The sequence below is a fragment of the Dendropsophus ebraccatus genome, chromosome 1 (assembly GCF_027789765.1).
Source record: "Dendropsophus ebraccatus isolate aDenEbr1 chromosome 1, aDenEbr1.pat, whole genome shotgun sequence".
Classification (NCBI taxonomy): Eukaryota; Metazoa; Chordata; class Amphibia; order Anura; family Hylidae; genus Dendropsophus; species Dendropsophus ebraccatus.
Window position 1 is genome coordinate 35,021,091 of NC_091454.1, and position 72,089 is coordinate 35,093,179.

Consider the following 72,089-nt stretch of genomic DNA (forward strand, 5'->3'; position numbering starts at 1 on the left):
TGTCCCCCCCAGTAATAATGCCCCCTCCTGTGTACAGTCCCCCTCCCCCCACAGTAATAATGCCCTTTCCTGTGTACAGCCCCCTCCCATAATTATAATGCCCCATGCTGTGTACAACCCCATCCATAGAGATAACGCCCCGCTATGTGTTCTGCCTCCCACTCAGAGTAATAAGGCCCCCTGTTGTCTACAGCCCCCCACCCACAGAATAATAGCTCCCGGCATCTCGTAGGCTGCAAACACAAAGTGCCCACGGCCTGTGACAATGAATAGAACAGTAGGACGCTGACAGGTGCTGCTGCTCTATTCTGTCCTTATGTTCAGCCCGCTCACCTGCGGCGGGCTGAACATCACACTGCAGGGACATCCCTTGAAGCTGCACGGCCGCAGCTTCTAGGGATGCCTAAAGGAGACGTTCCCAACGGAGTGCCGTGGTACTCAGGGGGCGGCAAGCCCCTCTCAGGTCTCTGTGCAGCCGAATCGTCCGCACATGCAGTATGTCCGCCACTGGCTCTGTACCTGTTGCCAGGATGAGTTGCTCCTATGGACACCAGGTCCACTGTATTTTTCTGGGACCCTGTGTGATCTGTACAGCACCCTGAACAATCTCCTGCCCCGTACATTTTAAAAGGTGATGTACAGCTCTTTCGGACGGCTGTGTATATAGTCTTGCCTTATCCACATTAGTTACCTCATTAGTTATCTTAGTGTTGGGATGACAATTTGTGGCTTCACAACCAATTATTAAGTTTTCCATGGAGCTGTGGTCTCACAGTACAATAGGAATTAGTACCAGGTCAACCCCCAGTCAGGGGCGTAAATGGAAATGACGGGCCCCATAGCAAACTTTTGATTCCCCTCCGCCCCGCATTTTACGGGTTCGGGTCGTCCGCTCCCCACAGTCGTCAGTTTTTCCACACATCCACTGACATGCTGCTCCCACAAAAAAATGGTCAGCACAGACAGTATATAGAGTCTATGCTGGACCGGTGTCATTGGAACACGCTGACAACAGCGGAGGGACAGCCCAGAACCGGAAGGTGTGTCAGGAGCGCAGTTTACACATAAGCACACATGCACATTGCATATACATATCAACAGTACTAACACACACACACACACTCATACACACAAATAAAGCCCATGACATAAATCCACACATATGCACAACAATAATACGACACATGGCACAGATACACACATACGTATATTGGCAGTACAGACACAATGAAAGATACACACATGCACATATACAGACACATACACATACTATCGCATATACAGTACAGACGCGTGACATAGATACATACATATGCACATATCAGTACAGACGCCATGACACAAATACACACACATGCACGTATATAGTACGACGCATGACACAGATACAACATATACAGTACAAGACACATGATAGACACGGGTATGAACATACACAGACAAAAGCACACTGACTTTTAATGTAAGGAAGATGCAGGGCTGTTTATACCTCCTTCACATCAGATAACACCAGTAGCTTCTCGTCCTTTCCTCCACAGTTCCGACATCAGAAAAGTGAGGAGGAAGGCCCGAGTTCCTAGTCAGGAGGTTGGGGATAGACCAGGGGTGCAGGGGAGGGGGCCTTGCTTCTCTTGTCTGTCAGAATCACTGTCTCCATACTGTAAGCTGGGTGCTTATCCAGCTTACCGTGGGAAGGCTGTGGGCGGCATGACAGGCAGGAGCACACAGTTAGTGGCCGAGCATATCCAATACAGGGAGGCCGGAGGTGCAGGAATCTGTCAGGACCAGCCCCTGTGATCTCTCTGACGCTGTCCTGATTGTGGCCCTGCTGGGCCCCCTGATGCCCCGGGCCCCATAGCAGCCACTGTGGCTGCTACTGTGATAGTTACGTCCCTGTCCCCAGTATATTACAATGTGGAACACTGCAGCTTGTTCACGGCACTTTAGCTTTATTAACCTTTAGGACCTTTGTATCTAGGCTATACAGTGTGAGGTTCTTAGCGCACAATTCTGATCACATTGTGCGAGCCCATCTGCCACGTCAAGGCGACCTCATTCAGATGGGTCCCTACTAAGACATTTCTAACAGGATGCATGATGTAAAAGCACATTGCTGGTGATAAAGCTCCCCAATCCACCCAATGGATCCTGTTATACATATGCAGTGTTAGTGTAGGGACCCACCTGAGGGCAGAAGTGCTGCAGGTGGGATTAAATAAAGATAAAAACTGCACCCATGTGATTGTATAACAAAATTGGGTGAAAGAATGTATTTGTTTGTAGTCACTATAGGGAAAAAAGAATTTAGTTTATGGGGTGTTGGGGGCACAGGCCAAGCTTTATGATATCTTTTGGGAAAATGAAGTAAAGTGGCTCCCCAAAAGGGGCTGCTTCTCTAGGTGTCCTCCTGGTGCACCGCTCTTAGTCAAAGGAAGGAAAATGGCTCCCCAAAGGGGCTGCTCCTCTGAATCTCCACCTGGTGTGCCTTTGATAGAGATTGAGAGGAGCAGGCCCTTTATGGGAGCCACTTTCCTCCTTTCTCTTATCGAAGGCACACCAGGAGGTGATTGAGAGGAGTAGCCCCTTTGGGGAGCCATTTTCCTTATTTTCCTAAGGGGGGCGTACCTGATGAAGATTGAGAAAAGCAGCCCCTTTCGGGGAGCCACTTTTTTTCCCCTTCTATTGATGGCATAACAGGTGGAGATTTAGCCCCTTTTGGAGAGCCACTCGCCTTTTTTTTCCTAAGGGCGGCGCACTAGGTAGAGATTGAGAGGAGCAGCCCCTTTTGGGGAGCCTCCTCTCAATCCCCACCGATGGCAGAAAAGAGAAGAGATCGGCTCCCTGAAAGGTGCTGCTCCTCTCAATCCCCACCGATAGGAGAAGTGAGGAAAGCGGCTTCCTGAAAAGGGCTTGTCCTCTCAACCCCAACTGGTGTCGCGTCGATTGAGAAGGGAGGAAAGCGGCTCCCTAAAAGGGGCTGCTCCTCGCAATCTCCACCGGAGGAGAGCGGCTTCCTGAAGGGAGCTGCACCTCTCAATCCGCACCTGGTGTAGCGTCGATAGGAGAAGGGGGAAAGCAGCTCCCTGAAAGGTGCTGCTCCTCTCAATCCCCACCGATGGGAGAAGGGAGGAAAGCGGCTTCCTGAAAAGGGGCTTCTCCTCTCAATCCCCATCTGGTGTCGCGTCGATATGAGAAGGGAGGAAAGCGGCTCCCTAAAAGGGGCTGCTCCTCGCAATCTCCACCGGAGGAGAGCGGCTTCCTGAAGGGAGCTGCACCTCTCAATCCGCACCTGGTGTAGCGTCGATAGGAGAAGGGAGGAAAGCAGCTCCCTGAAAGGTGCTGCCTCTCAATCCCCACCGATGGGAGAAGGGAGGAAAGCGGCTTCCTGAAAAGGGGCTTCTCCTCTCAATCCCCATCTGGTGTCGCGTCGATATGAGAAGGGAGGAAAGCGGCTCCCTGAAAGGGGCTGCTCCTCGCAATCTCCACCGGAGGAGAGCGGCTCCCTGAAAGGAGCTGCACCTCTCAATCCCACCTGGTGTAGCGTCGATAGGAGAAGGGAGGAAAGCAGCTCCTGAAAGGTGCTGCTCCTCTCAATCCCCACCGATGGGAGAAGGGAGGAAAGCGACTCCTTGAAAAGGGGCTGCTCCTCTCAATCCCCATCTGGTGTCGCGTCGATATGAGAAGGGAGGAAAGCGGCTCCCTGAAAGGGGCTGCTCCTCGCAATCTCCACCGGAGGAGAGCGGCTCCCTGAAAGGAGCTGCACCTCTCAATCCGCACCTGGTGTAGCGTCGATAGGAGAAGGGAGGAAAGCAGCTCCCTGAAAGGTGCTGCTCCTCTCAATCCCACCGATGGGAGAAGGGAGGGAAAGCGACTCCTTGAAAAGGGGCTGCTCCTCTCAATCCCCACCTGGTGTCGCGTCGATATGAGAAGGGAGGAAAGCGGCTCCCTGAAAGGGGCTGCTCCTCGCAATCTCCACCGGAGAAGAGCGGCTCCCTGAAAGGAGCTGCACCTCTCAATCCGCACCTGGTGTAGCGTCGATAGGAGAAGGGAGGAAAGCAGCTCCCTGAAAGGTGCTGCTCCTCTCAATCCCCACCGATGGGAGAAGGGAGGAAATCAGCTCCCTGAAAGGGGCTGCTGCTCTCAATCTCTACCTGGTGCGCCACCCTCAGGAAAAGGGAGGAAAGCGGCTCGCTGAAAGGGGTTGGTGCTCTCAATCTCCACCTGGTATGCCATCGCTAGTAGGGAGGAAATCGTCTCTGTGTCTCTGTTACAATTTTAAATTTTTTTGTGTTTTGTCTTTTTAACTCTTTTACTTTTATATCTATGTATATAACCAGAAATGAGTGTACTTTGTAATGGCGTCTTTCAATCTACCATAAATTAATGGAGCCACCACCAAAATATTATTTATGCTGTGAAATTTGGGGAAAAAATACAATTCCGCAAATTATTTTTTTTTTTTCTTCTGGGGGTTGGGGGTGGGGTTTCTGCATTTATGTAATGCACTTTTTGGTAAAACTGACTTGGTATTTATATTCTGTAGGTCGGACTGAATACAGAGACTGCTAACAGGTAACCAAACACCCCTATTCCCAGTGCAGATTGCTGGCTATATTAAATAAAAACACCACAACATTAAACTTTTGCTGGACGAGGGTCGGCCACAGCATTTATTTTGTTATTATAAAACTCTTGTATTGTAAAAACTCTCTCCAACGTGGAGAACTGATACCCAGGCTGGACGCGGAGTGCCGGCCGCTGGACTCCCAGCGGGCACATCGAACTTCCAGGCTCCATAATCACCACCTTTTAATCTCGAAACTGCCACGGAGGAGCCATTATACACCTATAGGGCTCCGACCCCCGCCCAGCAAATATAAGGCCTGTTCAATACCGTCCTGTATGCCAGAGATAAAAATATCAGAGCCTATATCATTAGATGTACTTCCGTCAGGCCTCATGAGGCCGCCATTCTCCCTTCTAGCTGACGGTGTCTCACCACTACCCAAGATCGGACCTAACGAAACGGGACACCGGGAATTAATGGACCTGCGGGACCTTTCGACAGCTGCGGCATCCCGTGCCCCTTGCCACACCGCACGGGAAATGATCTCTGACCACACCACTACGAAATCGGAAAAGAACGAAGAAAAACGATCAATGTCGGCCCTCATGAGTGTCAGCAAACTCGGCCATTCTTATGGAGCAGAGATCATTTCCCCCCACGTGTAGCACTAGAATTACTGGGCCCGCTACTCTGGAGCTGATGTCAATGACCTCCGCAACACCTGTGGCCACCTCAGACCACCGATACCCCGCCAATGGACGTTCTAGCCCTCGGAACCCAAAATCACGGCCTACAGGTCGACATTCCGCTCTCTGTGCCGCCCGAGCAATGTAGGAATGGCCCAGAATCCATATCTCGGGTCTCACATGACCTAAAAGAGAAATGTGTTAATTCACAATAACAAATCCGGGCGCACATAACCAGCAAACATGATGAACGCCAGCGGCCAATACGCTGCACTTCGACCTCCGATAAACCAGCCCTGGCTGCTTCCGTTGCCGCGCCGATCCGAAAAGAGTGAGAAGAAAAATCGCCAGGGGGGATTCCAATAGCCCGACAAACATCGGCGAAAAAACCGAGATGAATTGAAATCTCGTAACAGGAGTGGAGTCCGCATGGACGAAAAAATTATGGGCTTGTGGCCGGATAGCTGAATATGCCGCCACACACCGCACTGGGCAAACTGAGCCCTGCACACCTTGTATGGGTATCCACACACCCTTCGATATTGATCCGTTTGGAAACACGCAAGCGCAAACGTAAAGATCCGTTGGAAACCAGGACATCATCACAAAGAAGACCCCCTGGTTTTAATTTAGAAGGGGGAAGAAGTTCCCCAATCCGCAAGGCCCCGAAAAAATGCCGTGCAGAAACAGGCCGCAAAAAGATGCTCCTCGAAGGTTGACGAGCAGACGTGACTACACGCCTCTACTATACGCGCTAGCAACTTATAAGATACTGGGCGCCTGGCTTCCCGCCGCACATGTTCCTTTTTCCAGCCTTTCAGAGCCTGCCTAAAAAAGGAAATGCTTCGTATTATCTGGCCAACCGTGCAACTTTAGAAAAAAAGGCTACACCGGAAAGCGAGCGCAGCGCCACCGAGCTAGAAACTTTTGCGTCGCGCAACTGCAGGAAATACTCAAGCGTAACCGTCAACCTGATGTCATCATTAGAAGAAACATCTCGAGAACCGGCCACCTGTAGCCACGCCTTCCAGGCCTTACCGTGTCTCTGCCAAGTGGGCGGGGTTACGGAGGAACTAACGAGGGACATCAAGCGCTGTCCACCAGCTCCCATAGATGTGAAGGGCATGAATGGCCATGGATATCCGCTTCCGGTAACAGCTCCCGAAATTCCTGCCAATGACAGCGAGAAAGGGCATCAGCAAGAACATTTTCCTTACCTGGGACATGCCGGGCCCGGAAGTGGATGTTCAATTCCAAACAGCGTAATACCATATGGCGCAACAAGGACAGAACAGGGAGCGAAGAGGAAGAAAGCCGATTTATCGAGTATACAACCCCCAAGTTATCCGTCCAAAAGCATATGTGACGATTACTGAATTGCGAACCCCAAATCTCTATAGCAACCACAATGGGAAAAAGTTCCAGGAGGGTTAAATTCTTGCATAACAGTGGTTCCCAATGCTCCGGCCAGGATGAAAAAACACCATGACTTTTGAAAAATTGCCCCGAAGCCACAGGCACCTGAGGCGTCTGTAAAAAGCTCTAGTTCACTGTTGCTGCATTCAACCCTCCTGAGACATGTTCGTCCATTGTAGGAAACGAGAAACGATCTCCACACTTGCAGATCGCATTTCAGCTGCTTGTTGAGCCGAATGCGATGTCCTGGAGCTCTGATCCCCCGAGTTGACAACGATAGGCGCCGGGAAAAAACCCTGCCCATCGGCATCACTCGGCAGGCAAAAACTAACAGCCCTAGCATAGATTGCATTTGTCGTAGTGTCACTTTGTCAACAGCACAAAACCCCTCAATCAGTTGTGAAAGCCGAAACAGTTTATCATGGGGAAGTCTGAATACCATCTCTAACGAGTCAATTTCTATACCTAGAAAAGATAAGACGGTGCTGGGGCCCTCCGTCTTCTCCTCTGACACCGGAACTCCCAAACGCTTCATAAGGAAACGAAAAGAATTAAGGAGATACATACATTGAGTACTACCTCCAGGTGCCACAAAGAGGAAGTCGTCTAAATAATGCAAGATGGCCGTGGATCCCGTTTCACATCTTACCACCCATTCGAGGAAAGAACTGAACATCTCGAAATAATGGCAAGATATGGAACAACCCATAGGCAGACAGGTGTCATAATAGTACTTTCCTTCAAAGTGACAACCGAGGAGGTGGTAGCAATCCGGATGGACCGGAAGAAGACGGAAGGCCGATTCAATATCAGATTTCGCCATCAATGCACCAGGCCCCGCCCGTCTCACCAACATAACCGCTCTGTCAAATGAGACATACGACACCGATGCATCATCCTGCGAGATGCCATCATTCACCGACATACCTTTTGGATACGAAAGGTGGTGAATAAGGCGGAATTTCCCATGTTCTTTTTTGGGAACCACACCTAAGGGAGAGACTCTTAAATTAGAGAAGGGCGGAGAAGAAAAGGGGCCTTCTATTCTGCCTAGGGACACTTCTTTTGCTAATTTGTCCCGAAGAACATGCGGACGGTCAGTTACTGATTTAAGGTTTCCGCAAACAGGGTAGTTCTGCTAAGAATGAAAGGGATAAAGAAGCCATAGGTGAAGCCGTCCCGCAATTGCACTGCTTCCTCCTTATTGGGGTATTGTTTTAGCCAAGGCTCCATCGCGGTTGCGCTCACCGGAGTCCTTTGCGTCACTAGTACCTGCCCGCGTAGATTTTGTGGCTTGTGACTTACAACGGATGGCAGTGTGACTACCTCCGCACAATGAGCATTCGTGTCGATATTTACATAATCCAGCAAATCTACAATGCCCTTCGTTAAACAACCAGCACGCTCCTGGTCTGCGCACGGCCACTGCTCCCTGGACAGCTGCCCCTGATGCAGTGGCCCCCGATTGAAAGGGTGAAGGACGTTGTTGGCGCGGTCATCAAACGTCACCAAACATCCGTGGCTTTAACTCCCCAGCCGATATCGGGCTGGAGACTTAACCGCCGCCGGAATTCTTCATCGTAGCGCCACCACGCCGAACCCCCATGTGATTTGTACGCTGTGTAGATCGTGTCAAAATATGTGAATAGCTCTTGACAGCGTTCAGGGTGCCTCTGACCCATGACGCATCCTAAAACCATAAAGGCTTGCAGCCAATTATTCATTGTTTTTGCAGGCTTGGGCCTGTGGTCATAAGGCCTGGCGTCAGGGAGACGTCTCTCTTTATCAATAGTGAATTGATCCACAGATATAAGTGACCATATATCTATATACTGGTTACCCCAGATCTTCTCCTTCACTTCTAGATCTACATGAGTGCCCAATGGGCTTACCCCACAAAAGAAAACATCCTTTTGTGCGCTAACTGGAGGGCGTACCACTTTTGCAGTGGCGGGAGCAGACTGTACCTGAGGGGCAGTACCCGCGTGTGGAGTAACTTTGTCTAGCAATGATTTAACCAACCGTAAAACATCCCCGGAACCCGCCCCCCAAGCATCAGCATAGTTAAAATCACCCGCAGCAGTTTGCTGAGACTCACCCGTAGCAGCTGGCTGAGGAGGCGGAGCAGGCAGGAAAGGAGCAGCAGGAACAGGGAGAGGAGTGGGGGGAGCGACAGGCGCAGAAGGAACAATAGGGGGGTCATCCTGAGGAACCAGGCAGGATGTCCTGGGCGACGGAGGCTCCAGCCTCATACGGGTGCGGGACCGGCCAGTGTCGCCGGAGGACCATTCTGAAGAAGACGGGGATCGCCAACGGGAATGCCTGGAACGACGAGATGACCGGGAATAATGGCGAGAACGTCGCCTCCTAGAGCTTCTGTGACTGCGGCTACCAGAGTCTTGGGAGGAAGAGGATGATCTGGGTCTATGGCTAGGCCTATGAGAGGATCTAGATCTATGCCTGTGCCTATGAGAGGACTTATGAGGACTGTCAGCATGCTTGTCCTCCATAGAGGCAACCTGAGAGGTAGTGGGAGCAGGAGCGGTAAACCCAGGTTGCTGTGATGACACAGGAGCAGTAGGAGGGCTATGGGAGGTAGGGGGTTGAAAAAACACTGCAGATCCCCCACTGGAGGAAGCAACAGGGGGGGCAGCAGAAGGACCCGACTGACCCGGCGCCATTACTGGCAGGGGAGGCGGAGGGGTATCCGAGCGGTCAGGGGAGGAAGAACGGCCGGCTTGTGCTCCCATGTCTGCGGATGGCGCGGGAATGACGCGGCCGCGTCACTTCCGGTTCGGGGGCGGGACAACGAGCAGGGGAGAGGAGGACGGGAATAGCTGCGGCAAGCAGTTACAGAGGGGGCTGAGCCTGGTCGGCGGCCGCGACACTCGCGCGGACCGACGGCTCCCTGTGCTCACCTGGGAAAGGGGGGGGGACAGTACCTGTGGCATAAAGATCATCCGAGCGGGATAAATTACCGGAGGCAGGGGAAGGGGTTAAGACGGCCATCAGCCGGCTCAGGAGGCCCTGGTCAGAATGTAGACGGGCCCTGATAACCTGCAGCAGCTGATCTTCGGCCATTTCTCTGGAGCAACGGACAGCAAGGGAGCGTGTGTCCTGCTTGCTACCGGATCACCAAGAGGAAGAGGTAAGCTATAGGAAGGGGTATTATGTCCTCTATCTGGCTCCCATTGGCCAGCTACCATCATGTGATTATAGGGGGGGGGGGGGGTTGTCCCGGAGATACCATCTGCCCGACAAAGAGGAGGGGGAGGAGGAAACCTAGAGGAAGAAACCATCTAAGCCCTGCATCTGCTAACTAGCCTATCGACATCCATTATCAGTCCCTGGGCACCATGCTAAACGCATGTATGCCTCCAAGATATGCAGTTTCTAGCTTTTCTAATGTTTTGCTATTTTTTTAACAGTAAGGGGGAGATTTATCAAACATGGTGTAAAGTGAAACTGGCTCAGTTGCCCCTAGCAACCAATCAGATTCCACCTTTCGTTTTCCAAACAGTCTCTGAGGAATGAAAGGTGGAATCTGACTGGTTGCTAGGGGCAACTGAGCCAGTTTCACTTTACACCATGTTTGATAAATCTCCCCCTAAGATTTTTTTTTTTTTTTTTTTGCTAATAGGTGTGATTAAATTGGCCCTGTTGTGACTCTTGTAGCGCTTTTATTTTTTCACCTATGGAGCTGTATGGGGTGTCCTTTTTTGCGCCTTGATCTCTAGTTTTTATTAATATCCCATTTTTTTTAGATGGGACATATTATGTACTTTTTATTAATTTTTTTAAAATATAAAACATTTTTACATTACATATCTAATACTTATTGTTGCTATGCCATAGAATAGCATTGATAGTGTTATCTGTGATCATTGCATAGAGCCAGCCTGTGGCAGACTCTATGCAATGATCGCCCATCTGACTGCCGGGAGGAAGGTAAGATACTTCCAACACTCAGAACGATCGTAACCCCAGCAGTCACACTGTGGTGGTCCCGATCGGACAGTGACAGGAGCTCAGCTCATTATTTGCGGCTGTCAATATTATGAGAAAGCCGGCATTCCCAGCTATGATCCCATAGTGGGAACATAGCCATAATGTGCTGAGTACATGATAACCTCCATATGTCCCATGCATATAAATATATGAGGGGGAGATTTATCAGACTGGTGTAAAGTAGAATTGCCTTAGTTGCCCCTAGCAACCAATCAGATTCCACCTTTCATTTTTCAAAGAATTTGTGAGGAATGAAGGGTGGAATCTGATTGGTTGCTAGGGGAAACTAAGACAATTCTACTTTACACCGGTATACCTGAGCCTGCCTGGTCGTCCTGCTTTTCTTCTTTCTTCTGATTGGTGGCTTCTTCTCCTCCACTGCAGAATCCAGGATGTGCCTCTTCTTGGCCTGTCGCCTGTTTGGGCTCTCCATGGAGGTCTCCTTGTTTCTCCGGCTCTGCCTTGGTCCAGCAGACAGCTCTCTCTGTCGCTTAGCAACAGTCACAGATAACATCACACCTGCCCTGGCCGCATGCCCGGCAACGGTCATGTGATCAGTGAGTGATACCATGATTGGGCTATAGAGATATGTATTACAATCAGTATCATGGCGGCTTCACTTTGCTTCAGGACTTGTTGGTTTTTCTTGAGACAAAATACAACTTCATTGGTGAGACTGATCCCACCAGGACTGACTCTACACTTGGATATGTATATGTGATAGAAAACCATGGCAGAATACAACCAGTGTAGAGTCATTGTAGCCTCAGAGGCCTCAGATGGCCCCATGGATGACATTACAGCAAGTCTGTACCCACTGAGGCTGTTTGGACACCGGAAGGAACTGGCACATGGCTTTTAGCCATCTAAATGCCACAGTAAGCCTGACCTATAATATACTCAATCTTTCTTTTTCAAATGAGATATATATATATATATATATATATTGTTTTGCAGAAATCAGTAGTATAAGTGATTTTAAGAAACTCTGTAAAAGGTTTTCTTAGGCAAAAAAGCCTCTTTCTGGACGCAAAAAGCAATTTCTAAGCCTCCTCCCCTCACTTCTTGTCTGTGCATTATCAGGCAAATCCGTCTTCATTACAGAGAAGCAAGTGAAGACGGGCTCTGCTGTCTCCATTATTTCCTAGAGAGGCGGGAGGGGCCGAGGGAGATGAGTGAGCAGGAAGAAGAGACATGAAGGTCAGCTGTTTGTAGACTGTCTGGGCACCTAAAACCCTGGATTATTGTTTTCAGAAAAATTACCCTGAAATGACAGTTACGCTTTAAAAATACAAATATATGCCCCCTACCCAGACTGCGGATATGACGCCCCCATGTACCACATTTTTATTTATGTGACTTTTTGATCACTTTTTTGTTACATTTTACAGCTTGGGCAATTAGGCATGCAGTGATGCCAAATACATGTATTTTTCTTTTTTTTAACTTTTTTTTTTGTAAAAGGAAAAAGGGGGGGATTATTAGAACCTTTATTAGAATTTTTTAAATAATTTTTAAAAGCACTTTTATTCTCTCTCTCTTTCTCTCTCTCTCTCTTTTTATTTATTTATTTTTTGACATTTTTTAACTCCCCTCTACCTCCCAGCAGGGCTCCTTGTGCACAACCCCCAGTATACATTCCTAGCACTATAATTCCTAGCATACCTCCTTGTGCACTACAACTCCTTGCATACCTCCCTGTGCACTACAATTCCCAGCATACCTCCTTCTGCACTACAACTCCCAGCCTACCTTTTTGTGCACAGGGAGGTATGCTGGGAGTTGTAGTATATAAGAAGGTATTCTGGGAGTTGTAGTGCACAGGGTGGTATGCCGGGAGCTGAAGTGCACAAGGAGGTATGCTGGGAGTTGCAGTTGTGCAGCAGCAACCACCTGACACAACAACTCCCAGCATACCTCCTTGTGCACTACAACTCCCAGCATAACTACTTGAGCACTACTACTCCCAGCATACCTCTCTGTGCACTTCAACCCCCAGCATACCTCTTTTTGCTTAAGGAGGTATGCTGGAAGTTGTAGTGCGTAGTAACTTCTCACAACGTTGGCGGTATGCAAAAAAGGATGAAAAAAAACGGACTGCAAAAAACACATAAATTGTGCAATAAATTTTGCAAGATGTATCAAGGCACTTGCGTCTAATGATGATTTTTGCGCAACAACAGTACAATTTTGCACGGCCCATAAAAACCTCAGATGATGCAGTGATGGGACAGCGCCACCTACCGTCAGTTCAATGTAAGCACTGTACTGTATTTCTCAACAAGAGGAAGCAGCTGTGTGTCCGAGTATGATAGAAAAAAAAAAATGTGCGCACTTTTCAACAAATTAGAGATAAAGTGACAAAAACAGTGAAGTGATAACATTATGACCTGGAGGGATATATTCTGGCCTAGGCTATATTACACCCCCTGGTATAGAATATATCCCCTGGGGTATACTGTAGCCTGGGTCAGAACTGAAAAAAACAGTGACATGATAACTTTGAGGGATATAGTCTGGCCTTGTTTTACACCCCCAAATATAAAGTTTTTCCACCGGGGTATATTGTGGCCTGGGCTAGACTGTCTCCAGGTTTATCGTATAGCCTAGGCTATATTACACCCCTGGGTATGAAAATATATGCCCTGGGGTATACTGTGGCCTGGGCCATGGGTGAGAAAACCAGTGAAGTAATAACATTATGGCCCGGAGAGATATAGCATGGTCTCCGCTGTTTTACACCCCCAGGTATAGAGTTTATCCCACGGGGTATAATGAGCCTGGTTCGACATTAGATGGATATATTCTGGCCTGGATGGGTATACTCTGGTCTAGGCTATGTTACACCCTGGGGTATAGTTTGGTCTAGGCTATTTTACACACCGGGTGTAGTTTGGCCTAGGCTATTTTACACACCGGGTGTAGTTTGGCCTAGGCTATTTTACACACCAGGTATAGTTTGGCCTAGGCTATTTTATACCCCAGGGTATACTCTGGTCTAGGCTATTTTATACCCCGGGGTATACTCTGGCCTAGGCCATTTTATACCCCGGGGTATAGTCTGGCCTGGCGGGGTATAGTTTGGCCTAGGCTATTTTATACCCCTGGGTATACTCTGGCCTAGGCTATTTTATACCCCGGGGTACACTCTGGCCTAGGCCGTTTTATACCCGGGTATAATCTGGACCGTGGTTAATCTGGCCTGCTACACCGGGTTGGCTGCCTGGCAGCAACTTAACTGCTTGTTTTCCTGTCTGGGGGCTATATATGTCATTACAGCCTTGATGACATCATCACGGAAAACTTTCCTGGCTGGTTAGCTGTAAACAACTGTTGCTCTATGCTAACATGGTAATGGAGACAGAAAAGTGCTTTATAAGAATACAGCCATGCACCTTGCTGGGGGTGTATTGTTGGGTAACACATTGGGGAGTATAGCCATGCACTCTGCTTTGGGTAAAACATTGGGGAGCGTGGCCATGCACCCTGCTGGGGAGCGGTGGTGGTGTATTTTTAGGTAACACATTGAGGAGTGCAGCCATGCATTCTGCTGGGGGATGTATTTTTTTTTGGTAACACATAGGGGAGTGCAGCCATGTACCCTACTGGGGAGTGGTGTATTTTTGAGTAACAGATTGGGAAAAGCAGGCATGCACTCTCCAGCGGGGTCTATTTCTTGGTAACCCATTGGAGAGTGCAGGCATGCACACTCCTGGAGGTAACACATTGTGGAGTGCAGCCATGCACCCTGCTGCGGGTGGTGTATTTTTGTGTAACACATTAGGGAGTGCAGCCATGCCCCCTGCTGGGGGTGCTGTATTTTTGGGTAGCTCATTAGGGAGTGCAGGCATGACAGCACACAGACAGGGGGCATGGTTTGTATTGGCTTACTGTCTTAAAAGCTCTTTCCCATACTGCTATTGCTGCTGGTTGTATGTAGAGATGCCCCATTCACACAGGTGGTGGTCATTTCTTGGATCTGCCTCCTCACACTAGTGGACGAACATGAGCAGCTCCTTCCTGACGCACACCCCCACCCACCCACAATAATAATGCCCCCCCTGCTGTATGCTGTCCCCCCCAGTAATAATGCCCCCTCCTGTGTACAGTCCCCCTCCCTCCCACAGTAATAATGCCCTTTCCTGTGTACAGCCCCCTCCCATAATTATAATGCCCCATGCTGTGTACAACCCCCATCCATAGAGATAACGCCCCTGCTATGTTCTGCCCCCCACTCAGAGTAATAAGGCCCCCTGTTGTCTACAGCCCCCCACCCACAGAAATAATAGCTCCCGGCATCTCGTAGGCTGCAAGCACAAAGTGCCCTCGGCCTGTGACAATGAATAGAACAGTAGGACGCTGACAGGTGCTGCTGCTCTATTCTGTTCCTTATGTTCAGCCCGCTCACCCTGCGGCGGGCTGAACATCACACTGCAGGGACATCCCTTGAAGCTGCACGGCCGCAGCTTCTAGGGATGCCTAAAGGAGACGTTCCCAACGGAGTGCCGTGGTACTCAGGGGGCGGCAAGCCCCTCTCAGGGTCTCTGTGCAGCCGAATCGTCCGCACATGCGGTATGTCCGCCACTGGCTCTGTACCTGTGCCAGGATGAGTTGCTCGTATGGACACCAGGTCCACTGTATTTTTCTGGGACCCTGTGTGATCTGTACAGCACCCTGAACAATCTCCTGCCCCGTACATTTTAAAAGGTGATTTACGGCTCTTTCAGACGGCTGTGTATATAGTCTTGCCTTATCCACATTAGTTACCTCATTAGTTATCTTAGTTAGTGTTGTGGATGACAATTTGGTGGCTTCACAACCAATTATTAAGTTTTCCATGGAGCTGTGGTCTCACAGTACAATAGGAATTAGTACCAGGTCAACCCCCAGTCAGGGGCGTAACTAGAAATGACTGGGCCCCATAGCAAACTTTTGATTCCCCCTCCGCCGCATTTTACGGTTCCGGGTCGTCCGCTCCCCACAGTCGTCAGTTTTTCCACAACATCCACTGACATGCTGCTCCCACAAAAAAAATGGTCAGCACAGACAGTATATAGAGTCTATGCTGACCGGTGGTCATTGGAACACGCTGACAACAGCGGAGAGCGGACAGCCCAGAACCGGAAGGTGTGTCAGGAGCGCAGTTTACACATAAGCACACATGCACATTACATATACATATCAACAGTACTAACACACACACACACACATACACACAAATAAGCCCATGACATAAATCCACACATATGCAAAACAATAATACAGACACATGGCACAGATACACACATACCTATATATGCAGTACAGACACATGAAAGATACACACATGCACATATACAGACACATACACATACTATCCGCATATACAGTACAGACGCGTGAAATAGATACATACATATGCACGTATATAGTACGGACGCATGACACAGATACACACATATACAGTACAGACACATGATAGACACGGGTATGAACATACACAGACAAAAGCACACTGACTTTTAATGTAAGGAAGATGCAGGGCTGTTTATACCTCCTTCACATCAGATAACACCAGTAGCTTCTCCCGTCCTTTCCTCCACAGTTCCGACATCAGAAAGTGAGGAGGAAGCCCGAGCTCCTAGTCAGGAGGTTGGGGATAGACCCAGGGGTGCAGGGGAGGGGGCCTTGCTTCTCTTGTCTGTCAGAATCACTGTCTCCATACTGTAAGCTGGGTGCTTATCCAGCTTACCGTGGGAAGGCTGTGGGCGGCATGACAGGCAGGAGCACACAGTTAGTGGCCGAGCATATCCAATACAGGGAGGCCGGAGGTGCAGGAATCTGTCCAGGACCAGCCCCTGTGATCTCTCTGACGCAGTCCTGATTGTGGCCCTGCTGGGCCCCCTGATGCCCCGGGCCCCATAGCAGCCACTGTGGCTGCTACTGTGATAGTTACGTCCCTGTCCCCAGTATATTACAATGTGGAACACTGCAGCTTGTTCACGGCACTTTAGCTTTATTAACCCTTTAGGACCTTTGTCATCTAGGCTCTATACAGTGTGAGGTTCTTAGCGCACAATCTGATCACATTGTGCGAGCCCATCTGCCACGTCAAGGCGACCTCATTCAGATGGGTCCCTACACTAAGACTATTTCTAACAGGATGCATGATGTAAAAGCACATTGCTGGTGATAAAGCTCCCCAATGCCACCCAATGGATCCTGTTATACATATGCAGTGTTAGTGTAGGGACCCACCTGAGGGCAGAAGTGCTGCAGGTGGGATTAAATAATAGATAAAAACCGCACCCATGTGATTGTATAACAAAATTGGGTGAAAGAATGTATTATTTGTAGTCACTATAGGGAAAAAGAATTTAGTTTATGGGGTGTTGGGGGCACAGGCCAAGCTTTATGATATCTTTTGGGAAAATGAAGTAAAGTGGCTCCCCAAAAGGGGCTGCTTCTCTCAGTGTCCTCCTGGTGCACCGCTCTTAGTCAAAGGAAGGAAAATGGCTCCCCAAAAGGGGCTGCTCCTCTGAATCTCCACCTGGTGTGCCTTTGATAGAGATTGAGAGGAGCAGGCCCTTTATGGGAGCCACTTTCCTCCTTTCTCTTATCGAAGGCACACCAGAAGGTGATTGAGAGGAGTGGCCCCTTTTGGGGAGCCATTTTCCTTTATTTTCCTAAGGGGGGCGTACCTGATGAAGATTGAGAAAAGCAGCCCCTTTCGGGGAGCCACTTTTTTTCCCCTTCTATTGATGGCATAACAGGTGGAGATTCAGCCCCTTTTGGAGAGCCACTCGCCTTCCTTTTCCTAAGGGCGGCGCACTAGGTAGAGATTGAGAGGAGCAGCCCCTTTTGGGGAGCCTCCTCTCAATCCCCACCGATGGCAGAAAAGAGAAGAGATCGGCTCCCTGAAAGGTGCTGCTCCTCTCAATCCCCACCGATGGGAGAAGGGAGGAAAGCGGCTTCCTGAAAAGGGGCTTCTCCTCTCAATCCCCATCTGGTGTCGCGTCGATATGAGAAGGGAGGAAAGCGGCTCCCTAAAAGGGGCTGCTCCTCGCAATCTCCACCGGAGAAGAGCGGCTCCCTGAAAGGAGCTGCACCTCTCAATCCGCACCTGGTGTAGCGTCGATAGGAGAAGGGAGGAAAGCAGCTCCCTGAAAGGTGCTGCTCCTCTCAATCCCCACCGATGGGAGAAGGGAGGAAAGCGACTCCTTGAAAAGGGGCTGCTGCTCTCAATCCCCACCGATGGGAGAAGGGAGGAAATCAGCTCCCTGAAAGGGGCTGCTGCTCTCAATCTCTACCTGGTGCGCCACCCTCAGGAAAAGGGAGGAAAGCGGCTCGCTGAAAGGGTTGGTGCTCTCAATCTCCACCTGGTATGCCATCGATAGTAGGGAGGAAATCGTCCCTGTGTCTCTGTTACAATTTTAAATTTTTTTGTGTTTTTGTCTTTTTAACTCTTTTACTTTTATATCTATGTATATAACCAGAAATGAGTGTACTTTGTAATGGCGTCTTTCAATCTACCATAAAATTAATAGAGCCACCACCAAAATATTATTTATGCTGTGAAATTTGGGGAAAAAATACAATTCCGCAAATTATTATTTTTTTTTCTTCTGGGGGTTGGGGGTGGGGGTTCTGCATTTATGTAATGCACTTTTTGGTAAAACTGACTTGGTATTTATATTCTGTAGGTCGGACTGAATACAGCGATATGCAGTTTCTAGCTTTTCTAATGTTTTGCTATTTTTTTTAACAGTAAGGGGGAGATTTATCAAACATGGTGTAAAGTGAAACTGGCTCAGTTGCCCCTAGCAACCAATCAGATTCCACCTTTCGTTTTCCAAACAGTCTGTGAGGAATGAAAGGTGGAATCTGACTGGTTGCTAGGGGAAACTAAGACAATTCTACTTTACACCGGTATACCTGAGCCGGCCTGGTTGTCCTGCTTTTCTTCTTTCTTCTGGATCTTGATTGGTGGCTTCCTCTCCTCCACTGCAGAATCCAGGATGTGCCTCTTCTTGGCCTGTCGCCTGTTTGGGCTCTCCATGGAGGTCTCCTTGTTTCTCCGGCTCTGCCTTGGTCCAGCAGACAGCTCTCTCTGTCGCTTAGCAACAGTCACAGATAACATCACACCTGCCCTGGCCGCATGCCCGGCAACGGTCATGTGATCAGTGAGTGATACCATGATTGGGCTATAGAGATATGTATTACAATCAGTATCATGGCAGCTTCACTTTGCTTCAGGACTTGTTGGTTTTTCTTGAGAGACAAAATACAACTTCATTGGTGAGACTGATCCCACCAGGACTGACTCTACACTTGGATATGTATATGTGATAGAAAACCATGGCAGAATACAACCAGTGTAGAGTCATTGTAGCCTCAGAGGCCTCAGATGGCCCCATGGATGACATTACAGCAAGTCTGTACCCACTGAGGCTGTTTGGACACCGGAAGGAACTGGCACATGGCTTTTAGCCATCTAAATGCCACAGTAAGCCTGACCTATAATATACTCAATCTTTCTTTTTCAAATGAGATATATATATATATATATATATATATATATATATATATATATATATATATATATTGTTTTGCAGAAATCAGTAGTATAAGCGATTTTAAGAAACTCTGTAAAAGGTTTTCTTAGGCAAAAAAGCCTCTTTCTGGACTCAAAAAGCAATTTCTAAGCCTCCTCCCCTCACTTCTTGTCTGTGCATTATCAGGCAAATCCGTCTTCATTGCAGAGAAGCAAGTGAAGACGGGCTCTGCTGTCTCCATTATTTCCTAGAGAGGCGGGAGGGGCCGAGGGAGATGAGTGAGCAGGAAGAAGAGACATGAAGGTCAGCTGTTTGTAGACTGTCTGGGCACCTAAAACCCTGGATTCCGAGGTCAGAAAGGTCAATGCTTAGCCCTCTCAGCCCCTCCCCTCTCCTTAGACACATAATGGAGAAATCCTGCTTCTTCTGTAGTGAGGGGAGACCTAATAAAACTGCTTTTTCAGTACAGAAGGAAACTCTTTTGGTAACTAAAAGCTATTGCAGATTTTTTTTAAAAAAATCGCTTGTACTATAGATATTTATTGTTTTCAGAAAAATTACCCTGAAATGACAGTTACGCTTTAAAAATACAAATATATGCCCCCTACCCAGACTGCGGATATGACGCCCCCATGTACCACATTTTTATTAATGTGACTTTTTGATCACTTTTTTGTTACATTTTACAGCTTGGACAATTAGGCATGCAGTGATGCCAAATACATGTATTTTTCTTTTTTTTTTTTTAACTTTTTTTGTAAAAGGAAAAAGGGGGGGGGGGATTATTAGAACTTTTATTAGGATTTTTTAAATAATTTTTAAAAGCACTTTTATTCTCTCTCTCTCTCTCTTTCTCTCTCTCTCTTTTTATTTATTTATTTTTTGACATTTTTTAACTCCCCTCTAGCTCCCAGCAGGGCTCCTTGTGCACAACCCCCAGTATACATTCCTAGCACTATAATTCCTAGCATACCTCCTTGTGCACTACAACTCCTTGCATACCTCCCTGTGCACTACAATTCCCAGCAAACCTCCTTCTGCGCTACAACTCCCAGCATACCTTTTTGTGCACATGGAGGTATGCTGGGAGTTGTAGTATATAAGAAGGTATGCTGGGAGTTGTAGTGCACAGGGTGGTATGCCGTGATAAGGCCAGGTTTTGGGATTTTACCTACTTGAACCGTACCTATATGACTACACCTATATATACTGCCCTCTGAAGAGACTGGAGATGATCAGAGCGTGATCAGAGAGTGACAGAGAGATGTTCTGGATGAAGAAGAGGAATGCTGGAAGCACGTCAATGAGAACAGCTCCTGGAAAGTTATCATTTATAGTCACAATACCCAAGGAACTAAGGAACGAAGGAGAGACACCTTGAGAGTTACCTTGACTGCGCAGTACAGGATGCTACTGACCATTTATTGACTGGCCTAACAGAGTGTGAGATGTATGTGTCTTGTGACTTGGAACCCCGCCTGTATTGGATGTTACATATTTCATATGAATGAGTAGTACCGCCCCATATTCTGTCTATAAAATGTGATTACCGTAATAAAACTTGGGCCATTTATCCAGGCTTATAATCATGATACATTGTCTTATCTGTGTCCGTGATTTATAAGTGACGAGTTGGTAATACTGCAGGTTACAGCTCCAGATATATTTAAAAACCATTCATCCTGGGAGGACTTGGCTCCATAGAGTCAGGTCAACATCTAAATTTAACCTTAAGATTTGGCGCTCGATGGCAGGGACTCAGCCTCTTGCAAGCCAGAATGCAGGTGTGACGGGATGTGGTGATTTATCCGTCATCGGACGCGCAGATATAACTGGCCAGGTAAGAAAGACTTCCCTTTCTTACGTACTATCTGTGCCTCCGCGGAGCGGATCGAATTAGATTCCTGTCACTTGCATTCTCTATATGTCTGTAATGCTGAGTCTAATTTGTTAGACAAAGAACTCTGTAACCCAAGATAGGACAAGGTTAAAGTGCTGCATTGCCATTGCAAACTGTTGTGTGATTGAGATAAACTGTTGCTGTATTTATGCTGAATTAAGGAAAGGAATTGCCGAACATGATCACTTCCATGTCCTTTTGGGGAGGCTGTGATTATTGCTTAACCCTTGTAATACAGCATAACATCGAGAACAGCTGCAAGGTCACAGACAGAAGGCGCATAACTTTTGGAGTGAACGGGTTCCTAATAAGTGATCTCTGTCTCGAGCAGCGGGAACAATACTTGTATTGATCCCATTACTTGTGCTTGTACTGTGGTAGAGAGCAGGTCAGAAGACCTGTGAAATACACCCTTGCCCCCTAGGAGGAATTAGCAACGTGGGACAGTAGGTTGCTGTAGTGCGTCGCCATAGTGTCACTGTGACGGCTGGGCCTATAGCGGCTGTGCTTGTTAAAACCTAAGGTTTAGGTTTTAGTCCCCAATACGCTACCTAGGAATTAGATGAGCAAGGATGAGACAGTTATTCTCTAAAAGAAGGGATCCCCAGTCTCCACAAGAAGCTGATGTGAAGCTGATGTGAAGCTAAGGAAGATATAATTAGCGATGGGCATGAGAAGATGCAGTGTAAGACCTAGAGCAGATCTTGAGGAGGTTTGATATGAAGGCAGATACATGCCTTAGCCCCACCAGCCTCTGGCTCTCTGACCAACACCTGGAAAACTCCTCACACTCCTGTGCACACTTATTTTTGCCTTGTGGGTAGGTAACCAGGCCTATATGTAACATGCAGGGCAAATGGGTCCTTGGAATTTCCAGGAACCTTAGGGGTTAATCTAAGTACTATCCCTAGGGGGGAATCAAGGATTAGGGTCCATTTACACAGAAAGATTATCTGACAGATTATCTGCCCAAGATCTGAAGCCAAAGCCAGGAATGGATTTGAAAAGAGGAGAAATCTCAGGCTTTCCTTTATGACCTGATCTCTGTTTATAGTCTGTTTCTGGCTTTGGCTTCAAATCTTTGTCAGATAATCTGTCAGATAATCTTTCTGTCTAAATGGACCCTTAGAGTTCTAAGAGGGGAGGGTGTGGAGTAGATAGATGAGAGCCAGAGGGTCAGACAGAAGGAAAACATTTAGGATAATGGGTGGGAAGCACAAGACATGTGGACATGTGCCGGTGACCAGCAATATCTAGATAAGACAGAATATTGTAGTGTGTGTGGCCGACCCAAGCCACATCATTATGTTACACCATTGTACCCAGTTTCTATCTGTATACAAACCCCAGACCCTGCAAAAAGCCAACCTACCTCCAATGGTGGCGTATAGACCCTTTGTTCTGCAGGAATCTTCCCCTTGGTCAGCTATTGAAGTAGTTAATTTGATTTAAAGTGCCCCTGACTTAATAGTAAGACCAATGCCTTTTTGAAGTGGGCAGCCTAACCTCAAATACTGTACAATGCCATGTAAGTGTCTAAGTACAATGCCACATACTCAGACAAGGAGAACAGTCCAGCTAGATACAGTACTGAGAGAGCTGAAGAGTTTTAGCAGCAGTTTTAGGTCTCTCCCTTTAGCGGCTACAAAGGGAGTGATAGATCACATGCAAGCAGCATTAGGAAAAAAAAAATAATATTAATCAGAGCTGTTAAGGTAATCTTATATACTGTTGTATTTCAGCCAGTTTTACTAAATTGGTGTCCCCCTTTAGAAGTAGTGTGTGACTTGTTACAAAATGTTGATCATTTTCTGTTGTTCCGATCATAAAACATGTATTTATTTATGTACGCCACTTTTCTGTAACCAAAGATGGCGACTGAGAACAAAACACTCCCCCATATCATCCACGTCTGGATTATAATTGTGACGTCTCAAAACCATGCCCTAAGCCAACACCCCTATATCCGGTTATCTAGTCCAGTGGCCATTTTAACTCCTGGCATTTCTGTCCCCCGCCCATACTGCTGAGTGTCACTGAGGGGGCGGGCACAGGACTCTCCGATAGAATTTAACAACTGTTTTGCACATTTATGAATGAATGTTATTACCTGATGGTTAGGAAAGTTAGACAAAGGTTTGTTCAAAGGAAAAGCAATGAGACTGCTTAAAGGAGCCGGGTCTAGTAGACCTATTAGTGTTGTACGTAAGTGTCAGTAGGAGTCAGAGAGAAAAAGCACGTTTATTAGGAATCTCAAGAGAAAAGTGATAATTGGTAAAGATCAAACGCAGAATTTTGTGCGCTTATTAACCCTTTAAGGACATGGCCCATTTTCGTTTTTACGTTTTCAGTTTTTCCTCCTTGTGTTTAAATGGTCATAGCAGTTGCATTTTTCCACCTAGAAACCCACATGAGCCCTTATTTTTTGCGTCACTAATTGTACTTTGCAATGACAGGCTGAATTTTTGCATAAAGTATACTGCGAAACCAGAAAAAAATTCAAAGTGTGGTGAAATTGAAAAAAAAAACGCATTTCTTTTATTTGGGGGAAATGTGTTTTTACGCCATTCGCCCTGGGGTAAAACTGACTTGTTATGCATGTTCCTCAAGTTGTTACGATTAAAACGATATATAACATGTATAACTTATATTGTATCGGATGGCCTGTAAAAAATTCAAACCGTTGTTAACCAATATACGTTCCTTAAAATCGCTCCATTTCCAGGCTTATAGCACTTTTATCCTTTGGTCTATGGGGCTGTGCGAGGTGTCATTTTTTGCGCCATGATGTGATCTTTCTATCGGTACCTTGATTGCCCATATACGACTTTTTGATCGCTTTTTATTACATTTTTTCTGGATTTGATGCGACCAAAAATGCGCAATTTTGCACTTTGGGATTTTTTCGCGCTTACGCCGTTTACCGTACGAGATCAGGAATGTGATTAATTAATAGTTCGGGCGATTACGCACGCGGCGATACCAAACATGTTTATTTATTTATTTGTTTACTTTTATTTAAAACCTGGGAAAAGGGGGGTGATTCAGACTTTTATTAGGGGAGGGGGATTTTTACTATTAACAACACTTTATTTATTTTTTTTACACATATACTAGAAGCCCCCCTGGGGGACTTCTAGTATATACACTTGGATCTCTCATTGAGATCTCTGCAGCATAGATATGCTGCAGAGATCCATGAGATCGGCACTCGTTTGCTTTCGGCTGCTGCAGCCGAAAACGAACGAGTGCCGAGCCGAGGACGGCGCCATCTTGGACGCGTCCCCGGCCGGCATCAGTAACGGAGATCGCTCCTCCGGGACAAGGTCCCGGAGGAGCGATCTCCCCCACTAGACCCCAGGGAAACGTTGCCTCCGGTAATCGGAGGCAGCTGTCAACTTTGACAGCTGCCTCCGATTAGCTAATTAGCGGGCACGGCGATCAGACCGTGCCCGCTAATAGCAGCGGTCCCGGGCTACTCGCGGCACCCGAGATCGCGGCACTTCAAAGCGGGGCCGCCGCGCGGCCCCGCTTTTAAGTGCTAGTGCGGACATATGACGTACCGGTACGTCATATGTCCTTAAGAGGTTAAGAAGAAGTAGTTTACTACTGTAATATATAATATATATATATATTTCTATGTAACTTTATTTAACAAGTCTTTATATATATATGTGTATGTATGTGTACACATCTATCCTAATAAGTTCTACGCAAATTATTTTTTTTCTACTAAGTTATAAGTATGTGTGTCACAGTCCAAGGTTACCTGTGAGGTGTTACAGATCGGGGGTTGCTCAGTCTGGTGTATAAGAGCACAGCGCTGATATCTTCTGTAACTTCAAGGATGTTTGGAAAAAAAAAAATTTTTTTATCTTCCAAGAATTTTTAACTCTTGTATCTATGATTTTACTGCTCACTGCTCAAGGTTAGAAGTGAGACACAGAGCATTCTGCTTACTGATAAGAGCAGCTTATTGAAGGAATTTATTCATTTCAGCTAATTTATTTAATTTTTTTTTTCTCCCTGGAAACATGTATTGCAGCCACAGAATTTTATTACAGACTGTACAGGGAAGCGGAAGGTTCTGACACATTAAAATAATTATTCTATATACTGTATGTTTTACATTTAATCTTTAAGGTGTCTTTAATTTGATTTATAGCAAAAGAAGGTTAAATTTGGCTAGCCGAGTGTAATATGTATTATTATTATTTTTTATTATTTTTATTTTTTTTATTTTTAGGGTTAACAGTTTTGTGATGATTATAGCAAACTAGCTCATGACTTTATATGTTGTCTTATCCCTAGTAAAGCCAAACCCATATCCATGGCTCCAGTCTGCACTCCTTATGCCCCCCAATATGCAGGGCCGTATTTGCCACTAGGCACCCGTGGTCCCTAGGCACCCGCAGGACACATTTCTTTTTCTATTTAATTTTTATTTTTTTTTACCCCCTCCGCCGCCCCGCCGCTGACGTCCGCGCCTGGGTGGTGCGGGGGGGGGGGGGGGGGGGGGGTCTTGTGATCAGTCGGCCGGGGGATCAGTCGGGCGGCAGGAACAGAGGCAGGCTGGGAAGGAAGGTCCCCCTATGCAGGGCCGGCGTGAGCTTCCGGCACAGACTGTCACACAGGCCGGAAGCTCACAATGCAGCCCAGCGGTGCCCGAACTTCCCTGCTCAGCAGCGGCGTGATGACGTCACACGCACGCTGCTGAGCAGGGAAGTTTGGGCATTGCGGGGCTGCATTGTGAGCTTCCGGCCTGTGTGACAGTCTCACGCCGGCCCTGCATAGGGGGACCTTCCTTCCCAGCCTGCCTTTGTCCCTGCTGGCCGGCTAATCCACAGCCCCCCCCCCCCAGCTGGTCCCTCTGCCCCCCCCCACTGGTCCCTCTGCCCCCCCCCCGGCTGGTCCCTCTGCCCCCCCCCCCCCCGGCTGGTCCCTCTGCCTCCCCCCCCCCCGGCTGGTCCCTTTGCCCTCCCCCCCCGCCGGTCCCTCTGCCCCCCCCCCCCCCGCCGCTGGTCCCTCTGCCTCCCCCCCAGCTGGTCCCTCTGCCCCCCTCCAGCTGGTCCCTCTGCCCCTCTCCAGCTGGTCCCTCTGACGCCCCCCCCCCCCCGCTGGTCCCTCTGCATCCCCCCCAGCTGGTCCCACAGCGCCCCCCCAGCTGGTCCCTCTGCCCCCCCCGGCTGGTCCCTCTGCCCCCCCCCAGCCGGTCCCTCTGCCCTCCCCCCCCCCCCGCTGGTCCCTCTGCCTCCCCCCCAGCTGGTCCCTCTGCCCCCCCCCCACTGGTCCCTCTGCCCCCCCCGGCTGGTCCCTCTGCCCCCCCCCCCCCCCGGCTGGTCCCTCTGCCTCCCCCCCCCCGGCTGGTCCCTTTGCCCTCCCCCCCAGCCGGTCCCTCTGCCCTCCCCCCCCCCCGCTGGTCCCTCTGCCTCCCCCCCAGCTGGTCCCTCTGCCCCCCTCCAGCTGGTCCCTCTGCCCCCCTCCAGCTGGTCCCTCTGACGCCCCCCCCCCGCTGGTCCTTCTGCATCCCCCCCCGCTGGTCCCACAGCGCCCCCCCAGCTGGTCCCTCTGCCCCCCCCGGCTGGTCCCTCTGCCCCCCCCCCCAGCCGGTCCCTCTGCCCTCCCCCCCCCCCCGCTGGTCCCTCTGCCTCCCCCCCAGCTGGTCCCTCTGCCTCCCCCCCAGCTGGTCCCTCTGCCTCCCCCCCAGCTGGTTCCTCTGCCTCCCCCCCAGCTGGTCCCTCTGCCCCCCTCCAGCTGGTCCCTCTGCCCCCCTCCAGCTGGTCCCTCTGCCGCCCCCCCCCCCGCTGGTCCCTCTGCATCCCCCCCCGCTGGTCCCACTGCGCCCCCCCCCAGCTGGTCCCTCTGCCCCCCCCGGCTGGTCCCTCTGCCCCCCCCCCCGGCTGGTCCCTCTGCCTCCCCCCCCAGCTGGTCCCTCTGCCCCCCCCCAGCTGGTCCCTCTGCCCCCCTCCAGCTGGTCCCTCTGTCGCCCCCCCCCCCCCGCTGGTCCCTCTGCATCCCCCCCCGGCTGGTCCCTCTGCGCCCCCCCCGGCTGGTCCCTCTGCCCCCCCCCCCGCTTGGTCCCTCTGCCCCCCCGGCTGTTCCCTCTGCCCCCCCGGCTGCTCCCCTGCCACCCCATCTGCCCTCCCATCTTCTCCCCCTGCTCCCCCTCCCCCTGTCGCCCCAGCTGCTCCCCCTGTTACCCAGCTTCTCCGCCTTTCCCTGCCACCCCTAGCTGCTCCCCCTCCCCCTGTCGCCCCAGCTTCTCCCCCTGTTCCCCAGCTTCTCCCCTCCCTGTTAACCCGACTGCCCCCCCTGTCGCCCCAGCTGCTCCCCCATTGTGAGCTTCCGGCCTGTGTGACAGTCTCACGCCGACCCTGCATAGGGGGACCTTCCTTCCCAGCCTGCCTTTGTCCCTGCTGGCCGGCTAATCCACAGCCCCCCCCCCAGCTGGTCCCTCTGCCCCCCCCCCCATTGGTCCCTCTGCCCCCCCCCCCCGGCTGGTCCCTTTGCCCTCCCCCCCAGCCGGTCCCTCTGCCCTCCCCCCCCCCCCGCTGGTCCCTCTGCCTCCCCCCCAGCTGGTCCCTCTGCCCCCCTCCAGCTGGTCCCTCTGCCCCCCTCCAGCTGGTCCCTCTGACGCCCCCCCCCCCGCTGGTCCCTCTGCATCCCCCCCCAGCTGGTCCCACTGCGCCCCCCCCCCAGCTGGTCCCTCTGCCCCCCCCCCGGCTGGTCCCTCTGCCCCCCCCCAGCCGGTCCCTCTGCCCTCCCCCCCCCCCCCCGCTGGTCCCTCTGCCTCCCCCCCAGCTGGTCCCTCTGACGCCCCCCCAGCTGGTCCCTCTGCCTCCCCCCCAGCTGGTCCCTCTGCCTCCCCCCCAGCTGGTCCCTCTGCCTCCCCCCCAGCTGGTCCCTCTGCCCCCCTCCAGCTGGTCCCTCTGCCCCCCTCCAGCTGGTCCCTCTGCCGCCCCCCCCCCCCCCCCGCTGGTCCCTCTGCATCCCCCCCAGCTGGTCCCACTGCGCCCCCCCCCCCCCCAGCTGGTCCCTCTGCCCCCCCCCCCCCCGGCTGGTCCCTCTGCCCCCCCCCCCGGCTGGTCCCTCTGCTTTCCCCCCCAGCTGGTCCCTCTGCCTCCCCCCCAGCTGGTCCCTCTGCCCCCCTCCAGCTGGTCCCTCTGCCGCCCCCTCCCCCCGCTGGTCCCTCTGCATCCCCCCCCGGCTGGTCCCTCTGCGCCCCCCCCCCCGGCTGGTCCCTCTGCCCCCCCCCCCCCCGCTTGGTCCCTCTGCCCCCCCGGCTGTTCCCTCTGCCCCCCCCGGCTGCTCCCCTGCCACCCCATCTGCCCTCCCATCTTCTCCCCCTGCTCCCCCTCCCCCTGTCGCCCCAGCTGCTCCCCCTGTTACCCAGCTTCTCCGCCTTTCCCTGCCACCCCTAGCTGCTCCCCCTCCCCCTGTCGCCCCAGCTTCTCCCCCTGTTCCCCAGCTTCTCCCCTCCCTGTTAACCCGACTGCCCCCCCTGTCGCCCCAGCTGCTCCCCCTGTTCCCCAGCTTCTCCCCATTCCCCAGCTTCTCCCCCTGTCGCCCCAGCTTCTCCCCCTGTCGCACCAGCTTCTCCCCTCCCTGTTAACCCGACTGCCCGCCTGTCGCCCCAGCTGCTCCCCCTGTTCCCCAGCTTCTCCTCATTCCCCAGCTTCTCCCCCTGTCGCCCCAGGTTCTCCCCCTGTCACCCCAGCTTCTCCCCCTGCCACCCCAGCTGCCCTCCCATCTTCTCCCCCTGCCACCCCTAGCTGCTCCCCCTCCCCCTGTCGCCCCAGCTGCTCCCCCTGTTCCCCAGCTTCTCCCCCTCCCCCTGTCACCCCAGCTTATCCCCCTCCCCCTGCCACCCCATCTGCCACCCCATCTTCTCCCCCTGTCGCCCCAGCTTCTCCCCATTGCCCCAGCTGCCTTCATCGCCCCAGCTGCTCCCCCTGTTCCCCAGCTTCTCCTGCTCCCCCTGTCACTCCAGCTACTCCCCAGCTTCTCCCCCTCCCCCTATCACCCCAGCTGTTCCTCCTGCCATCCCCAGCTGCCTCCTTTCCCCAGTTACCCCCAGCTGCCTCCGTTCCCCAGTCACCCTGCTCTGCCCGCCTGCAGACGAGTTGTGGTCGGAGAAGTCATCATGATGCTGCACCAGATGGAGAAGAAAGAAAAAAGTGAGCGACGGCAATCGGAGAAGACGTCACCTGTGAGTCATTAGTAACTGCACCGTAATCACTTCTATAGTGTGCAGAGCCTGTGTACCATTGGGGTCTAAATGGGTCAGTGTATGGTTTGCGGTAGTGTACTGACAGCCCTGCGGTCACTACAGTACACTAGCACAAACTTTTAAACTAGAATGCAACTACAACAGCTGCAGGTACTAAAACTCCCAGCATATCCTGAGGGCTGCAGACTTTCAGTACATGCTGGGAGTTGTAGTGCCTGCAGCTGTTGTAGTTGGGTCCTATACACTAGGTGCTTTGTGGGAGATCAGAATACATAGATCTGTGGGGGCTCAGTGCAGGGAAGTGACCCCAGAACATCACTAATAGGGGATACAACAAAAACATCTCCCCCTATCCCCTATTAGTGATGTTCTGGGGTCACTTCCCTACACTAAGCCCCCACAGATCTATGTATTCTGATCTCCCACAAAGCATCCAGTGTATGATGCACCTAGGACCCAACTACTACAGCTGCAGGCACTACAACTCCCAGCATGTACTGAGTCTGCAGTCCTCGGGATATGCTGGGAGTTGTAGTGCCTGCAGCTGTTCTAGTTGGGTCCTAGGTGCATTATACGACATATAGGAATACATAGATCTGTGGGGGCTCAGTGCAGGGAAGTGACCCCAGAACATCACTAATAGGGGATAGGGGGAGATGTTTTTGTTCTATCCCCTATTAGTGATGTTCTGGGGTCACTTCCCTGCACTGAGCCCCCACAGATCTATGTATTCTGATCTTCCACCAAGCCTCCTAGGACCTAACTACAACAGCTGCATGCACTACAACTCCCAGCATGTACTGACAGTCTGCAGCCCTCAGGATATGCTGGGAGTTGTAGTACAGTGTAGACAGATGTATTGCTAGACCCTCAGGGCTGATGGTTGTCACCCACAGATTGCAGCCACCAGGAGACTCTGCACACAGTGATTTATTATAGGGTTGTCCTCTCAGAGACTACAACTCCCAGCATACCCTGAGAGCTGTATAAATGGAGGGTGTTCTGAGATTTGTCAGATACAGATAAATCCAGGAAAGGAGCGGGTCAGCATGTCGCGTTTCACTGGTTCTATATTGGTGGGCCCCAGGTGCCCCAGTCCGACACTGGACAGAAGCGGTCCCCAAATTAAGTCCCCGCCCTCCTTCCTTCCTCCATCACGTCTGATGATGAGAAGAGCGGGCATCAAGCAAAAGGGCACCCCAGTACTACTGACAGTCGGGGGGTGCCGCTCAGTAGTACTGGGTGCTGGAGTGCCGGCCTGCCAGCTGTGCCAGGGTATACACCATGCATGTAACCTGCCAGTGCCGAGGGGAAGGGGGCACTAGTTCGCCGGGGGGGGGGGGGGGGCGCCTCGGCATGCAAAGTGCCTAGGGTGGCATGAACTCTAAATACAGGCCTGCCAATATGTATATATTTTTTTGCTAAGTGCATTGAATCCAGCATCTCTGTTGCCTCTTGATGTAGATTCAAATGGGGGAGGGGATAGAGGTGAATGGAAATGGGAGTAGCCCATTTTGATGGAGTAGCCAATTTTGATGTTTTAAAAAAAATTTAAAACACCGTACAAGCTTTTTAACTTATTGTGAAAGATAAAAATGTAATTGAAAGCCCAAATATTAATGAAAGTTTAAAAGTTTTCATTGTAGATTATCCCAGACTTTTCAAAGATGGATGACACAAGACGCAAGGATATATGGTGACCGCCATGCAGCGTGACGTTCCACTGCAGAAACCGCTCCTGCCATAAGCTGGAGGTGAGGACAATCACTGAGACATGTAAGATGGTTGAAGGTAACTGTGCAGATGTCTATATGAAACCCACAATTATGGGTTAATTGGCAAATTAGAGATTTGTTTGGTCCCTGGGCTTACCAAAAACACTTGTAGAAAAAAGAAAAAAAAAACTGTTTAAAGAAGAAGAAAAGCTGCCATAGAGCGGCTGACGCAACGTTCACGCAGACAAACCCTGAAGCCAAAAGGGTGATGGATGATGGATGAAGCTGCCGACGCTGTGGTTTCTGTGCTCTTCCCAAGGTAACTGTACAAAGCGTACAGGTGAATGGGGAGATGTTTCCGGTCTCTTCCTGAGGTAACCGTACAAAGTGTACAGGTGGAGGGGGAGATGTGGATCTGTTTGTTTTTAAGTCTTTTCCAGAGACAATCAGCAACAAGCTGTGAGACCAGCGGATGGAGAGAAGGTACAGGGTAAAGATGGCATGCAGACAGTAAGTAAGTAACACAGTGTTTGCCAACCGCCTTGTATCTCACTGTAAGTTATCTGACAAAACCAGCAGAAGGAAGCCATGTGTAATGTGGTGTAGTATCCTCACATTGGGCGGCCCAGTGGTCAACAAATATAGCAGAGAGGGTTGTGTACGGCTGTATTATCTACACCTGTCATAACCTACTGTAAGTAACACCGTAAAGTGCCTGTCTGCATAGTCTGTCATCTTCCTGCCTGTTTCAGGGAATGTAAGTGGACGTCATCCACCTGCCACAGGTGGTCCATATAGGTATGTCCTTGTCTGTATTGATGTCTTCTTTACAGGTCAGCCAAAGCTATGGGAGAGAACAAAGCCAATGTCTAAGGTGATACTAGTGGCCTTAAAAGAAGCTTTATAACTGAGGCCAAGAGTCCAAGTGTCTGTAAAGAGGCCTGTCAGTCAAAAGATAGGTTTTAAAGGGGTATTCCCCCCCAAATTATTTTTGCATTAATACGCTGCCCACCCGTAGCTTTCCATCTTTCCAATATAAAGTTTTAACGGATTCTGCACAGTTTTGCTGTTATCTAGGTACATTCACCCCCACGGATTGCAGAGAATCATCAGACCTCAGTCCAACCCGACACGCTCCCTGCTCCTGGCCCCCACCCTCCGAGACGGCATCACGTGTCCTCAGTCCCAGCACAGTGAAGTGACTGAGAACACTGATGGGGTGGCTGCTGTTAGAGGGAGACAGTGATCAGCGCAGATGTCACTGTCTCCTTCTCTAACAGCAGCCACCCGGTCACCCCAGCCCAGAGCTCACCCCCTGTGTCCAGAGCCTCCCGGCGCACCGTCCAGCACTCCATACAGCAAAGACAGTGAATGGACACTGCAACTATCGCATGTTTTTAATGATGTAGTAATCTAAGTGAGACAGTGGAAACAACAACAATACAGAAAAACTTGAGAGATGCGAGGCATAAGAGGACCAGAGCCTGGTGGAATAGAGCCGCCTTGGAGCAATATGTGACGAAGGACCTCATACCACGGGGACTGAGAATACCAGTGTTACCATCATTTGCGGTGGATGATGAAACAGTAAAGAAAAAATGGGAAGAGGCCTGTGTACAATGCTCCAGGAACTTTATGTCATTGTTGATAGGCTTGGAGAACAAGAAGGTGGAAGCAATGCAATTACAAATTGGAAAGTTACAAGAACAGCTTAAGACCTCTACAACAGTTCAGATGGTGGAAAAATTTGAGGGCACTCTCAAGAAAGATCTCCAAAAGTGGGAAACGGACATTCAAAATACTAAATCTAAGAATGTGTTTAAATGGAGACAAGGTGGCTCATTGCCCAGAGCCCCCTCCATGACATCTCTATCCAGCATGACCTCCCAAACGCCAAATGCAACCTCGTTTGATTTGAACTACAGGGGGCAACATAATGAGAGGAAAGGTAACAAGAGAAAGGATTATCGGGGAGCAGAAGGCATGGACCATCAACAACTTAAGGTAATCCACTTATCAGATATACCTCTCTCTACGGCACAATTATCGGTTTTGTCCCTGGGTCTATCTTTTAGTCCAGCCGCAAAATTTAATAAATTTATAGTTATCAAAGATGTATTTTTATTTGCGAGAAAACTTTTGTTAAAAAAACATTTTGCAAAAAAACAATGCATTGTTCCCTTTACAGCAGAAGAGGAACTGGAGGCGTTAAGAGCACTGGAGGAACTGTGGGCCGAACAGTTCGAGGGCCCCAGCAAATTTCCAGAACATATAAAAAAGAAGTCCACCACTTTCCCACCCCTTTCAATGAGCCCAGCGGTAGAAATTTTTGTTCGTCTAGTCATGGATGAATTGGACCACGTACCGGAACAACAAAGGTATGATAATCTGACATGGGAACAACGTGTGGCAATACGTGAGCTGGGAAATATGAAAGAGATCGTAGTAAAACCAGCGGATAGGGGGGGAACGTGGTAATCTGGCCAACTGGGGCTTATGAACGTGAAGCCCACAGGCAACTCAATGATCCACAATGTTATCGGAAACTAGATAGCAACCCCACAGCATTGTTTCAAAAACAACTAATGGGCATTCTTGATTTGGCCCTACAGAATTGAGTGATCACCAAATCAGTATACGAGGGTATGAAAACAATATTTCCAGTAACACCTACCCTCTACCTACTTCCTAAAATTCATAAAGATATGAGAAATCCACCGGGCAGGCCAATTGTATCAGGTAACGGGAGTTTATGTGAAAAAACATGCCGCTTCATTGAACACTATCTTAAACCAATAGTAACCACATTTCCCTCCTTTATTAGGGATTCAACAGAGGTATTACAACGCATAGAGGATGTGACACTGGATGAAGATATGTATTTATTATGTTGTGATGTCGAGTCATTATACACCTGTATTAATCATGATCATGGAATGGAGGCCATACGGTGGTTCCTAGAGGTGGAGGGCATGGACCAGGATATGCGTGAGTTGATTTTAGAATTGACACAATTCATTCGTACTCACACACAACCATTTTACATTTAAGGATCGCTTTTATTTACAAACGCCTGGCGTGGCCATGGGAGGCACTTGTGCCCCGTCATACGCCAATTTGTTCTTGGGGTATTGGGAGAGGGGGGTGGACTTTGGTGGATCTCATCCAGGAGACGGCCATGTCGTCTCCTGGATGAGATTCATCAATTACATCCTTTTCATTTGGCAGGGCACGAGAGAATCACTGATGCGGTTCTTGGAGGGCCTCAACATAAATGATAAGAACATACGACTTACCTGGCACATCTCACAGGAGGCGGTGGAGTTTTTGGACCTAAAGATCAAGGTAGGAGCAAGTGGACGGCTCTGTACTACACTATTTAGAAAGGAGACAAGTGTTAACTCTATTCTGCATGCCACGTCATCACACCCTAGGCATACCATCCAGGCCATACCAAAAGGGCAATTCATTAGAACAAGGCGAATCTGTGACACAGACAAGGAGTTCGAGACCCAGGCTGAGGAAATTAAATCCAGATTTTTGAATAGGGGATACAGAAGAGAAGATGTTAGCAGGGGATATCAGTTTGCAAAAGTACGTGACAGAAGAGATCTTATGATACCCAAAACTCGGACTAAAAATACAGGTGAGATACGAATTATCACCAATTATCATTCTCGTTGGCAGGAGATGGTCAACATTTTTAAAAAACATTGGCCAGTGTTAAAACAAGATAGGGAGTTAGGGAAATTGCTGGCAGAAGTCCCCCTGGTAACAGCAAAGCGCTCAAAGAATTTGGGCGACATGCTTTTTAGGAGCCATTATGTTGCCCCCAAATCCAAATATATTTTTCAATCGAGAGGTCCAAAGTGGGGGTGCATGGCCTGCAAAAACTGCTCAGCTTGTGAGTATATAAGCCCTGGTAATGTGTTCTTTAACTCCACAGGAACGAAAGAATATAAGATTGTTCATCACATCACATGCACGACCGAAAGAGTTATATACCAGGCCTCCTGTCCCTGCGGACTTGTGAGAGACATCAAACGTACCAAACAGATGAACACTTCAAACATTTTTGAAGTAGAACAACTGAAACCCATTCCACGACACTTCCTAACTGAGCACAACAGTGATTACAGAGGACTCAAGGTCAGAGGTATTGGGTATCAGAGGTGGTGACGTCACAAGACGACTCCTACAAGTGGAGAGCAAATGGATGACTGTGCTAAATACAGTCCAACCGGGAGGACTTAATGAACGTCTATCATTTGCTTGCGTTTTGTGATCTGGGACATGACCCGGTATATTTGTTCTGGTGATGCCCCTTGCTTATGGTATAAATACATGCATAATATTTATTGAATTGGTGCTCATCACCCTCATTGCCATATTACACCTCAGGCTGTATTGGGGTGATTTGAAGTGTTCGTCGATTTTCTCTGTCAGTTGTTACTCTCCTGAACATCTCCTCTATATTGCAACTCCTTGATACTATCCAATTCTCTGCAGTATTCCTTCCCCCTGCCTCCCTATTATAAAATATAGATTGCTCTTTGCCAATGTCTTGATAATCATGCCCCCAGGATGATGCCATGTAGCATCATCCATGCTTAGCATCTTTACATAGCCACAATTCTCACAAATTATCCAATACATATACCTCTCTATACTGATCTATATATTCAACTATTTACTGATTATTATAATGGTGTATAATTATAATCTGGTTACATACATATAGTTCTACCTCCAGTGATTTTATTCATTAAAAATAACTAGACATTTTAATTATGGGTTAAATTGAATATATGACCTGCTTGGATTGGGTTTCCCAGAGGCTGTTGCTGTTTTTAGTCCCATATGTATTATTATAGTTGGGGCCGCATTTTATGAACAGGACACTAGATGGTGCTATTCTTCTTTTTTCTTATATACTGTATGCTATAGTAACAACACAACTTATCACATCCTTTTTCTTATATACACTATACCAATAACACAACTCATTTCACATTAATATATATACTATTTTAAATCAATTATAACTATTTTACTAACGGCACATTTGATGGTGCTAGGCCTTTTTCTTATATACACTATAGTAACAACACAATTTGTCACATATTCATATATATTGTTTTATATCAATCATCATTGCCGATAGGTCAGCTGGTTGTGGCATCCTGGTTGCGGTCTGCTTTGCGGCCGTGGATTGTTCTTTGTTGTTCTCTGGTTTTTGGTCGGGGCAGTCTTGGTCCGTCTGTGTTGAGTATGGGTTATATAACAACTTATTACGTTTACCAGTGGATGATGTTTAGAATCTAATCCAATTGCACTATGACACACACACTTTTTTTCACTCCCGTTAATGATATCTTCTTTCATTCTTCATTTTTACCTTTTCTTTTACCTTTTTCCATATCACTTCTTAATTATATGCAATTTCTTTTGTATTTTTGCACTAGCACTTTAACTCACGGTTTGCACTTTTGCACTTTGGCACGTGCACTTTCTTTTCTGCATGTTCACCGCACTTCATAGTTAAGTATTTTGACATATTACTCATTAAGCTTTTTATCATATCATCAACCGTTTACAGCACTTTGTCACTTTACTCAGATTGGAATTAAATCTTATGTTAGTTGTTGCTATACCATAGGGAATGATGCCCTTTTTCTGATGTATTGGAGTCCTAGTGTACTTAATACATGCAGCCCACATTTTTGCCCTTTTTCAAGATGGCGAATGCATCGAGTACGGCCCGATGCGCATGCCCAACTGGCGGGCGGGTCACGTGATGTGAGGCGGGTCTGACGTACGGCGCTTTGCGCCTGGCGTCACTTCCCGCTCCTCCCGAGATCTTCTGCTGAGGACGGCGTCCGCGCTGATGGCCGCCATGCAGTGTCGGACTGGAGTCCTTGGGCCCACCAGGGGAAATCATTCTTGGGGCCCACCCTTCTGCCACCATACTTATCTATGGTAACATTAATAAGGGTCCAGTAACACGGCGTGATATGGGGCAGTGTAGGGCTGCAAACGATTGCTAATCAGCAGGGCAGGATTATATAGAGATGTGCGGCCAACAACGATTTTTACAGCCGCACAAAAGTTCAAATCAGCCGACTATCGGCCATTTGCTCGCTTGTCAGCTGATCTCTGGCACTTTTACATGGGGCTTCCTAGGAGCGCTTGTTACCGATAATTGGCCGGTGTAATTGGGCTATAAGACAATTTTCTTTGCATGATAACACTGTATACTACTGTATGCTACCAATAGCACCAGTATATAAAGAGCAAATATCCCCACACATACCGCCATACTGTTACTGACCAAATCCTGTATACTGAGAGTGATATTACCATAATACCAGTATACAAGGGGGAATTATTATCATCATACATATTACCGCCATACTGTTACTGACCAAATCCTGTATACCAATAATACCAGAATACAAGGGGGAAATATTACACCACACCACAACCATCACTACCATATTGTTACTGACCAAATCCAGTATACTGAGACCAATAAAACACAGTACCGGATTACAAGTGACAAATACCACCACATACTGACTAATACCACCATCTACTGACTAATACCACCATATACTGACTAACAACGCCACATACTGACTAACACCACCACATACTGACTAACACCACCACATACTGACTAATACCATCGCTGCTACTGAATAATCCTCCGTACATAGATCACTATCACCTCATCCAGTCATATAGAGGTGGACGCAGCTCTACACAGGCTCTATACACCATATACATTACAGTGCAGTTATATCAGGTGACTCACAGGGGACGTCTTCTCTAATCAGAGTTCTTCCCTCTTCTTCTTGTTCTTCTCCATCTGTCCTGGGCCATTATGAGAACTTCTCCGAGCCACGAACCCACAGAATCTGCCAGACAAACAATATTAGGCTCCTCACTCTGTCACCATCCTCATCTCTATACTAACTGCACATCTGAATTGGCCCCTTTACACCCTCATTTGGTGGGTAGCCCCGACTCTATGTATGTGTGTGTATGTATATATATATATAAATATATAAATATATATATATATATATATATATATATATAAAATATATATCCCTTATAGTATATGGTCCCCTCTGTGTAGACACTTTATAGATGGTCCTTTGTTCAGTCCTCCATATAGATGGCCCCCAGTGTTGTCCATGTCCCATATAGGTAGACCCCCTTATGTTGTCCATCCCCATATATATAGCCCCTCCATGTTGTCCTTCTTCAATATAGATAGCCCCCTCAAGTTGTCTATTCCCCCCATATAGCCTCCTCATGTTGTCCATTCTCTCCTATAGCCCCCTTATGTTGTCCATCCCCCTATAGCCCCCTTATGTTGTCCATCTCCCCCCTATAGCCCCTTATGTTGTCCATCCCCCTATAGCCCCCTTATGTTGTCCATCCCCCTATAGCCCCCTTATCTTGTCCATCCCCCTATAGCCCCCTTATGTTGTCCATCCCCCTATAGCCCCCTTATGTTGTCCATTCCCCCCCCCATATAGCCCTCTTATGTTTTTCACCCCCTATAGCCCCCCTTATGTTGTCCACCCCCCCTATAGCCCCCAGTGCTGTCCATCCCCCATGTAGCCCCCCTCATGCTGTCCATAACCCCCTAGCCCCCCTCATGCTGTCCATCCCCCCTGTAGCCCCCCTCATGCTGTCCATCCCCCCGTAGCCCCCCTCATGCTGTCCACCCCCCTATAGCCCCCCATGCTGTCCATCCCCCCGTAGCCCCCCTCATGCTGTCCACCCCCCTATAGCCCCCTCATGCTGTCCATCCCCCCGTAGCCCCCCTCATGCTGTCCATCCCCCCGTAGCCCCCCTCATTCTGTCCATCCCCCCGTAGTCCCCCTCATGCTGTCTATCCCCCCGTAGCCCCCCTCATGCTGTCCATCCCCCCGTAGCCCCCCCTCATGCTGTCCATAACCCCTGTAGCCCCCCTCATGCTGTCCATCCCCCCGTAGCCCCCCTCATGCTGTCCATAACCCCTGTAGCCCCCTCATGCTGTCCATAACCCCGTAGCCCCCCTCATGCTGTCCATCCCCCCGTAGCCCCCCTCATGCTGTCCATAACCCCTGTAGCACCCTCATGCTGTCCATAACCCTGTAGCCCCCCTCATGCTGTCCATCCCCCCGTAGCCCCGCTCATGCTGTCCATAACCCCGTAGTGCCCCTTATGCTGGCCATCCCCCCTATAGCCCCCCTCATGCTGGCCATTCCCCCCTATAGCCCCCCTTATATTGTCCATCCCCCCTATAGCCCCCTCATGCTGGCCATTCCCCCTATAGCCCCCCTTATATTGTCCATCCCCCTATAGCCCCCAGTGATGTCCATCCCCCCCTATAGCCCCCAGTGATGTCCATCCCCCCCCCTATAGCCCCCAGTGATGTCCATCCCCCCCCTATAGCCCCCAGTGATGTCCATCCCCCCCCCCCTATAGCCCCCAGTGATGTCCATCCCCCCCCTATAGCCCCCAGTGATGTCCATCCCCCCCCTAAAGCCCCCAGTGATGTCCATCCCCCCCTATAGCCCCCAGTGATGTCCATCCCCCCCCCTATAGCCCCCAGTGATGTCCATCCCCCCCCCCCTATAGCCCCCAGTGATGTCCATCCCCCCCCTATAGCCCCCAGTGATGTCCATCCCCCCCCTATAGCCCCCAGTGATGTCCATCCCCCCCCTATAGCCCCCAGTGATGTCCATCCCCCCCCTAAAGCTCCCAGTGATGTCCATCCCCCCCCTATAGCACCCAGTGATGTCCATCCCCCCCCTATAGCACCCAGTGATGTCCATCCCCCCCCCCTATAGCCCCCAGTGATGTCCATCCCCCCCCTATAGCCCCCAGTGATGTCCATCCCCCCCCTATAGCCCCCAGTGATGTCCATCCCCCCCCTATAGCCCCCAGTGATGTCCATCCCCCCCTATAGCCCCCAGTGATGTCCATCCCCCCCCTAAAGCCCCCAGTGATGTCCATCCCCCCCCTATAGCACCCAGTGATGTCCATCCCCCCCCCCTATAGCCCCCAGTGATGTCCATCCCCCCCCTATAGCCCCCAGTGATGTCCATCCCCCCCCTATAGCCCCCAGTGATGTCCATCCCCCCCTATAGCCCCCAGTGATGTCCATCCCCCCCCTATAGCCCCCAGTGATGTCCATCCCCCCTATAGCCCCCCTCATGCTGGCCATTCCCCCTATAGCCCCCCTTATATTGTCCATCCCCCTATAGCCCCCAGTGATGTCCATCCCCCCCTATAGCCCCCAGTGATGTCCATCCCCTCCTATAGCCCCCAGTGATGTCCATCCCCCCTCCATAGCCCCCAGTGATGTCCATCCCCCCCTATAGCCCCCAGTGATGTCCACCCCCCCCTATAGCCCCCAGTGATGTCCATCCCCCCCCTATAGCCCCCAGTGATGTCCATCCCCCCCCTATAGCCCCCAGTGATGTCCATCCCCCCCTATAGCCCCCAGTGATGTCCATCCCCCCCCCCTATAGCCCCCAGTGATGTCCATCCCCCCCTATAGCCCCCAGTGATGTCCATCCCCCCCTATAGCACCCAGTGATGTCCATCCCCCCCTATAGCCCCCAGTGATGTCTCCCTATGATAAAAAAAAACAAAACAAAACCCAACTCACCTATCACCACGCTCCGACGTCGGTCGCGGGCCTCTTCTTCTCTCTTCCCCGACAGACGAGAAGCTCCTGGTCCCGGGCAGCTCCGTCACCACTGAGCTCTGTGCGCGCCGCAGTGGCTGGGACTTCCGGTATGCGCTGCGTGTACCGGAAGTCCCAGCTGCCGCATCGCACACAGAGCTCAGTGGTGACGGAGCTGCCCGGGACCAGGAGCTGCGCATCTGTCAGGGGTTGCGGAGGTACGCTTCCGATTGACAGCGCAAGAAGCCTTAGGCTTCCCGCGCTGTCAATCACTCTTGGGACCGCAAGCAGCTTCTTGCTTGCGGTCCCAAGAGTGATTGACAGCGCGGGAAGCCTATGGCTTCTTGCGCTGTCAATCGGAAGACTGCCACATTTAACTGGAAGCGATCGCTTCCAGTTAAAAGGGTGAGGGGCGGCAGTCGGCGGCTGAGTGGGCCCCCCAGGAGCACGGGGGGCCCCGCTGGGCTTACTGGGTGGAGACCACATTGATGTGGTCTCCAGCCCTGAGTCCTTTGACTGGGGGGCGGGGCCTACTCCTGCTCGGGGCCCACCGGGGAAATCCCCGGTCCCCCGGTGGCCCAGTCCGACACTGCTGCCATGTAACACGATGCAGGTGTGAGTATTATGGCCATCCAATGGGCTACTGGGGCTTACTATTTAACATCCTCTGGGTCTCCCCCTCACCACTCCCTGAAGAAGCCAATAGCGAAACAACGTTGGAGGAGTGTGAGGTGGGAGGCCTGAGGCTTTGGGAAATGTATTCCCTGGTAACTTTGTTTGTGTGCACTTGCTAACATTTTGGTTAGATTTAGCCATGCAGCTTGTGGTTTGGTATATACTGTAGTACTTGCACTTTATGTTACTGTTTACAACCTGGCTGAAATGAGCTATGTTATCTGTACCTAATATCTGCACCTGCACTTTATTTGTAACATATACCTGTCCTCTTGTATGGTCTCCCACCTCCCAGGTCTTTGTTTTTATTCTCTTCTTTTTCCCTGTTTCTTTTTTTAAATTTTTTTGCGATGATTTTCAATAAAGTTTCTTGTATGTACCAGTGAATTCTCATTTCAAACTTTTTTACATTTGTACCAGATGGGTTTATAGGTGTTTAGTTCTATGAGTAGAGACCATTCGGGGATCCCTTTGCCTTTTTGGGTACTGTTTTTTTACTGTAGAATTCAGAATCTATAGGTGTATTCAATGTTATTAACCATTACAAAAAGGATCATGTGATATATTATTCTCATAAAAAAAAAAAAAAAGTTTGAAACCTTCAATTATTTTGCTTTTATTTCTATGGTGGTTATTTTATGTGTAAAATGTGATGATCTCAGTGAAACAAGAGACAATTCAGTAGGATCCAAATATTATATTGGTAATTAGCGCCCAGTTACTTAATATTATTGGTCTATGTATTACAGTATATGATTATGTACAGGAAGAGATGTGACCATGTGACCAGTCATTAGACCTGTGGGATCTAATCATAAAGACGTTTTCTAGGTACAAAATGAAGTAAAAAGACTAAAAAGAAGTGGAAATTCTGAGAATCCGATACTGACGAGTGTGAATTCACTATCTGGTTATTATAAGTGAATCTAGTGGTTACATAGTAGGTCACATTGTGGAGATTTTACTGCATTTACCTGTTATGCTGTTTTTGGTTTATGTATCAATCAACTTTTTATTTTTGCCTTTGCCATGAGATAAGATTTGCTCACATCTAAACTTTTCCTTTTCAGAAACTTTTTAAAGTTAGTTGTTGTGACTTTCCAATATGATTTCCACATGATGCCGAAGTGGTAAAGTCCTTGTGATAGAGTCAAGTCTGTTATATGCAGTGATAATAAGGTTTGGTTATTTTGATAAAATCCGGAGAGGTATTTGTTATATATTGGTTAGGATAATAAGCTTTTATTTGTTTTGTTGTAACTAAGCTGTATATTGATGTATACTGTACAGACTCACCCATTGTTTAGTATTTTCTTTCGGTTATTGCAGATCTACCTACCACATCTGCTGAAAGTTTGTTCCGCCATCTATAACTTTCAATAAAACATATAGTACTATTTTTGTCTATCCTATGGTGATGCCCATAAACTAATGGGAGTCCTTCAGGGTCTCTTCCAAGTGGTCTTATGCATAATACTGATCTGTTTGCCAGTAAAACTGTTTATGTGTATTTTCTCTCTCGGATAAAACTTCGACAAACAGGAAGAAGCTTCACCCTCATATAAGTGAATAACGTTACTATGTTTCTTTCTCTTATCGGTTCTCTTGAATCTGTGTCGCCTGGACATTTCTGGAGGTTGGATGCTAGACTACTACTTGGAGGATGGGTCCACCCCTGGAGAAGATGCAACACTCGCGGCTTGGGAGAGCATCTGAGAAACCATCTGGCTATTCACCAAGTCCAGTGATCCCAGTCCAGGCTTCACGGATGTCAAATGGGGGACTGATAAGGCCAGGTGTTGGGATTTTACCTAGTTGCACTGTACCTATATGACTACACCTATATATACTACCCTCTGAAGAGACTGGAGATGATCAGAGCGTGATCAGAGGGTGACAGAGAGATGTTCTGGATGAAGAAGAGGAATGCTGGAAGCACATCAATGAGAACAACTCCTGGAAAGTTAACATTTCTAGTCACAATACCCAAGGAACGAAGGAGAGACACTTTTCTATAAACAATTTTTAAATAATAAAACATTGTGTTACCTTGACTGCGCCGAACAGGATGCTACTGACCATTTATAGACTGGCCTACCAGAGTGTGACATGAGTGTGTTGTGTGACTTGGAACCCCGCCTGTATTGGATGTTACATATTTCATATGAATGAGTAGTACCGCCCCATATTCTGTCTATAAAATGTGATTACCATAATAAAACTTGGGCCATTTTATCCAGGCTTATAATCATGATACAATGTCTTATCTGTGTCCGTGATTTATAAGTGACGAGTTGGCAATACTGCAGGTTACAGCTCTAGATATATTTAAAAACCATCCATCCTGGGTATTTGACTTTTCTCCATAGAGACAGGTCAACATCTAAATTTAACCTTATCAAGCCCCTTTCAAGAAGCCGCTTTCCTCGCTTCTCCCATCGGAGGAGATTGAGAGGAGCAGCACCTTTCAGGGAGCTGCTTTCCTCCCTTCTCCTATCTACGTTACCCCAGGTGCGGATTGAGAGGTGCAGCCCCTTTCAGGGAGCCGCTCTCCTCCGGTGGAGATTGCGAGGAGCAGCCCCTTTCAGGGAGCCGCTTTCCTCCCTTCTCATATCGACGCGACACCAGATGGGGATTGAGAGGAGCAGCCCCTTTTCAGGAAGCCGCTTTCCTCCCTTCTCCCATCGGTAGGGATTGAGAGGAACAGCACCTTTCAGGGAGCTGCTTTCCTCCCTTCTCCTATCGACGCTACACCAGGTGCGGATTGAGAGGTGCAGCTCCCTTCAGGGAGCCGCTCTCCTCCGGTGGAGATTGCGAGGAGCAGCCCCTTTTAGGGAGCCGCTTTCCTCCCTTCTCATATCGACACAACACCAGATGGGGATTGAGAGGAGAAACCCCTTTTCAGGAAGCCGCTTTCCTCCCTTCTCCCATCGGTGGGGATTGAGAGGAGCAGCACCTTTCAGGGAGCATACAGCAGGGGGGCATTATTATTGTGGGTGGGTGGTAGTGGAGTGTGAGGAGGCAGATCCAAAAAATGACCACCACCTATGTGAATGGGGCATCTCTACATACAACCAGCAGCAATAGCAGTATGGGAAAGAGCTTTTAAGACAGTAAGCCAATACAAACCATGCCCCCTGTCTGTGTGCTGTCATGCCTGCACTTCCTAATGTGTTACACAAAAATACACCACCCGCAGCAGGGTGCATGGCTATACTCCCCAACGTGTTACCCAACAATAGACCCCCAGCAAGGTGCATGGCTGTATTCTTATAAAGCACTTTTCTGTCTCCATTACCATGTTAGCATAGAGCAACAGTTGTTTACAGCTAACCAGACAGGAAAGTTTTCCGTGATGATGTCATCAAGGCTGTAATGACATATATAGCCCCAGACAGGAAAACAAGCAGTTAAGTTGCTGCCAGGCAGCCAACCCAGTGTAGCAGGCCAGATTAACGCCCGTCCAGATTATACCCGGGTATAAAATGGCCTAGGCCAGTGTATGTAGCAAAGGTTGGTAGTTAGCAAGGAAGATGCGGGTAGGTGCAGTTCAAACCCTTTCGCTCTATGCCTCTGCATACCGCCAACGCTGTGAGAAGTTACCCACTTACGCACTAAAACTTCCAGCATACCTCCTTAAGCAAAAAGAGGAATGCTGGTGGTTGTAGTGCACAGAGAGGTATGCTGGGAGTAGTAGTGCTCAAGAAGTTATGCTGGGAGTTGTAGTGCACAAGGAGGTATGCTGGGAGTTGTGTCAGGTGGTTGCTGTTGCACAACTGCAACTCTCAGCATACCTCCTTGTGCACTTTAGCTCCCGGCATACCACCCTGTGCACTACAACTCCCAGCATACCTTCTTATATACTACAACTCCCAGCATACCTCCCTGTGCACAAAAAGGTAGGTTGGGAGTTGTAGTGCAGAAGGAGGTATGCTGGGAATTGTAGTGCACAGGGAGGTATGCAAGGAGTTGTAGTGCACAAGGAGGTATGCTAGGAATTATAGTGCTAGGAATGTAAACTGGGGGTTGTGCACAAGGAGCCCTGCCGGGAGGAAGACGGGAGTTAAAAGATGTAAAAAAATAAATAAATAAAAAGAGAGAGAGTAAAAGTGCTTTTAAAAATTATTTAAAAAATTCTAATAAAGGTTCTAATAATCCCCCCCTTTTTCCTTTTACAAAAAAAAAAGTTAAAAAAAGAAAAATACATGTATTTGGCATCACTGCATGCCTAATTGCCCAAGCTGTAAAATGTAACAAAAAAGTGATCAAAAAGTCACATAAATAAAAATGTGGTACATGGGGGCGTCATATCCGCAGTCTGGGTAGGGGGCATATATTTGTATTTTTAAAGCGTAACTGTCATTTCAGGGTAATTTTTCTGAAAACAATAAATATCTATAGTACAAGCGATTTTAAGAAACTCTGCAATAGCTTTTAGTTACCAAAAGAGTTTCCTTCTGAAAAAGCAGTTTTATTAGGTCTCCCCTCACTTCAGAAGAAGCAGGATTTCTGTCTCCATTATGTGTCTAAGGAGAGGGGAGGGGCTGAGAGGGCTAAGCATTGACCTTTCTGACCTCGGAATCCAGGGTTTTAGGTGCCCAGACAGTCTACAAACAGCTGACCTTCATGTCTCTTCTTCCTGCTCACTCATCTCCCTCGGCCCCTCCCGCCTCTCTAGGAAATAATGGAGACAGCAGAGCCCGTCTTCACTTGCTTCTCTGCAGGGGCGTAACTAGACATGGCTGGGCCCCATAGCAAACTTTTGATTGCCCGCCCCCCCCCCCCCCCCCCCCACTGACCACTAAACGGTCAAGTGAAGTGATAACTACATAACTGCTAGCTCTGGTCAGGAGTGCTTGCAGGTAAAGGGACATTTGCAAAACCCAGGAGACCAGCAGGGCTCAGGGGGCCCAGTGTATTGCAGGAGCAGGCCATGGGGCCCCCTGATGCGGCGGGCCCCATAGCAGCCGCTATGGCTGCTATAGTGGTAGTTACGCCCCTGCTTCTCTGTAATGAAGACGGATTTGTCTAATAATGCACAGACAAGAAGTGAGGGGAGGAGGCTTAGAAATAGTTTTTTGAGTCCAGAAAGAGGCTTTTTCTATATATATATATATATATATATATATATATATATATATATATATATAAGTAAAAGAGTTAAAAAGACAAAAACAAAAAAATGTGAAAATTGTAACAGAGACACAGAGACTATTTCCTCCCTTCTATCGATTGCATACCAGGTGGAGATTGAGAGCACCAACCCCTTTCAGGGAGCCACTCTCCTCCGGTGGAGATTGCGAGGAACAGCCCCTTTCAGGGAGCCGCTTTCCTCCCTTCTCATATCGACGCGACACCAGGTGGGGATTAAGAGGAGCAGCCCCTTTCAAGAAGCCGCTTTCCTCCCTTCTCCTATCAACGCTACACCTGGTGCGGATTGAGAGGTGCAGCCCCCTTCAGGGAGCCGCTCTCCTCCGGTGGAGATTGCGAGGAGAAGCCCCTTTCAGGGACCCGCTTTCCTCACTTCTCCCATCTGTGGGGATTGAGAGGAGGCTCCCCAAACGGGGCTGCTCCTCTCAATCTCTACCTAGTGCGCCGCCCTTAGGAAAAGGAAGGCGAGTGGCTCCCCAAAAGGGGCTGCTCCTCTCAATCTCCACCTGTAATGCCATCAATAGAAGGAAAAAAAGTGGCTCCCCAAAAGGGTCTGCTTCTCTCAATCTCCACCTGGTACGACCCCCTTAGGAAAAAAAAGGAAAATGGCTCCCCAAAAGGGGCTACTCCTCTCAATCACCTCCTGGTGTGCCTTCGATAAGAGAAAGGAGGAAAGTGGCTCCCATAAAGGGCCTGCTCCTCTCAATCTCTATCAAAGGCACACCAGGTGGAGATTCAGAGGAGCAGCCCCTTTTGGGGAGCCATTTTCCTTCCTTTGACTAAGAGCGGTGCACCAGGAGGACACTGAGAGAAGCAGCCCCTTTTGGGGAGCCACTTTACTTCATTTTCCCAAAAGATATCATAAAGCTTGGCCTGTGCCCCCAACACCCCATAAACTAAATTCTTTTTCCCTATAGTGACTACAAATAATACATTCTTTCACCCAATTTTGTTATACAATCACATGGGTGCAGTTTTTATCTATTATTTAATCCCACCTGCAGCACTTCTGCCCTCAGGTGGGTCCCTACACTAACACTGCATATGTATAACAGGATCCATTGGGTGGCATTGGGGAGCTTTATCACCAGCAATGTGCTTTTACATCATGCATCCTGTTAGAAATAGTCTTAGTGTAGGGACTAAAGATGAGCGAACCTCGAGCATGCTCGAGTCGATCCGAACCCGAACTTTCGGCATTTGATTAGCGGTGGCTGCTTAACTTGGATAAAGCCCTAAGGATATCTGGAAAACATGGATATAGTGATTGGCTGTATCCATGTTTTAAAGACAACCTTATAGCGTTATCAAAGTTCAGCAGCCCCTGCTAATCAAATACCGAACGTTCGGGTTCGGATCGACTCGAACCCGAACCCGGTTCGCTCATCTCTAGTAGGGACCCATCTGAATGAGGTCGCCTTGACATGGCAGATGGGCACGCACAACGTGATCAGATTGTGTGCTAAGAACCTCACACTGTAAAAAGCCGTGCCGTGCCATGAACAAGCTGCAGTGTTCCACATTGTAATATACTGGGGACAGGGACGTAACTATCACAGTAGCAGCCACAGTGGCTGCTATGGGGCCCGGGGCATCAGGGGGCCCAGTAGGGCCACAATCAGGACAGCGTCAGAGAGATCACAGGGGCTGGTCCTGGACAGATTCCTGCACCTCCGGCCTCCCTGTATTGGATATGCTCGGCCACTAACTGTGTGCTCCTGCCTGTCATGCCGCCCACAGCCTCCCCACGGTAAGCTGGATAAGCACCCAGCTTACAGTATGGAGACAGTGATTCTGACAGACAAGAGAAGCAAGGCCCCCTCCCCTGCACCCCTGGGTCTATCCCCAACCTCCTGACTAGGAACTCGGGCTTCCTCCTCACTTTCTGATGTCGGAACTGTGGAGGAAAGGACGGGAGAAGCTACTGGTGTTATCTGATGTGAAGGAGGTATAAACAGCCCTGCATCTTCCTTACATTAAAAGTCAGTGTGCTTTTGTCTATGTATGTTCATACCCGTGTCTATCATGTGTCTGTACTGTATATGTGTGTATCTGTGTCATGCGTCCGTACTATATACGTGCATATGTGTGTATTAGTGTCATACGTCTGTACTGAATATGTGCATATGTATGTATCTATGTCACGAGTCTGTACTGTATATGCGGATAGTATGTGTATGTGTCTGTATATGTGCATGTGTGTATCTTTCATGTGTCTGTACTGCATATATGCGTATGTGTGTATCTGTGCCATATGTCTGTACTATATTTGTGCATATGTGTGGATTTCCGTCATGGGCTTATTTGTGTGTATGAGTGTGTGTGTGTTAGTACTGTTTATATGTATATGTAGGATGTGTTCATGCGATGCCCAAGCCCCTGAGGGGCCTCTCTGCTGATAGGTGTAGTTACTGTCAGGAACCGGGGCAGCTGCTGAGCAGAGGATTGTCACGGTTTTGGCACGAGGGTAACACAGCTGAGAACCGGGCTCCTGACCCTGCAGAGGCTGGGCATGTGATTCTTCGTTGTCCTTAGTCAGGGCACCAATAATTACACCAATGCCAAGGTTCAGAAAGAACGGTAGTTGTATATTTATTGTAACGGTGGTAACTAGTAGCAACAGTTTTTCCGGATGCAACCGGGTATAAGGCAGACTTGAATAAGGCAGAGTAATGGGTGATGCTGCAATAGGCTGTGATGATAGCGTGCTGAATGATGAGAGTAATAGTGAGACTGGGTGGAATGAGACTGAGATGAATACTTGCTGTTGATGATTAGAGAAGATGATGAGAGGAATTACTGAATAACGGCACCCAGATCTGGAGAATAGATGAGAATCTTGAGGACTTGAGAATAGAACACAGCCAGGAACACTTCCTGTGGAACTGGAGCAGCAGAGCACACATATCTCTCTCCTGACAGGGGAGAGAGAACACACATAGAACCTACCCCCTCTGTGGTAGGAGATAGACTGAGGTAGAACAGGAAGTCATATGGTATCTTCAGCCAAAGCTCGATGGCCATTGAAGTTACCATGGAAGCAGGGGCAGTCACGTGACATCCAGCCATTGCATCATCACACCATTAGGCATATACAGTGAAATATACATGAGAAGTACCATACTTGAACACTGGGGGGGGCGACATAATACCTTTTGGCACTGATAACTGAATATGCATACAAGAAATGAATGGAATAGCAGACCTGAACACTGAGAGGGGTGACACAATACAAACAGTTTGCAGTGGACCATAGCTTTCCAGAACAGGAATGGTTATAATAAAGGTGCAGAGATAAAGTTATGGAGAAATAGTCTGTTCTGGGACACTGCATTCACACTACGTAAAAGTACGGCTGTTGTTGCCTCCAGCAACAATGGCCGTACTTTCTGCGGAATGGAACCCGGCTGCAGTGAAACCCGGCCGGAGCGTATACACATCGTATACGCTCCGGCCAGGATCCCGTTCAGCGCCGCAAATAACTGACATGTCAGTTTTCTGCGGCCGCAATTCAATGAATTGCGGCCGTAGGTAACCCTGTCAGTTCACACAGTGAAGCGAGCGGCTCAGGCCGCTCACTTCACTGTGTGCTATGGGAGGTTCTAATACGGGCGCACGCTGATACGCCTGCATCAGAACCCTGTGGCCAAAAGATGATCCGGCCAGTGCTTAAGTACCAGCCAGGATGATCCGGGCAGAGACCGGCCGGTCTCTTACTGTGTGTGTGAACATAGCCATAATGTGCATGTGTGTTTTTGTGTAAACTGCGCTCCTGACACACCTTCCGGTTCTGGGCTGTCCGCTCTCCGCTGTTGTCAGCGTGTTCCAATGACCACCGGTCAGCATAGACTCTATATACTGTCTGTGCTGACCATTTTTTTGTGGAAGAAGCATGTCAGTGGATGTTGTGGAAAAACTGACGACTGTGGGGAGCGGACGACCCAGAACCGTAAAATGCGGCGGCGGATGGAAAATCAAAAGTTTGCTATGGGGCCTTATTATTATAATAATATTCATATTCTGTATTTATATTTTATTGATATAATGGCAACAATTACAGATTTAAACAACTGTATAAGCAGTTTGGTGAACCATTTATGAATGTAAACTCCAACCATAGTGAAAACCTTTTGCTTAGGCTAGGTTCACACTGCGTTTTTCAGCATCCGTTTAACGGATCCGTTTTTTTTAACGTCCAGAAAAATAGGGTCAGCAACGTTTTTTGGTTTTTTGGTCCGTTTTGGTCCGTCAAAAAAAACGGATCCGTTTTTTTTTATAATGGAAGTCAATGGAAAAACGGATGCACACAAATGAATCCGTTTTTTGCAATCCGTTTTTCATGCGTTTTTTGCAAAAAACGGATGCGTTAAACGGATGCTGAAAACGCAGTGTGAACCTAGCCTTACTTGTCTTTTTGGCTTACTGATAAATCACGGCACAAACAATGCAGCCAATAAACTATCAAACAGAAATTTACATCTGCAATAATGGAGTCTGCATTCTAAACATTCACCACTAGAGTGTACTATAGGCTCATAAATAATTTTCTATAGTTTGAGACCAGTAGTACCAGATATCAACACCAGAGGTCACTTGATCTTCACAAATATGTTCTGTGGAAACCATCTTTAGGCTATGTTCACACTACGTGTAACACAGGTGTCCCACCATAGGTAAAGAGGTGTAATTTTGTGTTTACAGTTAGAGTTCTTGTATAAACAAAAGGAAAAAGGAGAAACTGTAATACACAGCTAAGTAAATTAAGACTTAGTTTTATTAGATATAAACAAGTGTGTTGCCACTACAAGGGTAATGTGGTTAGCAAAAATAAATGAACAATATACAAAAAACAAAGAAACAAAAACCAGTCCCAATACGGGACTAAAAATGTAGTAGGGAACAATGACCTATTGAGCCCTGCCTGACCACTAAATCCCCTAAGTGTGGGCGTCCCCACTCGGGAGTATAATACCCTACACTGGGTGAGTATGGTCAGTGTATAGTGATGTATAGGTCACAACCGGTCTCCTAGCCGTCAATGGTTAGTAGTAATATGTGTGGTGTATTAGACCAGAAATGGGTAAAATCAGGTCTTGTTCTGCAAATGGGTGAATGGTGGTTACACCCCACGTCTGCCGACGCGTTTCTTCTGCTCTGGTCAACGGATCATCAGGGAGGCGGGGTGGTGTATTGGCATACAGTTTAATGCGACGGCTCAAAGGCTAGATAAGTCTGTTAACTTGGGAGGATGAATATCCTTGCATGTATGGTTAGACGTAGATGTAACAGGGTGATATCTCAGGAGTAGACTCCCTTGTATATGAATAAGGATGGCGTCCCTGTATTAGAATGACGATGAGATGAGATAGTATCCAACAGTGGTAGCTTGTTGTGGTATAGATGATTGAATAGACGATGTTCTAGTCTGATTAATATATAGCTTGGCTACTTGGATAAAGTGTAGATAATGGACTTAGGTGTAGCTTAGGCAATATTGGCAAATATGATGTATTGTTTTTTATATCCGGATAGGTATATTGGGTAAATATGTCAGACACCAAGCCAGTAGATGCTGGGAGCGATGTGTACAGGTATAGATTAGTCAGGAGACGTCCTGGTACGAGTCCTCCATTATTGCCTATGTATATGAGATGTAAGCGCTGGCGTCCAATTCAGTGAATTCCAGCTGCAGAAAGCCCTGTCAGTGCCCTGGCCGTTCCCTTCACTGTGTGCTATGGGAATCTCTGATGCGGGCGCACGCTGATGCGCCCGCATCAGAGCTCCGCGGCCGGAAAGATCACCCGGCCGGTACTTAAGTACTGACCGGGATGATCCGGGCTGAGACTGGCCGTTCCGTGACCCAGCCCGGGGTCACAGAACGGCCGGATGTTCATGTAATGTGAACATAGCCTTATAGGGGAAATAGAGGACAAGGCTGAAGTTGGTTTTTTTATTAAGCCAGTTTCTTATTCAGAGGATTTTTCTTTTTCTGTTTTAGCTATTATTCTTACAGAAAATGTATAATATTCATAATCTACACTGCATCACACTGATACTACACAGAGAGGGGCCCATGCATCACACTGATAATACACAGAGAGGGACCCCGCATCACACTGATACTACACAGAGAGGGACCCCGCATCACACTGATACTACACAGAGAGGGGGGACCCCGCATCACACTGATACTACACAGAGAGGGGCCCATGCATCACACTGATAATACACAGAGAGGGACCCCGCATCACACTGATACTACACAGAGAGGGACCCCGCATCACACTGATACTACACAGAGAGGGACCCCGCATCACACTGATACTACACAGAGAGAGGGACCCCGCATCACACTGATACTACACAGAGAGGGGCCCATGCATCACACTGATAATACACAGAGAGGGACCCCGCATCACACTGATACTACACAGAGAGGGGGGACCCCGCATCACACTGATACTACACAGAGAGGGGCCCATGCATCACACTGATAATACACAGAGAGGGACCCCGCATCACACTGATACTACACAGAGAGGGACCCCGCATCACACTGATACTACACAGAGAGGGACCCCACATCACACTGATATTACACAGAGAGGGGCCCCACATCACACTGATAATACACAGAGAGGGACCCCGCATCACACTGATACTACACAGAGAGGGGTCCCCCTCTCTGTGTATTATCAGTGTGATGCGGGGTCCCCCCTCTCTGTGTAGTATCAGTGTGATGCGGGGTCCCCCTCTCTGTGTATTATCAGTGTGATGTGGGGTCCCCCTCTCTGTGTAGTATCAGTGTGATGCGGGGTCCCCCTCTCTGTGTAGTATCAGTGTGATGCGGGGTCCCCCCTCTCTGTGTAGTATCAGTGTGATGCGGGGTCCCCCTTTCTGTGTATTATCAGTGTGATGCAGGGTCCCCCTCTCTGTGTAATATCAGTGTGATGCGGGGTCCCCCCTCTCTGTGTATTATCAGTGTGATGCGGGGTCCCCCTCTCTGTGTAGTATCAGTGTGATGCGGGGTACCTCTCTGTGTAGTATCATTGTGATGTGGGGTCCCCCCTCTCTGTGTATTATCAGTGTAATGTGCGGCTCCTGCGGCTGCTGACAGTGTCAGATGGCTTCAGGGACGCGGTTTGCTTGTGGAGCAGACAGGCGGCCTCACACACAGCTCAGCTGCTGCCCCGGAAGCTCTCTGCTCCAGCCCCGCGCGGTACCTGCTTTCCTCTTCTCTCCTGTCTGTCTACTACAGGCTGCCGTGGCTGCTGCTGGTGACGTCACAGGTCAGGGACAGGTCGGAGAGAAGAAAGCAGATACTGCGGGGCTGGAGCTGTGGGGGCAGGGAGCTGTGGGTGACGCTGCCTGCTCCTCTCCTGCAGTGTCCCTGACCTGTGACCAGCTGGGAGAAGACAGACAGCCAGCTGGCATCTGACTGCTCCTGACTAGGTGAGTATATGTAGTTTTTATTATTTTCTGTCAGGGATGGGTCTTCTGCAGTGGGATTACTACATTGGGATGAACTGGGATTACTACATTGGGATGAACTGGGATTACTACATTGGGATGAACTGGGATTACTACATTGGGATGAACTGGGGGAGGGGGATTACTACAATAGGATTAACTGGGGAGGGGGGTTACTACAGTGAGATTAACTGGGGAGGGGGATTACTACTATAGGAATAACTGGGGAGGGGGGTTACTACAGTGAGATTAACTGGGGAGGGGGATTACTACTATAGGATTAACTGGGGAGGAGGATTACTACTATAGGATTAACTGGGGAGGGGGATTACTACTATAGGATTAACTGGGGAGGGGGATTACTACTATAGGATTAACTGGGGAGGGAGGTTACTACAATAGGATTAACTGGGGGAGGGGGATTACTACTATAGGATTAACTGGGGGAGAGGGATTACTACATTAGGATTAACTGGGGAGGGGGATTACTACAGGGGGATTAACTGGGGGAGGGGGGATTACTACATTGGGATTAACTGGGGAGGGGGATACTACAGTGGGATTAACTGGGGAGGGGGATACTACAGTGGGATTAACTGGGGAGGGGGATTACTACAGTGGGATTAACTGGGGAGGGGGATTACTACAGTGTGTCCTAGGGGGAGGTGGGTTACTACAGTGGGATTAACTGGGGAGGGGGGTTACTACAGTGGGATTAACTGGGGAGGGGGGTAACTACAGTGGGATTAACTGGGGAGGGGGGTTACTATATTGCGTTCTATGGGGGTTACTACAATGAGATATGGAGGCACAGAGGGCTCTGTACCATATGGGGGCACAGAGGGGTCTGTATCATATGGAGGCACAGAGGGGTCTGTACCATATGGGGCACAGAGAGTTAGGGTACTATTACACGGAACGATAATTGGCCCGATTCGGCCGATTATCGCTCCGTGTAATAAATGCAACGATCAGCCGATGACAACGATCATCGGCTGATCGTTGATATAGGTTAGACCCTATTTTCGTCGGGCGCCAACCGCGCACCGCTGCGTGTAATAGCGGTGCGTGGCCGGCGACTAACGATATACATTACCCATCCACGTTCCTGGGCTGCTCCTGCCGGCCGCTTCTCCCAGGGTCCCACGCGCGCTCTAGCTTCACAGAGGCCTGCCAGCTGATAGGCCACTCAGCCAATCACAGGCCGCGACGGTCCCAGCCTGTGATTGGCTGAGCGGCCTACCAACTGACAGGCCGCTGTGAAGCTAGAGCGCGCACGGGACCCCGGGAGAAGCGGCCGGCAGGAGCAGCCCTGGAACGTGGATGGGTAATGTATGCCAGTTTAGCAAGGGCTGCAAGGACATCGGTAACGATGTCCTTGCAGCTCTTGTCAAACGATTATCGGGCCGTGTAATAGGCCCAGTAAACGAGCAACGATCTAGCAGATCGCTGCTCGTTTACAGGTATTATCGGGCCCTGCTCGGCCCGTGTAATACCACCGTTACTGTGAAGCAGATGAGGATGATACTGGAGACAGGAGCCTAAAATGTTTGTCTCGCAGATGGCCGGACAAGAGAAGACGTCCCCTGTGAGTCACTGAATACCTGCACTATAATCACCTATAAGGTCTGCAGGTGTACAGCCTCATCTACCGCTATATGGTCAGTGCTGAGGGAGAGTACTGCTCTGTGTATACTGGATGTTATGCAGTAATAGTATAAGGGGGGATAAGTCACTATGTGGTGAAGATCTGGTGGGAATATTTGTTTCCTATATAATGGTAATAGGTAATGCGGGCGTGGCTATGGGGGCGTGGCCATAGGGGCGTGGCACATTGCTGTGACTGTCCCTCTTTCCTCCGAGCAAAAGTTGGGAGGTATGATGCGGGGTCCCCCTCTCTGTGTATTATCAGTGTGATGCGGGGTCCCTCTCTGTGTATTATCAGTGTCATGTGGGGACCCTCTTTGTGTATTATCAGTGTGATGCGGGGTCCCTCTCTGTGTATTATCAGTGTGATGTGGGGACCCTCTCTGTGTATTATCAGTGTGATGCGGGGTCCCACTCTGTGTATTATCAGTGTGATGCGGGGTCCCTCTCTGTGTATTATCAGTGTGATGTGGGGACCCTCTCTGTGTATTATCAGTGTGATGTGGGGACCCTCTTTGTGTATTATCAGTGTGATGCGGGGTCCCTCTCTGTGTATTATCAGTGTGATGCGGGGTCCCTCTCTGTGTAGTATCAGTGTGATGCGGGGTCCCTCTCTGTGTAGTATCAGTGCGATGCGGGGTCCCTCTTTGTGTATTATCAGTGTGATGCGGGGTCCCTCTCTGTATTATCAGTGTGATGTGGGGACCCTCTTTGTGTATTATCAGTGTGATGCGGGGTCCCCCCTCTCTGTGTAGTATCAGTGTGATGCGGGGTCCCTCTCTGTGTATTATCAGTGTGATGCGGGGTCCCTCTCTGTGTATTATCAGTGTGATGTGGGGACCCTCTCTGTGTAGTATCAGTGTGATGCGGGGTCCCCCCTCTCTGTGTAGTATCAGTGTGATGCGGGGTCCCCCCTCTCTGTGTATTATCAGTGTGATGTGGGGTCCCCCCTCTCTGTGTAGTATCAGTGTGATGCGGGGTCCCACTCTGTGTAGTATCAGTGTGATGCGGGGTCCCTCTCTGTGTAGTATCAGTGTGATGCGGGGTCCCTCTCTGTGTATTATCAGTGTGATGCAGGGTCCCCCCCTCTCTGTGTATTATCAGTGTGATGCGGGGTCCCCCCTCTCTGTGTAGTATCAGTGTGTTGTGGGGTCCCCCTTTCTGTGTATTATCAGTGTGATGCGGGGTCCCTCTCTGTGTATTATCAGTGTGTTGTGGGGTCCCCCTTTCTGTGTATTATCAGTGTGATGCGGGGTCCCTCTCTGTGTATTATCAGTGTATTGTGGGCCCCTCTCTGTGTAGTATCAGTGTGATGCGGAGTCCCCCCTCTCTGGGCAGTATCAGTGTGATGCGGGGTCCTCCCTCTCTGTGTATTATCAGTGTGATGCGGGGTCCCCCCTCTCTGTATATTATCAGTGTGATGCGGGGTCCCTCTGTGTAGTATCAGTGTGATGCGGGGTCCCCCCTCTCTGTGTATTATCAGTGTGATGCGGGGTCCCCCCTCTCTGTGTATTATCAGTGTGATGTGGGGTCCCCCCTCTCTGTGTATTATCAGTGTGAGATCAGTGGCCCGAACTCGTTTAACCCTTTAAAAACACCTGTTACTTATTCAAATTAGGAAAAAAATGCCCGTTTGCCCACTTTGATGCCAGTTTTTATACCCAAAACGACTTTGGGCCAGGCTGGACTCTCTTGGATGTGATGCGGGGTATCCTTCTCTGTGTATTATCAGTGTGAGATCAGTGGCCCGAACTCATTTAACCCTTTGAAAACTCCTGTTACTTATTCAAAAGAGGAAAAAATGCCCGTCTGCCCACTTTGATGCCAGTTTCAAAACCAAGAACACCAAGGAGGGGGGTGTTGGCTCCAAAAGCCGCTCTGTCCGCCTGTGCTGAGAGCAGAGCTCACTATGCCATGGTGGAGGCTGCTGCCGTGTTCCTGCATCTGACACACAGGAACCATGGCAGCTGCAGGGGGCCCCCTGGGGGATGGGGGCTCTGGGCATCTTTATATTATACTGAGTGGGAGCAGAAAAAGGCACATAGATAGATAGATAGATAGATAGATAGATAGATAGATAGATAGATAGATAGATAATATATAGTAGATAGATAGATAGATAGATAGATAGATAGATAGAAGATAGATAGATAGATAGATAGATAGATAGATAGATAGATAGATAGGAGATAGATAGATAGATAGATAGATAGATAGATAGGAGATGGATAGATAGATAGATAATATATAGTAGATAGATAGATAGGAGATAGATAGATAGATAGATAGATAGATAGAGATAGAAAACAAAGCAGCACTGCAGGAGCTTCTCTTGGTCCAACCTTGGTGGGTTGATGTATATATATATGCAGATAGTCCACGGCACTCCAATAATTTTCGTGAATAGTGGTAGATAGATAATAGATAGATAGTACAAAGAAAAGTAGCAGCACACAGCGTAGTTAGGTGCCAGCAGGCGAGACTTGACCAAACCTCGGAGTAGTATATAACAGGAAATCCCACGGCACTCTGAAGATTCAGGTGAATAAACGTAAATTTATTGTGGTAACAAATCACAGCATTCCATGTGCGCAACGTTTCGACAGCTTCTCGCCGTCATTCTCAAGCGTGATAGATAGATAGATAATAGATAGTAGATAGATAGTTAATAGATAGATAGGAGATAGATAGATAGATAGATAGATAGATGATAAATAGATAGAAAGATAGATAGGAGATAGATAGATGATAAATAGATAGAAAGATAGATAGGAGATAGATGATAAATAGATAGAAAGATAGATAGGAGATAGATAGATAATCGTGAATGTCGTGCTGAGTAACAATTATTTTGTTTTTGATGGTACGCTGTACCTACAAAAAAGAGGCGTTGCGATGGGGGTTAATGTAGCCCCCACTTTCGCAAATATCTGTATTGCTGTTATGGAGGAAGACGTTGTCTTTGGGTCCCACCACTTCAGACAAGTTCTGGGGTGGTGGAGATTCATCGACGACGTCTTTCTCATATAGACTGAGGAAGAAACCACACTGAAAGATTTCCATACGTTTCTTAACACCATAGATACTAACATCCAGTTCACACTGACATACTTCAAGGAAGAAATTAACTTTTTGGACGTTAAACTGACTTTGCATGACGGTACGTTAGATACTAACATGTACAGAAAGAAGACGGATATTAACATGTGCCTGCACTACAACAGCTGCCATCCCAGGCCGATGGTCCGCAGCCTTCCCTTCAGCCAAATGCTGAGGGCGAAGCGCATTACAAACTTTCCTGATAGGCTGGAGTTGACATTAGACCAGATGACAGATGAATTCCAGGAGAGGGGATATCCCGATGACCTGTTGAGGAGACATAGAGATCAACTGAACATGACGGACATCAAACAAAGAAAGGAAAAGATCGATAGAATTCCTTTTGTATCAGTATATACTGATCTTTCACCTAAAATTGCCAATATTGTCAGACAACACTGGAACATCGTCAAGCGCAGCTTTCAGATGATTGATGAATTCCAGTGTCCCTCCCCTTATGTCCTATGGGAGGAGCACTAGCCTTAAAGACAAACTTGTCAGGACTGACATAAAAAAACATGAAAAAACTGGACAACAGTATCTTACAGTGAAAAGTACCCCTGTAGACAATGCCTTACATGTACATACATGGTGAAAGGCTCTGAGTTTGTACACCCACATACAGGTAAAGTCTATGATATTAGATTTTACCTTACCTGCACCTCTAGCTGGATAGTGTACGTACTCTGGTGCCCTTGTAAACTCCTATATGTGGGGGAGACAACCTGTGACCTGCGCACCAGGTTAAACCAACATTGTCCCTCCATCAGAAAAATGAGAATGGACCTTCCTGTGTCCAAGCATTTTTCTGAGAAAGGACACAATGAAAAAGACTGAAAATTTATGATCTTGGATCATATTCCCCATCCACAGAGAGGAGGAGATTGTGCAACGTTATTGAAAAAACGTGAATTATCTTGGATTTTTCGTCTTAATACACTACAACCTAATGGTCTGAACGTGGAGTTCAAAATTAGTGCCAAAATGTATAGGTAACTCAGTTATGGTGTACTTTTTTTTCTTTAGATGTGATCTGGGGAGCGTGAGAAAACCACCATGAACCACTGCTACAATACCACAAACCATCAGGAGGGACATGACAACAATGCCGGTGGGACATTTGAATTATGTGTAGGGGGAGGGATTAGCTGCGACCTATTATTGGGTTTGGGCAGGTTACGAGGGAGCCTCCTGCTTTACTTGGTGAAGCAGTTGAGACACCCTTAGTTACACTTTCACTGATCCGCAGCGGTTACACTAAGTGATTGGTGTCAGGCCGGATAACCTGAGGTATAAAGGATGGAGTTCCATGCAGTTTTTTTTCCCTATAACCCCATTAGATGTGCGTCCTATTGGACATATACTTCTTAGTAAAATATATGGCTGAATATCATTTCCTTTACCGGCTCACTTTAAATAGGATGACGTGTTCCCATAATAGACCACCCATGATTCCACCCATGTTTCCGCCCTCAACACTCGTGTGTAATGAGAAGACACACGCGCAGGCGTATTAACGCTGAACTTACCTACTTACATGGAGGAGAGCGTATTGTGAATTCATGAATGGAAGCAGTGGCGAATGGTGGCAGACTCTGCCCATCAACATGATTGTTTTTAAATATGTCACTTTGCACAGTATGAAAAATGATTCAATTTGTATATGATGCACAGCGACATTACACTAATTATCACTACTGTCCCAATGTTGACCTTACAATGGAGTTTTACTGTTTGTATTATTTAAATTATTTTTACAATGCTAATTGGCACTTAATTGGATTATATTCACGTGTGTATAAATATGATGTGATACTCACTAACACTATTCTTGAGAAAGGTCTTGTTATGATATTGAAACGTTGCAGTATGTAATCTTTTTTGCTATAGAATAAACACTTGGATTTTTTCACCGAAGGAGTGCAGCGGAATTCTGTTCATTAGATAGATAGATAGATAGATAGATAGATAGATAGATAGATAGATAGATAATAGATAGATAGATAGGAGATAGATAGATAGATAGATAGATAGATAGATAGAAAAAGCCGTGGCACTCGAAATTCAGTGAAAAAATAAGTGTTTTTTATTCGCCCAAACCGCAACGTTTCGACCTCGCTATGAGGTCTTTTTCAAGCAGTGTCAATGGTACGTATGGCAGAGTGTGCATTTTATACACAGCAAACAAAGTCAAAATCAGTGGTTACAAATCATTAATTAGTGTGTTACAAATCATCAATTAGTGTATCTCAGCAACGGCAAGTAAACAAAATACATAAGCAAAGGGAGGTACGTGATCGTGATAGATACATCTCATGATTGGTATAGTGTCCATCAAAGAAATCACCATCAAACGTGTACAGTGTATAATATACGATATGATAAAGTCCAAAAAAAGTCCTATTTACAAAAGTACAAAAGGAATGACGAGGATCCTCACTCACCATGATGACAGCTTCGCCCCATGTTAGGAGTAGTTGGCGTGGTGGATAACAAAAGGCTCATGCGCAGTAGACAACCAATACAAAGCAGTGAGTCAGTGACATATTCTATGTCCCACGTGATCGGATTAACTCTATACACGTAGGACACTGACCCAAGTAGAGAATAACTATCTAGTAGAGTATCTATGTAGATTCAAAATATGGTACACTGTATGCTGCATCCATTTACACGGCGAGTGTGTAAACACACAGATGGCTATGCTGAGACATTAACACCATACTTCTCCATATAGAGGGCTGCCAGGAAACGAGAGATCTTGGGCTGCTTCAGAAAAAGCCGCACACAAAAATTCCTCGGTGTTCAGGGACTCCCGATTCACGACTCCGTGCATCACCGTGTCCCTTCCACTAAATCCATGGCCTCCCACACCTGGATTTTCTGGTACTCGTCCCGGCCGACATTTTAACCATGTGGACGCTGTTGCAGTGATTCCAAAAACGCATGAGTACCGCTAAAAGTGAATGGCGGCTAGCAGCCAAAAAGTTCTTAAATGGGCAGGGTCATCATGTGGTGAAAATTATATTATTTACAAAATCTAGGAGAGATTTTGAAGTCTACATTTAGACCGTTGGGTTTGAGACTATTCAATTCAAAGATCCAAAAAAATTCTCTCCTTTTCAATTGAGCCTCTCTATCACCACCTCTGATTGGGGGAGTAATGTGTTCCATAAAGATGACTCGAAGGTCCTGTTCCTGATGGTTAGATTCAACGAAATGTTTAGACACTGGTAAGTCCAATTTATTTTTACGTATCGTGTACCTGTGTTGTGTGAGGCGAGTCTTGACATCTAGGGAGGTTTCACCAACATACAGTAATTGGCATGGACACAAAATGATGTATTATATTAAAAGGAGACAGCACTAAGTAGAGTGAAAAAAACGGTGACTTTTATTCACACCTCAATGTTGCGACGTTTCGGCTATACACAGTAGCCTTCCTCAAGCATAAAACCAAGTGCCAATACACACACTTATATATGTGAACACTACAATCAATTTCGAAGCATCAGCTGTGAATCATATAAACAGTGATAAAACAATTCCAAGGTAATCAGAGAATATAAATGTTTAGTGAAGTATATACAAAAAACATATATAGGTCATCATGTGTCTGTGTTCATTAATATTCATAAATATGTGACATAGGGAGCGATCCTCACACCGATCACTCTATAATCCCAATATTCAATATATAAACAAAAACAACAAGTGACAATCATGTGTATACTATAAACTATAATGAAAACGAGGGAGGGATGTTATTACCTAACACACAAGGATGAATGGCGTCCCATGACTCCAGGTATACCAAGGCGCAGAAACAATGACTACACTGATGCCGCGTCACTATCCGGCTGCCGCGCATGCGCACAGCAGTCGGCTGTTCCGCGGCGGCCATCTTAAAAAAGGGCTGAGATGCCAGGAGTTCGGTAATAGTGAATATCATGTTAAGGCAATAAATTAATGATGCGAATCTATAAAGATGGATTATAAAAGGAAGACATAAATAATAGCAAAGCATATGTGTCGGTTGGTAGACACATATGCTTTGCTATTATTTATGTCTTCCTTTTATAATCCATCTTTATAGATTCGCATCATTAATTTATTGCCTTAACATGATATTCACTATTACCGAACTCCTGGCATCTCAGCCCTTTTTTAAGATGGCCGCCGCGGAACAGCCGACTGCTGTGCGCATGCGCGGCAGCCGGATAGTGACGCGGCATCAGTGTAGTCTTTGTTTCTGCGCCTTGGTATACCTGGAGTCATGGGACGCCATTCATCCTTGTGTGTTAGGTAATAACATCCCTCCCTCGTTTTCATTATAGTTTATAGTATACACATGATTGTCACTTGTTGTTTTTGTTTATATATTGAATATTGGGATTATAGAGTGATCGGTGTGAGGATCGCTCCCTATGTCACATATTTATGAATATTAATGAACACAGACACATGATGACCTATATATGTTTTTTGTATATACTTCACTAAACATTTATATTCTCTGATTACCTTGGAATTGTTTTATCACTGTTTATATGATTCACAGCTGATGCTTCGAAATTGATTGTAGTGTTCACATATATAAGTGTGTGTATTGGCACTTGGTTTTATGCTTGAGGAAGGCTACTGTGTATAGCCGAAACGTCGCAACATTGAGGTGTGAATAAAAGTCACCGTTTTTTTCACTCTACTTAGTGCTGTCTCCTTTTAATATATTGGATAATCCCGGACATTGAGCCCAGTCTGGTGAGGCGTGCACTAATTCATTTTTTCTATTTTTGCCTGTGCTGTTATACTTTATTCAGTGACAAAATGATGTATATGACCCAGTCTGTATCACATGTGATATGTTGTTTAATCTGATATCTCCTTTTTGTTATGGCATGTGTAAAAGTGTCAGTTCTGATCACATGTTTGCAATTAATGCCCCTTCTGCAGGGAAGCATCCAGACTTAAGTGGGCCTAATAATAGCTGTGAAGGTTGTGGTAGGGAGACACTAGCATGAACTAGACGGTCTCTAAGATTAGGGGCTCTTTTGTGGGATAGAATGGGTCTACTTTGGAAGCTCGCAATTTCTGGGAACCCCCTCTCCAGGACCCCCCAATGTTTTTGTATGATCTTAGCAATACTTCCACTCATGTCATTGTATTGTGTGACAAAGGGGATTCTATTCACTGTCCCCGATCTGTCTCTTTTCTGTAGGAGAGTCTCCCGTGGCATGTTGGATACCTCATGTATGTATTGTTGGGTTATGTGTCTCGGATAACCCCTTTGATGAAAATTGTCAGCGTATTTAGAGATCCTCCTAATGCGCATAAACTGGCTCTTGGGTAGGGAGCGTACAGTGTTTTTAGGATGGTTAGATTCAAATCTCAACAATGTGTTTTTGTCTGTGGGTTTTGTGTACAGTTTGGTCATGAAGGTATTATTCTTTCTATATACAAGAGTATCCAAAAAATGTACCTCACTCTCAGAGTATGAAATTGTGAACTGTATGTCTGGATCGATGTTGTTGAGGAACTGATGAAATGCAATGAGACCCTCTTCGTCACCGCCCCATGCCAAGAACACATCGTCTATGTATCTCCACCAGCCCACAATATTCTGGGCATGGTGGGACACATAAACGTGTGAATCTGACAGGGATGCCACGTACAGATTTGCAAAAGGCGCAACATTCGACCCCATAGCGGTCCCCTTCTTCTGCAAAAAGATCTTATTCTCCAACATAAAGAATTTGCAAGACAATACCAAATCAAGAAGTTGTAACAAAAAAGTTTGACATGGTACAGAAAATTCTGATGTTTGCAATACTTGTGCAATTGCATTAATACCTTTCTCGTGTCCAATCGATGTGTACAAGCTGGCAATGTCCATAGATGCCTATAGATGCCAATTTGACTTGTGTGGCATCTATGTCCCGTAGTTTCAATAAAAACTGTAAGGTATCCTGTATGTAGGAACGCATGTTATTCACATATGGTTGTAATCAGGGCCGGACTGGGACTAAAAAGCAGCCCTGGCAGTGAAACCCTACCAGCCCACATACAATACCCCTGGCGCTCATTTGCAGCGCCCTCAGAAGGTACAAGTAATCGAGCAGCCAGCCACAGGAACGATCACTGTATTGTTCATGTGGCCATTGAAATATACTGCTATTGTCCAGTGAGATGTGCGGGCCATAGCGATATATTTTACTGCCCGCACAAAAGATAAGATCAGCTGAGGTTTCTGTGTTAAGGACCTTTTAGACAGGCCGATTATTAGACAAAGGAACATTTCTAGCAACGCTCCTTGCCAATAATCGGCCCACATACCAGCCTTAAAGGGGTACTCCGGTAAATATCTTGTTTTTCCAAATCAGCTGGTGTCAGAAAGTTATACAGATTTTTAAATACAGTGGTGCCTAGGAGTTCAAGCACAATTTGTTCCGGGTCTGTGCCTGTAATCCAAATCCACTCTTAAACCAAAGCACATTTTCCCATAAGAAATCACTGATATGCAGACAATTGGTTCTACACCACAAAAATAATGATTTTATATTCTGAATAACATGTAAAACAGATGAAACAAACATTCAGAAACAGCAGAATATGTGATATTATGTTACTGTACAGTATAGCAATCAGCATGTGGTGTATAATGTATAGTGTGGTGTATAATGTAATGTAACTGCATAACCCTGATAACACAACAGCAGCAGCTTGTAGATACAGGATGGAGCTGCAGATCCCCATAATGCAGTAGTGTAGTACAATAGGCTAGAATAGAGGAGCAGGGCTGCTGTCAGAGGTCTGTGTGGTCACATGACAGCAATGGGGAAGGGGGGGTGTTCAGCATGGACCAATCAGGACTGACAGAGACTGCAGGGAGCATGAAGGAATGAGCAGGACAGATGTGGGCACATACATGCAGCACTCTCTGTCCGGGGAGAGAGGGGTTACAGCTATGGAGAGATTACCTCCACAGTCCTGTCCCCTGATGTAAGCCCCAGCCTGAAGTGGATCTGCTATGATTTGGAAGGCAAGGGAGACTTCCTGGGTTAGAGTACAGGGCTGTAGACCCCCCATGCAGACCATGCCCCTCCCCCACTCCTCCTCCCACCCAGTACAGGGAGCTCTTACACCAAGTCACAATTTTGTTGTGAGATCTTAAACCAAAATGCTCTTAAACCAAGTTACTCTTAAACCAAGGTACCACTGTACTTTAAAAAATCTCAAACATTTCAGTACTTATAATCTGCTGTATGTCCTGCAGGAAGTGGTGTATTCTCTCCAGCCTTACAATACTTATCAGCTGCTGTATGTCCTACAGGAAGTGGTGTTTTCTTTCCAGTCTGTCACAATGCTCTCTGCTGCCATCTTTGTCCATGTCAGGAACTGTCCAGAGCAGGAGAGGTTTTCTATGGGGATTTGCTGCTGCTCTGGACAGTTCCTGACATGGACAGAGGTGGCAGCAGAGAACACTGTGTCAAACTGGAGTTGATTTAAAAGTAAAAGATTTTCGCCAGAGTACCCCTTTAATATAGAGCGGAATGCACGCTGTTGCAAACTCTGATTTAGTAGGTCACAACCCTTGCTGCTCATTTCAATAGGTGACCTCCACCATCATCACAAGAAGGAAAAAGAAAGGACCACAGAAACTAATCCCTGTTAGAAATAAGTGTTCACTACCACTACACAAAGGTGCACTGGTAAGTATTATCACCCTGCTGACTGTAGTACAGAATACAGAACTGTTTAGATGCACTATGCACTACATGTACTATCTGGCTATGTTCCCATGCAGTATTTTAGCTCAGTGTTTTGGTCAATTTTTTGCAACCAAAATTTGCAACAGTAAATAACGGCCTTATTTCAAAACAACTGCCAGTGTTTTGAAATGATGGCCGTTATTTGCCAATAAATGGCAGCAGTGTTTCACATAGCCTCTGTGTTTTCAATCCACTCCTGGTTTTGGCTGCAAAAAAAATTAACAAAATACTGAGCAAAAATGCTGTGTGTGCTAATAAATAATCTGCCACTGGAATTCTCTGCCGCAGAATCCCACCAGCCTCCGTGTCATAATGACAGTGTATGGGAGGCTCGCGCACTTCCACTCTCGGTGCTGAAGAATGAACATGTTCATTCTTCAGTGCGGAGAGAAGAGGCGCGCGAGCCTCCCATACACTGTCATTATGACATGGAGGCTGGTGGGATTCTGCGGCGGAATTCTGCCACCTTTGCGCTGTGCACACGTAGCTTTAGGAAATACAAGTATTTACAAGTATGTAAATGTATTATCCATAATGATTCCAGAGCCTCGTGTTCCTCTTTTTCATCCTGAAAATATATAAATGTATGGATGTAAATATTTTCTTTGTCATAGTGCCTTGTCCCATACAGTACAGGGTCCACGGACAGGAACATGGCAGCACCCAATAGTCCTGGACTACTCAGAGACTTTCGGTAGTCACTCATTCATATTACCTATTGACTGACAGCAGTGTCCCACAACTAAATGGACTGCTGTATACTGGAGCTGGAGCCTCATAGGTAAAATGAACAGACTGCGTTACAAAAGTCTCCATGTAAAGCCGACCTTATATAAGACATTTCCAGGAGGAATAACAGAGGTTCATGATGTGAGTGCAAACAAACCCCACTGATACCCCCTGCAGCTGCGGACACCATGTCTGTGGCGACTGACTTTTTCCCCCTAGGTCCTGTTGTTTTGGTGAAGTTTCATCTAAAGCAAATATACATAGCTAGTAGGGAGCACTGTGGGCCTTCCTCAGCCCCCCAGAGCAACCCCTCACCCCACCTGCCGCCTCATGCGGTGACACCCACCTATGCACATTCATTCTGGTCTTTGATGCGCATGTGCAGGAACAGCAGCCATGTTTGCATAGGTAGGCGTCACATCAGGTGAGGGGGGCGCTCTGGGGGCCGTCACCACAGACATGATGTCCGCAGCTGCACGGGGTATCAGAAGGGTTCTTTGCAGGCTGATAGTTTTCCTTTGTCTCCTATTGTTATGATCTCTGTAGGGACTGATTCCACCCCAAGAGTCATATCACTAGGATGACAGGAAGAGGGACTGGAATGGCTACCCAGGGTCACTAATCCTCTGTATGGATGTGGGGGCAGAATGTCAGCCCCTATTCCTCTCACCTTTTTGTCACTATAGGATTGCTCCCATGAAAAACAGCAGTGCAACCAACTCACCTGCTTCTGGGAGGACTGGGGGTGCCTGAGGGAGCTGAGGTGACTGCTAGAAGATGGGTATCCAGCCTTGTCCTCAACTGCATCGTGGCCCGTGTGGGGGCGGGGCTAAAGGTCAGGGGGCGGAGCCAAACGGGTGCCCACAGATTACATCCCAGCTCAAGACACTGCTTGGAAATCGGCTTCTGCACCTGTAGGGGCTGGGAATCAGAGGCGGGCAGCCCCTACAGGGACCTACCAACCAACCCAAGGGACTCTGCCTGCAGGGGAGGTCACTGTGTTCCCACAGCATCAGCCAGCACTTCTCTTCTATCCGGCTTACCTCCCGACATGTGAGTAGTCACTCAGGCAGGAGCAGACAGCTGGCCCTGCACCACTAGCACTAAAGGCCCTATTCCACCAACAGATCTGACGACAGATTATCTGCCAAAGATTTGAAGCCAAACCCAGGAGTGGATTTGAAAAGAGGAGAAATCCAGTCTTTCCTTTATGACCTGTTCTCTGATTATAGTCTGTTCCTGGGTTTGGCTTCAAATCTTTGGCAGATAATCTGTCGTCAGATCTGTTGGTGGAATAGGGCCTTTACTGTTCAAAAGATGATCCTCTCCCCCTCCTCCTCTGTGCCGCCAGCAACTGCTCTACTGCGTCCAGCAGCGTGCTCCCCTCACTGCTGTGACAGGATGAGACTGTCAGCAGGATGAGACTGTCAGGAAGCGGCCCCTCCACAGAAGATTTCTAAGCAGCGCAGTGTCCTGCAGCCGCTGCGCTGTTGGTTTATATTGATATAATTCTAACATGCACCTTAGGCGGCCCCCCCGGATTGGCAATCGGGCAGCCCAGCAGGCATTTTCCCTGTATGCCAGATTACCAATCCTGGGCCTGCCCAAAAAGATGTACGCGTGCGTGCGGATACACACACATATATATATATATATATATATATATATATATATATATATATACAGTGGCGTAGCTACCAGGGTTGCAGCGGTTTGCCGCTGCGACCCGGCCCCCCTCGCCACTGCACTCTTCTGACCGCAAGCATAGTTTTGCTTGCGGTCACAAGAGTTCTGATACTGTCCCCGGCTGATGCGCGGCTGCCGGGGTGTCCCGTCCTATCCCCAGCAGCGTACTCCCTGTGCTGCCTGGGGCCCTGGCGCACGGGGAGCTCTCTGATGCGTGCGCTGCCGTGGATAGGATGGGACACCCCCGACAGCCGCGTATCAGCCAGGGACCAGACCAGGAGGCGAGAGGTTCGATGGGGGAGCGGATGGCAGGTGAGTTGTTGTTTTTTTTTTTGTTATCTGCTATGCACTGGGAGGGAGAGGGGAGGAGGGGGCCAATCTATAGGAAGAGGGGAAAGGGGGCCATCTATAAGGGTGGGGGGGGGGGGGGGAGGGGGGCAATCTATAAGAAGGGGGGAGAGGGGAGCCATCTATAATGGGGGGGAGGGGGAGAGGGAAGACATCTATAAGGGAGGGGGGAGAGGGAAGCCATCTATAAGGGAGGGGGGAGAGGGGGGCCATCTATAAGCAGGGGGAGAAGGGAGCCATCTATAAGGGAGGGGGGGAAAGGGGCCATCTATAAGGGAGGGGGGAGAGGGGGCCATCTATAAGGGAGGGGGGGAGAGGGGGCCATCTATAAGGGAGGGGGGAGAGGGAAGCCATCTATAAGAGAGGGGGAGAGGGAAGCCATCTATAAGCAGGGGGGAAAGGGAGCCATCTATAAGGGAGGGGGGAGAGGGAAGCCATCTATAAGGGAGGGGGAGAGGGAAGCCATCTATAAGCAGGGGGGAAAGGGAGCAATCTATAAGGGAGGGGGAGAGGGGGCCATCTATAAGGGAGGGGGGAGAGGGGGCCATCTATAAGCAGGGGGGAAAGGGAGCCATCTATAAAGGAGGTGGGAGAGGGGGCCATCTATAAGGGAGGGGGGAGAGGGGACCATCTATAAGCAGGGGGAGAAGGGACCAGATGTAGAGAGATGAGGATGGTGCCTAATGGAGTGAGGAGCCTAATATGTCTGTCTGGCAGATTCTGTGGATTCGTGGCTCGGAGAAGTTCTCATAACGGCCTAGGACAGACAGAGAAGAAAACGAAAACAACTCTGATCAGAGAAGACATCCCCTGTGAGTCACCTGATATAACTGCACTATAATGTATATGGTGTACAGAGCCTGTGTAGGGCTGGGTCAGCCTCTATATGACTGGATGAGGTGATAGTGATCTGTGTACAGTGGATTATTCAGTAGCAGCAGTGGGTTTAGTCAGTATGTGGTGGTATTAGTCGGTGGCAACGATGGTGTCAGTCAGTATGTGGTGTTATTAGTCAGTAGCAGCGGTGGTGTTAGTCAGTATGTGTTGGTAATATTTGATACTTTTATCTGGTACTGTGTTTTATTGGTCTCAGTATGGATTTGGTCAGTAACAATATGGTGGTGATGGTAGTGGGTGTGGTGTAGCGGTAATATTTTCTTCCTATATACTGGTAATATTGGTCTCAGTGTACAGGATTTGGTCAATAACAGTATGGCGCTAAAATTTTCTCTTCCTATAGGCTGGTGTTATTGGTAATATCTGTCTTGGAGTATATATATATATATATATATATATATATATATATACACCAATCACTTGGTCGTGAAAGGAGGGGGGGGCCCAAGTTGACCTCTCGCACCAGGGCCCAGGAGACATTAGCTACGCCCCTGTATATATATATATATATATATATATATATATATATATATATACAAACTACCGTTCAAAAGTTTGGGGTCAAATTAAAATGTCCTTATTTTTGAAGGAAAAGCACTGTACTTTTCAATGAAGATAACTTTAAACTAGTCCTAACTTTAAACAAATACACTCTATACATTGCTAATGTGGTAAATGACTATTCTAGCTGCAAATGTCTGGTTTTTGGTGCAATATCTACATAGGTGTATAGAGGCCCATTTCCAGCAACTATCACTCCAGTGTTCTAATGGTACAATGTGTTTGCTCATTGGCTCAGAAGGCTAATTGATGATTAGAAAACCCTTGTGCAATCATGTTCACACACCTGAAAACAGTCTAGCTCGTTACAGAAGCTAAAAAACTGACCTTCCTTTGAGCAGATTAAGTTTCTGGAGAATCACATTTGTAGGGTCAACTAAATGCTCAAAATGGCCAGAAAAAGAGAACTTTCATCTGAAACTCGACGGTCTATTCTTGTTCTTAGAAATTAAGGCTATTCTATGCGAGAAATTGCTAAGAAATTGAAGATTTCCTACAACGGTGTGTACTACCTTCAGAGGACAGCACAAACAGGCTCTAACCAGAGTAGAAAAAGAAGTGGGAGGCTGCGTTGCACAACTAAGCAAGAAGATAAGCACATTAGAGTCTCTAGTTTGAGAAACAGATGCCTCACAGGTCCCCAACTGGCATCTTCATTAACTAGTACCTGCAAAACACCAGTGTCAACATCTACAGTGAAGAGGCGGCTGCAGGATTTTGGGCTTCAGGGCAGAGTGGCAAAGAAAAAGCCATATCTGAGACTGGCCAATAAAAGAAAAAGATTAAGATGGGCAAAAGAACACAGACATTGGACAGAGGAAGACTGGAAAAAAGTGTTGTGGACGGATGAATCCAAGTTTGAATTGTTTGGATCACAAAGAAGAACGTTTGTGAGACACAGAACAAATGAAAAGATGCTGGAAGAATGCCTGACGCCATCTGTTAAGCATGGTGGAGGTAATGTGATGGTCTGGGGTTGCTTTGGTGCTGGTAAGGTGGGAGATTTGTACAGGGTAAAAGGGATTCTGAATAAGGAAGGTTATCACTCAATTTTGCAACGCCGTGCCATACCCAGTGGACAGCGCTTGATTGGAGCCAATTTCATCCTACAACAGGACAATAACCCTAAACACACCTCCAAATTGTGCAAGAACTATTTACAGCAGAAGCAGGCAGCTGGTATTCTATCATAGGTAATGGAGTGGCCAGCGCAGTCACCAGATCTGAACCCCATTGAGCTGTTGTGGGAGCAGCTTGACCGTATGGTACGCCAGAAGTGCCCATCCAACCAATCCAACTTGTGGGAG